The sequence below is a fragment of the Hevea brasiliensis genome, chromosome 6 (genome assembly GCF_030052815.1).
Source record: "Hevea brasiliensis isolate MT/VB/25A 57/8 chromosome 6, ASM3005281v1, whole genome shotgun sequence".
NCBI classification, from domain to species: domain Eukaryota; kingdom Viridiplantae; phylum Streptophyta; class Magnoliopsida; order Malpighiales; family Euphorbiaceae; genus Hevea; species Hevea brasiliensis.
In genome coordinates, this window is record NC_079498.1 from 5,268,600 (window position 1) to 5,340,688 (window position 72,089).

The following is a 72,089-nucleotide window of genomic DNA, read 5'->3' on the forward strand; positions in this document are numbered from 1 at the left end:
CAGTTATAACCCTCAAGAACTTCATACACAATTGGAGACACTGCCAGGTCATACAAGTGTTTTTGTTGGGATGTTGGACCAAAAACCTAAAACAAATTATTTGATGTTATAACCATTGTTGCAGGATGTCACACCTGTAATTAAATAACTAAAAGCAAAAATTGCACAATTCACTTAATAGCACATATTAAGGAAACTGAAATAAAGGGCCAAACCTTGTCAAATAGAAAGGTTCTATCAATCTGCTTGTTAGCAATATTCTGAATAGCTGAAACTTCCCTTTTACCCTCATTACAAGAGACCACCACAGGAGTATGCAATCTCAACTCATCTTCACTCAATGGCCTGCAAAAGGCAAACACCAATTACTTAGCATCCTCAAAATTATCCAACTCTGAACTTACCAATTAATGCAACCTAAAAAACGACGTAATGTAAGAGCAAAACGCCGATTTATAAGTCATAAGAGAAATAAACTCAAACCATTCATTAGCCAACATCCAAATAGAGTTTAATAATCCAATTACGATACAAAATCACTATATTTAAACCAACTATTAATTTCTAACGGTTCAACTGACCTGCAACGCACGATGACTTGTACATTGACGCCCTTTTCTTTATCATGTTTGCTACTCGAATTTGATTCACCTGATCGCAGATCTCGAACTGCTTTATCACTTGACCGCGGAGTCTGTGATGGCGATAACGAAACCAAACCCCCTCTTCTCTGGTGTGACTGCGAAGAATCCATCTGAATCTAGCTTTGAAATACTATTCCAATCTCAAAAACTTTTCCCTGAATCAGTACATCACAACTCAACGGGTCAACTATGCAAATAATTCACAAAAAAAAAAAAAAATACTAGTACATCAAGAACACTTAAGAAAAAGAAATTTTCCTTTCTTTTTTTCACTGGCATAATATTTGACAAGATTATTTATAAAAAAAACTCCAAAAAAGGTACATTGTTCAAAGAATCTCAATAGTCAAGCCTTAACTAAACTCAGTGCCTTCACTTTCAACTCACTCAACAAGAAGAATAAACTATCACAATGTGAAGCTCTTACCAGCAAAATACAAGTAAAAAAAAAATACGAATACACAACCAAATTTATAGACATAAAAACTTTTCTCGAAATTTACATATACATTGGCGAATCAAAGGTGGATCCAAAAGAATTGAGCTCAAGGATGATCAAAATCTGAAGCAAAATCAAAAACAAAGAATCATCTGAAAAATTTTCGGATGAATAACGATTAAGTGACTTACTTTAGAGCGATAGATTATTCAAAAGCCGGCCTTCTGAAAAAGAAAAATTGAAGAGCTTCTAAAGAGCAAGAGATTCCCTGCAACAATGGCGACAATTTCCAGAGAGAGAAAGAGAGCGTGAAAATGAAGATTTTTATTTTTTTATATTTTCAAATTTATTTATATGAGATTAATAAGTGGTGAAAAAGAGAAGGGACTGTGGATATGTGAGTTTAAATAGATTTGAAAGCTAAAAATAGAAATTGGAAGCGTGATGATGCCGTTACAGATGAAGAAGCGAAGACGGCCTTTTTGACTGTTGAGGTCTAAACGCCGTTAATTAGATCACGTATCCGACCGTTATATAATAATGAAAATTTTTTATTTTTTGAAAAAAGTTTGAATCCTAATTTCGGTTTGGAAAACGCCCCTCACTTTCCTTGATATTACGAAATTACCTTCACACATTTTTTAAGGGGTTTGTTGTTTAAAATTAGAACATTGTGCAAGAGAATCATTTTGCAGCTTCCATTCCTTATTATTATGAAAAGCATAATTTCTTATTATAAAATTTAAATATTATTAAATTAAAATTTACTTAGGAGACTTTTTCAATTAATTTAGGTTTAGTTTCACTTGTTTTGTCTTATTATTTTTTGTATTTTTTATTATTTAGAGTACTTAAAAAATAAATTAATAAAAAATATTTTCTTATTAAAAAAGAAAGTCACTTTGATAATTTTATTAATATGTATGATTTAAATAATTAAAAATACATACTATTAATTTAATATTACAATTAAATAGCAAAAAAAATTTTCATTAAAAATAATTTTTATAGAAAATATTTTTATTTAAAAATTATTTTTAAGCAAAACATTTTCAATTAATTTAGGTTTCATTCATTTTTCAGAAAATATTTTTTAAATTTTATTTTTCATATTTTTTATTATTTAGAGCATTTAGTAAAAAAGTCTAACGAAAAATATTTTTCTAATTAAAATAGGAAATCATTTTTTGAACAAAATGTGAAAACACATGTATGATATAAATAATTAAATACATATCGTTAATTTAATATTATAATTAAATTATAAAAAATATTTTTTATATATAAATTATTTTTTATGAAATAAATAAGTTGCATTAATTAAAAGAAACACATGAATTAAAGTATGAATTTGGGAAAAGAGTGAAAAATATAAAATTAGATAAATTAGGTAAAAATGAAAAAGATTGGAATTAATATATATATATATATATATATATATACAATGAAAAGAAAGACAAAGTGGGGTTAGTGTGTGGTGGCAAAGTAGGAAGTCCCATGTGATAAAGAGTGATGGGAGAGAGGCACATGCCAATGGTTCCTTTTGATTTTAAAAGCCTTCTTCTTCTTCCTAGATCCTCCTTTTCAAAGCTTCTCACTCAAACAAGCTTCTATTGAAGATTCTATTATTATTATTATTATTATAAGAATTTTTGGATGTTTATTTACCATAATCTATAAACATGACTTGAGGAAATTAGATATTGCTTTTGTAAATTTTTTAAATAAGATTGCTAAAATCTGCTCCACCTATAGTCTATAAAGAGAGATAGAAAAGGAGATATTGTGCATACAATAAAAGGTTGATTTCCCTGAAAGGTAGGTTCTCAAATGGGAAAAAGAATGCATTTCAAGTTATCTATACATGCAAGTTTGGTGAAGGGATATGCAGTGACAATTACATTTTAACCCTTTTTTTGGCACACAAAAAGAAAACATAGAAACCTTGAAATTTAAGGAATATTGGAATTTTTTTTTATTTAACTCTTATTATAATTTAAATTTAAAATTTTATATTTTATAGATAATTTTTTTACTATAATTGACTTTACTAAATTTGAGAGATAATTTTAATACCAAAATTATAAATCATTAGTGAATATTGAATTTATTTATTTTTTATTTATTTAACTCTGATTAAAATTTAAAATCAAAACTTTATAATTTTTTAATTTTAATTTATCACTATACAATATAAATTTATTTATTAAAAATAAATTATAGGTTAAAAATAATATTTTTAAACATTATATATATATATTAACTGCAATATTTAAATACATAAAAATATATTGTCTTTTTAAAAAATAATAAGTTACTAGGATTGGTTATATGGATTGGATCGAAGAGACCTTATCTTTATCTCTGCCTCACACAATATCAAAATTAAAATAGATCGAATTTGATTCAGAAATAATTATCATTCCTATAATAACTCAAATATCATATATAGTATATCTTAATTTGTAAGTAGTCCAATGAGCTTGCAAGGGTAACCCATCACTTTTTTAACATATTTTTTAGGTGAACTTTTGAAATATTATCTCACAAATTTTTTATGAATAGACTTTGAATTCAAGACTCTTCATCTTTCATTTTTGTTGACTTGATTAGAACATGGAATTAAATTGATACTTAATCTTTGCAGTACAATTGGCTTAAATGAGATCAAGCCCCATAAGTCCCAATTTATATCTTCAGTTTCAGAAGAGACATGTTTATAGTGCTCTGCTCTCTTATTCTCAGGTACCTCCAAAGCATTTTGCAAGGTTGCATTAAGTTTAAGCATATGGGATCTCATCTTTTTTTTTTTTTTTTTTTTTTTTACACTGGTTTGGAATAACTTTGAGCTAGTTTTTAGATAGAGTTAAATTCAATCTATTTTTTCTACATGATATCAAAATTTATCATATTTCAATGTTAGACTATTTATAAATATATTTTTCTGTAAATTTATATTCTAAATATTTATATTTAAGCATAAAGAGACATATTATTTCATATTAATTTGAAATAATATATTTATGCTATATATAAAATTTGAATATATTTTATTTTTTTAAAATTAATTTTTAAAATAAAATTAAATCTGATCATTTTTTCAATGCAGTTTACTAGAGAACCCAAGAGAATTCACATGCCATTCATCTTTTCTTTTGAGAGAGAAAAAAAGAAAAATAAATAAATTAGATAATTAATCTGAAATAAGTTTAGAGGATAGTCTCATTAGTGAAGGTAATTCTTTTAAGGCCCACTGTACCAATATCCACATGGCCTCAGAAGCAATTGGGACAAAAGAAAATGAAGAAATTGTCATCTCATACTGTGCATTAAATTTTTGGTTTATGTGTCAAATAGTTATAGCTCAACTCGTGGCTTAATTTTTTTTTTATATAATTAATTCAACATTTAAAAAAAATATATTATTTAAAAAAAAAATTTAAAATGTGAGTTTCGCTGTAAGCATATGAGTGATGCAGTTATTTTAAAAAAAATTTTAAGGTTAGGGAGTTAAATTATTAATATACCCTCAAACTTTTTTAAAATTTCAAAGGGACCCAATGCTTCCCTTAGCCCAGCGTTGCCTTCACCCTTAGTTACAACTATTTTTCTAGCTATTAGCTTTTAGTAATTAACTGTTTAAAGTATAAGTGTTTCTTGAAAATAAATATTATATTAATTATTAAATATAAAAATAATAATATTATTTTTTTCATTTTAGTCAAAATATTAAATATTATCACAAAAGTTAGGAGAGGGTTACGTTTTAGTATTTATTCTCTCAACATCCAAATAGTTGTATAAACACTTTGCCACTAGAGATAGTATTTTAATTAAAATCAAAATACTAAATATTATTTTAAAAGTTGCTGTCAATATACATATATTTTGGACCATTAGAGTTTTTATACATTAAATTCTATCATTTAAACTAATTAAGCTAATTATATTCTTACCCTTTTCACTTTTTTGCCCTTACCCTTTATGCAAGGAAAGTAATTTATTCTAAGTCATTCTACTAACTTACTAAAAGGGACTTAATAAATTGCACTTTCATAATTAATTGCAATATAATTTTTCAATTTAGCTTTAATTTGTTATATTTTACATTATATCATGGGCATTATTTTTTTAATTTAGGAGAAAATTTATTTTTAAAAAAAAAATATTTATCAAATATATTTATGTCATAATTTTTTAGAAAATAAGGTTCCTAATTTTTTTTTTTAAATGACCGTTACTTTGGTGCTGATTGGTTTCTTTTGTGGAACATTATTTGGAAGAGTAGAAATCATCTAGCATTTAGGAAGAAGTTGGAACTGCAGCAGGTTGTTCGATCTACATATCATATTATGAAGAATTTCTTTCTGCTTCAACTCCTCAAACGAAAATCCATCAGCGCCCCTCATCTTGGTCAGCCCTACCTCCAAGAATTATTAAAATCAACTTTGATGGTGCTGAGGCGGTGCTTGCGAGGAGTGCCAATAGTATGCTGCTAGGGTGGTATTGTAAGAGATTCCATGGAAACACAGATCCTTTGACCTTGGAAGCATTGGCCTGCAGATAGGCAATTCTTCTAGCAATCCATATGAAGTTTCATTGTGTTATTATAGAAGTTGATCCCTCACATTTACTCGATACAAGGTCTTATATCAAATATCATTCGTCTGAGTTAAGAAGTGGGCATGGTTAATTTTGATCAGGTCAACAGGATAAGGAACTTTACAGCTCATTGTATTGCTAGAAAAGTTTACCAGATGGTTCCTTCTTAGTAAATCTTTTGATTCAATTCAACTTTGTGATGTCCTCCTTGCCCAATTTGGGCTGTTGAATACATTTACCAATGAAAAAGAAAAAAAAAAAACGCCGTTACTTGAGACATACTCAATCCTATATAACAGAATGTAAACTGCGTATGTTTTACTTCACAAGTGCATTGAGCCTTTATTTCACTGACATTCAAATGGAAATAAAAAGGTTCTGATTCTCTCTATTCACAAATTCTCTCTCATTTGATCGATTTAACTAATATATAAAAGGATTAATTTATCAACAAAATTAAATTATAAAAATCAAATTATTAAGTTTTCAAATCACACAGACTTAATTGTTAATTGTGATAAATTAAAAAAAAAAGTAACTAATAATACCCAGATGCTGCTTGCTTGCTGGCTAGACACTCAAAAGCTGTTGGTTGTCAGGATGCAGCAGAAGCTGCTGTCTTCATTCTTACTTTAAATCCTACATCATGTTTGGGATTCATGTTGCTAATAGTATTTTTTAGACAAAATATTTAAAAAATACAAAAATTTTAAAAAATACATATTTCATAATAGACAATATATTTTTACAATTTAATTTTCATATGCTAAAAATTTGGTAAGAATATGCAATACCAATGTGAATCATGCTTTATGTTTATATGCTCCAATTTCAACTTCTTACCAGCTCCACCATAAAATAATTTTTATAAATAAAAAATACCATGTAATTTCACGATATATGAAACATTGTGGTGTAATTTTTATTAATTTGATATATCGTGTTTTCTTCTAATGCAGTTCAAACTATTAATTATCATTAAATGGCACTAGCATGATGAAAATATAATGCTGACATAGCGATACATGACAGATGTGATACTTATATGGCACTTATGTGACATAGCGACACGAGTTAAATAAAATTAAGACAAGAGTAAATTGTTTAGCTTGATTTATTACTTACTCAGGTTCGAGTTATCACTCCCCTAATTTTTCTCTTCAAAAGATAAAAATAAGTAAAAAAAAAAAATTATATATAATTATGTTAGAGCAAATTGATAGTTGGTTTAATTCCATATTTAATCAGTTTGATAGATGGGTTAGATATGATTTTTAAAACACTGCTTTCAAGAGAAGAGAGACCTATAATTGGTGGTTATATAAATGTTATGTAATTGCTTGAAAGGAAAAAGAGTAATGGTCCAATGCATGATTTAAGATACCATCTCAACTATAATTTTTGACAGCACAGCAGGCAAAGACAATCATAATAACCTTTTGTGAGTAGACCTGACACGAGCAAGATTAGTTCTGATCCAATAAGCTGAAATACTTATACAATATGAAAAAAAAAATTTCAAGAAACTCTTTGATCATTCTTTTCTCTGTGCAGGTCCATCAAGCTATAAGACATTGCCACAAAACCACTCTGTAGCTAATTTTGGCTTCATCACCATGTATGTTTCTTGTGTAATTAGTTGCTTGTGATTTACTTCAAGCCAGCTTTGGCATGTGATTCCTAGCACAAGCCACAATCAGAGATGGCATTTCCAGTGCTATATATGTATATGTTAAGAACTGCTGGTGGATTCTTGGTGCATGATCACAATAGGCTCATACAAATCCACAGAAAACAGGTACAGATGGCTTGGCACCACACTATAATCATCTTCAAACTTAAACATCACAAGTATGGAGGAAAATAAGAAACACCAAAGAGCAATATGGGTAGACTTAAAATTATAGATCAAAGACAATGACATTTTGGATGCAGCATTTAGGAATCACAATTGTTCCTAAATCCAATCTGATTTATCCCACATTTAATTAATTTTTTCTTGACTCTATTCCGATTCTAATATTGTGTGGGGTGCGAATCCTCATAATTACCTATCCAATAATAATATATTATTATTTTGGATGAAAAAATAATTTATTTTTATATATTTATATATTTAAATATTATAATATTTTTAAAAAATATGTATATTATATTTAAAACTTATATTTTTAATTTTTAATTTATTTTTAATAAATAAATTTATATATATAATAATAAATTAAAAAGAAAAATCCCAAAAAGAATCCATTTCTTGGCAATAAAGTCCCCATCCTGACCCAATCTCTTATGGAATGGGGATGAGATGAGTGATTCCTACCCATTACCATTTCTAGCAACGTTAACGAGCATAATTTAAAAAAATATAGAAAAAAAATCCCAATTTATTATGTTTACATATATCCTCTGGGTAGTGATTTGATTGAACATGTATGCTTAAATGTAGAAGAGTTTTAATTATTACAAATAAATTGGGGTAAATGCAATGTCAAATTGTGTTCAGATGGCACTAACATACTACCTAATTGTCGTTCTTGTATTGCAAAAACGGCATCGTTTTTCCAGTTAAATTAGAAGTAGAAGGCCTGGCTCGTACATTTGATATCCAAGATTGTATCTAATGCAGTTAATCTAGTTTAGCCTTCTGGGCTTCCACATATAATTAACCAATAGTAATGCACCATGCTTTATAAAAATAATAATTAGTTGGAAAAGGTTGCCATTTTATGACCTCATAGAAGCCCACACAAGAAACAAAATTATTATTATTATGGGCAACTTAGTTATTTATTATTATTATTATTATTATTATTATAGAAAACCTAGAATTGGGCCAACTTGTGTCACTAGATTCAACAGGCCTCACCCATCAACACTGAAGTCAAACTCTAATTCATTAAAGTTCTGTAACTTTTATGAGTCACCCATATTTTTATTTTTATTTTTACTATATTCTAAACATGAGAGTTTTCAATTCTAATCAGCATATTCTTCATCCTGCATCTGCAAGGCGAAAGTTAAATTTAATGTTGTAAGAATTGATGATGTAGAATCGGTAGCAAGCAGCTTGCAGAGAATCAGAATTGGCAGTTGATTTTCAAATTATCAACATGTTATATCTGATATACGGCATGGTATAGATACTTCCCATGAGGGCTTTTAAGATCAAACAATGATCATTGGGTGTCGAAAGCTGTTATTTTATCTTTTGCTGTTTGATCATGAAGTTGGTACTCCAAGTCTTCATATTGTGGTTAATTGGATCAGTTTTTTTCATGGAGTTGAGGCTAAGAAAGTCTACTGTAACTGCACATAAGGGAATGAAGAAATTGAAAATGGGTTTTCTGCTTAACACAAATGCTCACTCAAGGCAAAACTTTGCATATGATGAAGTTAAGCAAAACCAACTGATGGGGGAAGCCAAGCACAAGTGATAATATGAAATTTCAATTAACCCTTGTTTTCTGTAATTAGAGAAGCTGTACTTTTCCATCAGACTATTTCCAAGTAATGATCATTTACCAGGCAGGCGACAGAACGTTCATCTTCGATGGGTTTGCCATGAAACAATTTGTTATATCTACTTTCATTGATGCACCACTATATCTGGACGAATTTCTCTTTGTTTTTTGTTTTCCTAGGGCTAGAAGTCCCTTAGTCTTTGCCGCTTCTTGCAGTTTTCCTCTGCCCCTCCAGGCAGGGGAAGGCCATCCTTTCTGGGTCCATCGAGTGGGTTCTCTCCCACCGCTTGATCGGGTTGTAGATACCTTCCCCGAGTGGTTTGATTATTTGGTCTGTGATGGGCATGTGCCAACCACGACCAAGAAAAACAAAATGTAGAAAAGTGTAGTATCCAATCGATAATTAGGATTGTGCTGTACAGTGCACTGATGAGCTTCTATTGACCATCGAGAAACTCCCCAGAATTACACAAAAGATAAGGTAGACTAATCTCCAACAATCAGTCAATCACAACACCAAATTGATCTCCACCACTCAACTTTTCTTGTGAATCCTAGGCAAGAACTCAATCCTGTAATTGCCTCTTAACAGTTTCTATCTAACGCACCCTACTATGAAAATTGTCCTTCAAAATTTCCGGTAGAAATGGAAATTGGACTCCTGAAACTTTTTCCTGCTCTTCTCATCATTCTTCAAGCTCTCTCCACAACCCATATATCAATCCTGCAGGTAGCTGATGCTGCAAACTCTAAGCTTTTTAGAGAATATATAGGAGCAAATTTCAAAAATGTCGCATTCGATGAGGTTCCCATTAACCCAAATGTTGAATTTCACTTCATTCTTTCCTTTGCTATAGACTACGATACTTCATCTCCTCCTTCCCCTACCAATGGAAATTTCAATGTGTTTTGGGATTCTGGTAATCTTAGCCCTTCCCAAGTTTCCTCCATCAAGAATCAGCATTCAAATGTCAGAGTGGCTTTGAGCCTTGGAGGGGATTCTGTTGGAAATGATCCTGCTTTCTTTAAACCATCCTCTGTGGAATCTTGGCGAGCTAATGCTGTGTCTTCCCTCACTCAAATCATCAAGAACTATAATTTGGATGGTATTGATATTGATTATGAGCACTTCCAATCTGATCCTGATACTTTTGCTGCTTCTGTTGGTGGGCTTATAGAAACCCTCAAGACAAACAAGGTAATCTCTTTTGCTTCTATAGCTCCATACCCCGAAGTTCAAAGCTATTACTTGGCATTATGGAAGAGTTATGGAAACCTCATAGACTATGTCAATTTCCAGTTTTATGCTTATGATAAAGGAACCACTGTATCTCAGTTCTTGGGTTATTTCGAGACTCAAAGCTCTAATTATAATGGGGGTAAGATCTTAACGAGCTTTGAGAGTAATGGGAATCGTGGCTTATCACCAGAAAATGGTTTCTTTACTGCCTGCGATACGCTTAAGAACCAGCAGAAGCTCCATGGTATCTTTGTATGGTGTGCAGATGACTCCAAGAATAATGGTTTCCAGTACGAAAGGCAATCTCAAGAACTATTAGCAGGTAGTCAACTGGTTTAATCATTCTCTTTGTGGAAGTCTGTGAATCTATATTTGGGCTGCTAAAACTTTCTACATAATGCCCGATGAGCACGAATCTATGCTACTGTATTTGGAACTGCTTTTCAGAAAAGTACTATTGTGGATTCCTTGTTAAAGTGTTGAAGATGGGATTTTTCTGGACATCGGATCCAGGCCCTTTATTGGAAGGGACTGTTCCTGTAATCTGTCAACTTCCTATAGATCTTGGATCTGGGGTTGACAAGTAAAATTACAAACTAATTTTTCATTCACATTGTGTTAAAGAAAATATGACACTATGATATTAAGTGGATTGACTAGTAGATGATATTTAAGAATCTGCCTGTGTTTTCTCCACCATGTGAGAAACAAAGAACTTTATACTATGAATCAGAGAACAAAATGTTGCAAGAAAGCATAGGCAGATCATGATAGTGACATAAATTATTCAAACCATAGGTTCCCCAATTTCTTATTCACCAAAAGAAATAAGACTCTAGGACGCTAGTAGTTTGAAACATCAAATGAAGAAAAAACTATTAAATAGTCAACGAATTCACATGGTTTTCCATTGAGGATGAGCTACCTCTTAAAAACTCCATAGCAGAAAAGGTTGAAAATCTAAATGATATTAAATTTCATTCACATGCCGTGACTGGAGAGTTAATCAACTCCAAATCCAATTTCCACCTAATCGCAGTAATGTCATTCTTTAATCTTAAAAAAGATTAAGAAAATGGTAGGTTTTAGGTATTATCATGCCAGAAGACAGGGAAACAGTATAATGTTCATGTCAAAACAAAAGAGCAGGCAACTAGATCCTGCAGGGCGTATTTAAAATATCATGTTCTAGTAGTTTATTGTTTAACCATACAAAATAGAAGTCTAATTAACATTAATTACAATCTACAGAAATGGTTTAAGTACACTATATAATAGGATCTAAGGGGATCCATATCCAACAAAGCAAGCTACTCAAATCCTGCAGTCGAAGCAAAATGGTGCTCTCCAAGCTTTTTATCACCGTTCTTGTCCTTCAAGCTCTAATCCCCTTCCACTCTTCAATCCAAGCTGCTCCTACAAATTCAAACCTCTTCCGAGAATATATAGGAGCTGAGTTCAATAAAGTAAAATTCACTGATGTTCCTATTAATCCGAATGTCGATTTCCACTTCATTCTCTCCTTTGCCATAGACTATGACAGCTCAAGTTCTCCTTCTCCCACAAATGGAAAATTCAATGTCTTTTGGGACTCCGAAAATCTCAGCCCTTCTGATGTTTCTTCTATCAAGAACCAAAATTCCAATGTCAAAGTGGCCTTAAGTCTTGGAGGGGATAGTGTACAAGGTGGCTATGCTTACTTTAGCCCCTCTTCAGTGAATTCTTGGGTCTCTAATGCTGTTTCCACACTTACAGATATCATCCAACAATATAATTTGGATGGAATTGATATTGATTATGAGCACTTTCAGACTGATCCTGATACCTTCACAGAGTGCATAGGACAGCTTATTTCAACCCTTAAGAGGAATGGTGTAATCTCTTTTGCTTCTATAGCTCCATTCGACGATGACCAAGTTCAAGGCCATTATCAAGCCTTGTGGAAGAAGTATGGACACCTAATAGACTATGTCAATTTCCAATTCTATGCATATGATCAAGGAACAACAGTGTCTCAGTTTATGAGCTACTTTAACACCCAAAGCACCAACTACAATGGTGGTAAGGTCTTGGTGAGCTTTATCAGTGATGGAAGTGGTGGATTAGCACCAGATGATGGATTCTTTACAGCCTGCAATAGGCTCAAGAGTCAGAAGCAACTACATGGGATCTTTGTTTGGTCTGCAGATGACTCCAAGGCAAATGGTTTTCGCTATGAGAAGCAATCACAGGCACTATTAGCAATACACCACTGATGCATTACTTCTGGTTGTTTAATCTTGTATGATTATACGTATACTATGAATAAGTTATAATACATTAGTAAAATTCTGTTTTTTTTTAGTCTTTCTGAACTAATCTCTGAGTATGTTTAAGTACTTAATAATCCCCAAGAACTGCAAATTTGTGCATATCTATCAGCATGACCAGAAAGTATTACCTTCCACTCGAATTCACGCTGTTTGTGAGCAGAAGAAAAAAAATTTGGCCTATTTTGTTGCCATTATACTAATTATCTCAATATTCTTAAATCAAAATTCATAATTAAGCAAATTTGGGATCTACAAGCTCTTAATACTATTTCAAGAGTCTGAGCAGCAGCTTACTGGCATAACAATTTAGATAAAGGAGGTCTATTCAGGTGGCCTAAGAACATGCTAATGCACTCTAGACTAATCTTTTGATGAACCAGTTAATATGATGAATAAATTTTATCTGTGAATTGATTGTTATAACACTCATGGTTTTATAATAAATATTCAACGAAAGGTACAGTTGATGAGTCAAGTGGCAATGCACTCAGTGTACTTTTGATTTGGCTCAAACCACGACTCAAATTCAAGACTTTATAGCTCTAAAGACGACTCTAATATCAATGAGCTAAAGCTCGTTGATCAGTCACCGGTAACTTAAATGACAAAGAATTGCACTCAGTAAATAGAAAAACAAATGGCGGCTGAGCAAGTGGAGGTATTAAAATATGAAATGAAACAAAATAATAGTCTTGAGAACGCTATTAGACACACTAATCCTCCTCTGAAAACAAAATAGATTTGTCTTGAGTGGAAACCTAATTATTCGTAACAGAGTTAATTTCTGCTTAATTGACTGACTTGAAACACATAACCCATGGCCCGCTGGTATCCCATGATTCTAGAAAACAGCAAAGGGAACTTGCCAATTTTTGAGCCTTTTCTAACATGCCAAAACTCAGAAAGCTAACTTTTAGGCCAACAAGAGCCAGACCCCAAATCAGACAAAAAAATGTACCTGAATCAGAATCATTGTTCAAGATTTTTGGTTAAAATGTTGAATTGAACCCTTATTGGATAAATTGAATTTTTCATGACTCATTTACTAATAGCACACCTTTATCCATTGATTGAAAATAAAAACTGATACTACTAGTCCAAACCATTAATGGCTGCCGCTTGGGTTATAACTAGAGAAGCCAACAGAGCAGCCAACTACCCATTTACTGAATATTCAAGCAAAGCTGGATAGGTGCACGGAGCTCTCCAAGTGAACACCTTTTTCTTTGCCATACTCTTCTTCTTTCTCTTCATCACATGCCAAGGTTAGCGGACGCCATACCTCTATCTTCCTTTTACTGCTCTTTCTTGTCCAAGTGAAATAAAGTGGCACATTTTACTGAGAATAAATTAGAAGGAATGCCATATGCTTGCCTCATGAGTTATTATTCTACAAGATAAACACTTGATCACTGAATTGTGACGAGTAAGCATATTTTGCACCAAAGTCTATAAGCTCTTGGGTCCAAAATGCCATGTCTTCACTAACTCATACGATAAAGCATTACAACATAGATGGAGTTGATATAGACTATGCACTTCAGATCAGATCCTGATGCATTCTCTGAATGCATCGGACGGCTGATAACTATTCCAGGGAAAGTGGGACCATAACATTTTCTTCGATTGCACCTTATGATGGTGATGGGGATGTCCAAAGCCATTACTTGGAATTAAAGCAATTGATTATGTAACTTCCAATTTATGCCTATGACAAGATTAGTCCATCTCAATTTGTGAAGCTTTTTAATAAAGGCGGTCAAATATTGGCTAGCTTCATTTCTGATGGTAGCAATCGAGGTTTGGGCCCTGAAGATGGGTTTTTTGAAGCCCGCAAGGAACCAAAGGAGTAAGACAAGTTGGGGGGTATTATTATATGGAGTGCTGATGATTCCAGCAAGCATAGATTTAAAGGTGATAAGGTATCTCAGGCCTTCTCAGCTGCTTGATTGCCCTGTATCACAGTAAAAGTGGTAAGAAATTGGCTCTCCAAATAAAAATTACCAACATGGTTGATTTTCCAACCATCTTTTAAATGTGTGCGGAATAAGGGTTTCAAGCTCGAAATTCATCCTTCAAAACAGTGAAACTTTTAAATTTTATGATGGTAATTATGAAAGAGGAATGATGCCTCTTAGACAAATTTTTATCAAGATTCAATTCATTGTAAATTCAAAATACAATGTATATGATGAGGTCTATATAATATATTTTTGTCTTGAATATATAATAGACCTTATAAATTTTTACCTTTCTATTATTAAGTAATTTTGGGAAAAAAAAGGATTTAAATTTAAATTAAAAAATTCTAGATGATGAAAAAATGAAAAATATTAAATAATAAATCTAAAATAATCAATATTTGGATATTTAGTTGAGATGGCTTTGCCATGGATAACATAATTATAATCTCTCTATTTTAAATGTGTAAAGTTTAGTTTGGTGATAGAAATAGGAGGGTCAATAAAATAGTAGGTAACTAGTAATAGATATTTGTAAACTTGTTTGTAGTTGGTGCTTGTTGAGAGAGAGAGAGAGAGAGAGAGAGAGAGAGAGAGAGAGAGAGAGGCAATTACTATTCTCTTTATAAAGAAGGTAATTACTATTCTCTTTTTTTGAACAAAAAATAATTATTTGATCTCTTATTTTGAAAAATATATTGGTTGATCATTATATTTTTATTTCGTCATACTCTTTAACTCCTCAATTTAATTTCAATTTCATTTAGTTCTCATAATAATTTGAAAATATAACAATATAGTCCTTATAATTTGAAAAAAATAATTATATAATCGCTCTATTTTTTAAGCGTTGAACTATTTAGTTCTTATAATAGTAAGTTATCTCTCATTTGAATATATTAACTAACAGAAAACTTGATGAAGAGACAAAAAAGTAAATGTAAAATACTAAAACTATATAATGCATTTTTTAAAATAAAAAATTAATTAATTAATTTTATTGAAATATAAAAATTAAATAATAATTTTATTAAAATATAAAAATTAAATAATAATTTTTACCATAAAAAAAGGTAATGGGGTTGTTTTCCTTTTCCATCATTAATTATATATATTTGCAGCGACTAGTAGCTGCAAGCCTAGTTTAGTTAGGGTGGTCCTAAGCATAAGGAGCTGCCTCCCTAGGCAGCATCTTTCGGTGAAATCTTGAGCAAATTTTTCTAAAAGCTATTATGGTCCTCTATGGTGAATTACAAACCTAACCAACTATAACAAGATTGAGAAGAAGCATTGAAATTTTCTCAATAGTAAACGAAAGTTGACCTTTATATATTACCTTCTATTACTTAAGAGGCCTCGCCTAAATTCAATTTATTATAAATTTAAAATATAAATATATGAAATTTATGTAGTTAATAGATAAATTTTATCATATATCTTATATTTTAAATTCATAATAAATTAAATTTAAACAAGAAAAATTTGATATTAATTAATATTTTTTTTTCTTTTCTTTGTCATGAAAAAGGCTATAATGCTTGATATATTCCTCATCTTGCATCCTTTTCACTATTTGTCAACTTCCCACCAATTTTACTTTAGTTTAGGGTAAGCTTCAAACTCCAATGTGCGGCTCTTTCATACTCTGAAGTGACCATTGATGTGGGATTTGATCTACAGTGGACAAGAATTTTTTATGCCCTAGCTAGTTATCAAAGAAACAGGATCCTTGTGCCATATTGCGTATGGGATGAAATGGCCATGCATAATGTCTAACTTTTTGTACTGTAGATTGTCAATTTAATCAATGTGAAACAACACTTGTGTTTGTTCTTTCAATTTTGTTCTACAGCTATTCCCACTGTGTAACCGAGTTGCATATATATGAATAAGCCATTGATTTTTTTTCCTGCCATATATATATTGGATGTTTTGGTTTCTCCAAAGTGCTATATTGTTCAAGTCACCCCAATACTTTCTTTTTATTTTTCTTGATTTTCTGTTATCTTTTGTTCAGTGATTAACTAGTGTTTGGCCAAACTTAAACTAACTTATAACTTTTAGTTGTTTGATTTATTTAAGATATTTTTAAAATTTATAAGTTCTAAAAATAGATTGACCTATTTATTTATAATAATTTTTAGACATATAAGTTAAGTTTATATTAATTTTAATAAATTTAAAAATAATTTTTATTAATTTTAATAAAATATTTATTTATTTAATTTAAATTAAATTATATTGTAATATGATTGAAATATATTTTGATAATATTATAATAAAATTTTGAATTAATATTATTTATTATTTTAAAAAATAATTTAGTACTCATTTTTGCCATTTTAATAATAATAAATATATTTATAAGTTATTTTTTTATTAAATGTGTTAAATGTTTACCAATCACTTATAAATATTTTAATTAAACACATAAGTGCTAAACTTATAAGCACTTAATACACAACTTATAAACTAATTTTTATAAGTTAAGTTGAACACTTTTTTAATTAACTTTGTCTGTGTAAGCCGATCTATCCTCTAATTCTATAAAATTTTACACTTTTAGGTAGAAGTGTAAACAATCTTGATAATTATTAAAATTTTATTATATAGATTCCATCAAGATCAATGCAAGTAATTAACAATCAATCTAGCCTAAAAAAAGTAGAGCAGTGCCAAACGCGAGGGCAAATAAAAATGTGTGGAATGGGATGTGTAGATTCAATTCATTATGACTAATCTACGAAAAAAAAAATATATCAGACTGACCAGGGAAAAAAAAAAAAATTCTTCTCCTTTCTAATGATAACATGTTTTGCAAAGGTTATCTGCAGTATAGCTTGGATAGATTTTATTTGACTTGCTAGTCAAAAAATCTTCATGGAGTACTGCGACTGCATTATCTACAATGTCCAAGAAATAAATTATTGCTGCTAGAAACTAACATATTTGTTGTCTCATGTTAATTTAGGATGAGGTATATATATAAACATTTTCTCTTTGAGCTAGCTTTTGGGGTAGAGCTAGATTCAGTGCACATTTTTTTTCACATAATATCAGAGGCTACCATATTTCAATGTTGTATCACCTACAAATGTTCATATTTGAACGTGAAAGAATTCATTATCCTACATTGATTTGGGATGAAATATTTGTACTATGTATAAGATTTGAGCATGCTAATAATATTAGAAATCAGAAATTAGAAGAAATATCTTCTTCCTCATTCCCTTTTTCCGTTTGTTAGTTTGCAATGGAGTTCTCTAGCATCTTCCCTTGGTTGCAAAGACAACCATCCCTTCTATTTTGGGACCATCAAAACTTGGTTGAAGCCTTGAAGAAGTTGACTTTCGTTGCCTGAATGCTTGACGAACTCTGGAAAATATTCGCCACACAAGAGCCAGATATTTATATTTTTTTAAAGGGTCTCTATTTTTCTGATTGTCTTTTTTTCTTACGATTCCCTTATTCTATATTGCTGCCTCTTTTTAAAGGCTTCATCAATGAAAATATTTTTTGCAGTGGTGGGTATAACTCAATAATAACTATATATATATTGAATCTGAGAAGCAAAAGTTTAACTTTCTTCTATAAATATATAGTAAAAAAATAAAATAAAATAAAATCAAAGCACCATCATCAACCAATAATAAAAAAGCAATAAAAAAGCAAGAGAATAAGCGATGAAATTTAATTTAACGTTTTTCGAGTCATGACTAAAATTATGAGTTTTTAAATTCGTGCTTCCATTAAATTCAATTATACTTAAAAAATATATATAAAAATAAATAAATAACAAGAGAAGTGACTACTTAAGGCTAATTTAATTTTTTTAGAGAACAATAGGAAAATTGGAGTTTTGTATCAAGAAAGATAAAAATCTAATCATTGAGCTGTATATTGTATTTCAATACGAAATTTTATTTGTAGACAAAAAAAAAAAAAAAAAAAAGAAGGAATAAAATCAGCAAGAGCAAGACTTGAATAAGCATGTGATGACTTCTCTCCTCGAGGGCTTTGTTTCTCCCCACCATAGATTTTCTTTTGACATAAATGATTCTCTTTTCACAAAAATATTTTAAAAAGAAAAAGAAAAAGAAAATTAAAGTCAATGAAGTTAGCTTCTTTGAAGAAAAATGAAACACCCCTTTGCTATTTTGATCTTATTCAACTTTGTTTTCCATTTTCATATTGATTCGATGTTTGCAAATGTGGGGAAAAATTAATTTCCTCAAATTGATTCTGAAGTTGGATATAATTTCTATCAATATTAAAGTTTAAGATATTTGGTTCAAAATTAAAATATTTAAATATAATTATCAATCAGCATAAAAGTTCGACTTTGTTTTATTAATTTAATTATTGATAATATATATATATATATATATATTTTTATAAAAAAGGAGTAGCTTCAAGCTCAAAACAAAGAACTACACACTAAATATATGGGTAAGAGACCCCACAAAGATCGTGATAGACACTGCAAGATGCCTGCCGGAGGAGAGCTTGGAGAACAATAACCTTGCAGAAGATAGCTGGCGTGATCTGCCAGCCAATCGGCGGAGAAATTTGCTTCATTATAGGTATGATAAAGGTGGACCTGCAAGTTAGATTTTGGAAGCCCTTCTGAATATTCATCACCATGGATCTAACACGACCTGGAGCTTCCAACTGATCTGGACAATATTGACAGCAATTTCTAAATACTAATATAAATACTATACTACTAAATATTAATTTAAAAATTATTATCGAATAGAGTTTAAATCTAATTTCGGAAAAAAAAAATCAAAATCTATGAAATCTCTCAATTTTATAAGAAATTTCATTTATATTTTGAATGCTATCTAGTTACGCATGTTTTTTGGATTTGTCTAATAAAATAATTAATCAAAATATACATAAAATTGATGTAGACATAATCTTATTTGAAATTAAAAAGAAAATTTCATCATAATAATGGCTAAAGAGACGTTTTAGTTGACTATCAAAAAAAGGGGAATAATAAGGAATTGGAATTGAAATCCAATTTGCAATTTAAGGAAAGCTAATTTGCACATTTACTAATATTTTAACTTAGTTGATTGATTTATTAATGCCATTTCACATCTTAAGGGTATTGAAAGTGATAGCACATTCACCGTAAGGTGGCAACAAGTCAGGTATTTACTAATACTCGATTCAACTGAACCAGATTTTACATATTGAATAACAATTATTTAAACTTGTTATATAAATAATTAATTAAATATAAAATATATATTTTTATAATAATATTTATATATTTTATTTTAAATAAATAAAATTTAAATATAAATTATTAATTAAAAATATTTTTTATATAAATTATTAATTAAAATATATAAAATTAAACGGATTCATATATTATTTGAATTATAATAATTAAATTTAAATTAGATTTAAGTAATTAAAAATTAATTTTTAACCTAATTTAGGATGAATTCAGAGAGAATAAGAATATTAATTAAATTCAACAAGGGTCCTATCCCAAATAGCCCACATGGTCGCAGAGACACTCATTCTAGTGGGGGAAACTGTTTATTTTCAATGTTGACCCCATTTTACATAAACTGGCTACAAGCCCTATATATATTGGACACAACCAAATTTCATTATCTAAAAGAAGCCCCACCTTCTTTCATGTCTTCCCCTCACAACAAAGAGATCATCATTATCATTGCCTTGTAGGATTATATAGGCTATGCCTTTTTCTTTATAGCTTAGGAGAAGTTGGGTACATGTTGGATAATCGAATCAAGATGCCTTTCTTTTCTCTTGAATTGAAAAGGCTTTAAAAAAAATAAAAATCAACCCTTGCTTTTCTTTTTTTTTTTTTAAGAAACTTTGAAAATGATCAATGTAAAAAGTTTAATAATTGTATCAATTTTATTACCAATCAAGAAGTTGATCAATTAAATTAGTGTTGTTTAATGTTGAATTGTTCTATCCATTTATACCAATGCCAAACAAATATTTTATTTTTTTATATGGCAAATATGTTAAGTGGGATATATTTAAATTATCTCATATTTTATTTTTATTTCAGCAAATTCAAATTGATTCATTCCAAATTACAAGTTGATTTAGTTTTTTTGAAGGTACAAGTTGATTTAGTTTACTTATAAGCTAAAAAAAATAAGTCGAAAACTCAACTTTTATTTTGGTGTTTATAAATTATATATTTATAAGCTAATTTGATTAAGTATTTTACTATATTATCTTAATTTAATTTTTCAAATTTTATCATAGATATTATTTAATATAATTTTTCATTTAATATCATTTTAAGTAATTTTAATAATAAATAAACTTATAAGCTATTTTTTTATTAAACACATTAATTATTTATCAATCACTTATAAGTACTTTAACTAAACACATAACTATTTAAATTTTAAAAATTATAAATAAAATATCCTTACTTATAACTCATTTAATTATTTTAAAATTATTCTTTTAATAATTTTTAAAAATATTAGCATACTATTTTTTTATTATTTTAATAAATAAAATTACTTTATTAGCTCTAGCCAGTTTTATGGGCTCAACCTTACTGCAGATTGTTCTTCTCTCTCTCTCTCAATAAATTTTAGCTTATGAAAAAAAATAATAAATTTGCTTTTAAAGCACCTTTTAACAAAAATATTTAAATTATTTATAAGTAATTTTAATAAATAATTAAATATTTATTTTAAATTAATTTATAAATTAAAAAATATATTTTAAATTAAAAATTAAAAATAAATAGCAAAATCAAATTAATTTTAACTTTTAAGCCAATTAAAAAAATTGCTACCTCTGTCAATTAAAATGTATAGTTACATAATATGTGGAATATCATAATTATTTTGGTGATTTTGTGAGCTATTCTTTTCCAATTTTATAACTAAAAAAGGAAAAGAAATCATTTTCATTGCAATACATTCTCGTTTTCTGCCTCTCAATTATTGATCTATGAATCTCCCCTCCTATTGTCTTTGCTCAGATTTTTCGTGGCTTGCCTCTCTTTCTCCTACTCTAGTGGTGGAACCCTGAAGCAGAGGAGGCGGTCCCCTTAATATTTTCGAAAAATTCTTAATAAATATTATATATTATCAAAAATTTTTATGATTTATAAGTAATTTATTCTACATAATATTTTTTCCAATTTAAAAAGTTTTCATTAATTGATAATTATATTCAAACATTTTAATTTTAGAGAGTAATTATATCCAAATCTCACAATTTTAAAATTTATTTCGTTAATCACAATAAAATGCATTAACTTTTTTTTCTTATTATCAAATACTGTTTCAGTGGATAAAGTTTAAAATCCCCTAAATAAATTTTGAGATTTTGACTATAATTACTCCTAATCTTATAGAATGAGATATGTAGTTCAAAATTAAAATATTTGGATATAATTGTTAATTAATGAATACGTTTGACCTTTTCTATTCAACCAACTTTTTTTTTTGGTTAAATTTCATCTCTTCATAATAATATAATATATAATTTCTTTAATTGGTTAGATAATTATTTTCTAGCAACTCATTAACAACTTGTATTGAAGATGACATTGCTAGACAATTTGATATAATTCAATTTTATATATATATATATATATATATATATGAGCTCAAGAACAATTTAAAATGTCTAATAAAGTTATATCGTTATTATTTTAGTTGATGTATGTATAAATATGAATTTTTATTTATAATTATAAAGTTTCCTCTCTTATAAATAAAATTTGTTATTCTTAAATATGAATTTATGTGGATAATTTTTAAGTAGGGGTTGAGAAAGTGAGAACTCGAATATAGAAATGTTAAGTGATTAATGATATGATTTGGCAATTGAATCAAACCAAACCAAGCATAAATAAATGTCATGTTATTGCTACATTTGCTTAATGAAAGATATTGGATATGTAACATAAATTACCTTGTCGCTCGTGAGTAGAAGTTTTTTTTTTTTAGTTTTTAATTTTTTTTTAATTTTTTCTCCAAGTTAAGTGATTGAAATTTACAACAATTTATAGAAAATATTTATAGAAAATATTTAGTATATTAAAAAATAATATATCGAGTACTAAAAAAATTAATTCATAAATTTAGAAAGATGGGATCCACTCCTTTATATCTGTAATAATTTTCTAAAATTTACATATAACGTTCTTTCTCAATGTAATTTTTAGTATTTTTTATAAGCAAATATTTTGTTAATATTAAAAATAGAATTAAAAAAATTTAGCAAAATCAATTCCAACTAAATCCAGTATGATAGATCACCCGATTAGAGTTCCTCAAACCATGCATGAATCCCTTCAAACTCTCCAGCCTCATCACCATTAAAGATAAAGCAGTTCCAATGGCAACAATAGAAGCAGAGGAATAAATTTGTCTTCTCAAGCCTTAATGGCATCAATAGATAAAAGTCCTAAAAAAAGCAACTCAAATATTGTTTGGGAAAAAACAAATTGTTCTTCCTCCCACAATCTTAGAATAACCCAATAAATACATCTAATATAAGATCAACCTCGTATAAAAACGAGTTTAATGACTATTGAATCAAATATTTGCATCGAGATTATGCAAAATTAATTGAAGTGTATCTAATCAATGCATAAATTTAAATGCAAATAGTTAGTCTAATGGTTAATAAACTCATACTCGCATAAACTAGAGTTTTTTTATAACGGCACCATAACCTAATTATGCAAGTTCCTTATATTTATCTTTGTATACTCTCCCCCAATTAATGGAATTGCTTGGGATCCAGAAATAGAAGAAATCATTAATCCTTTTGACCCCAGAACCTTCATTTCATACGACTTAATTGGATGTATAGAGATTAGGATAAAATTCTAGAAAAAAATCCAAATTTAGAGATGAAGATGGATAAAACCAAAAAAATCCATATTGGATGGAAAAATTAACCAAAAAAAAATCTTATTGGAGACTTGGGACTTCTTTATAACCTATTAACCCCTCTAACCTTAACACTTGTGTTTTAAGGTTAGGGGTTGGGTTTTTAATGTGATATTAGAGTGTAATCCCTTTCATTTGAGTCATTTCTCGCATGCTTCCCACATTATCTGCTTCTAGACCTTGGAATCTCAATCTATTGTAAGTTTATATGAAGGTAAGTTGTTAACCAAAAAAATTCTTCTTATCCTTTATAACCTATTAACCCCTCTAACATTAGCATCTTAATTTTAAAGTTGGGCTAGAGTTTCTAATAATTTACCAAATATAACCAGTTTATTTTTAAATTAATTATAAAATTATAAAATATTGTAAAGAAGTTTTGAGTTCGAATTGGAAAAACTCTATCAATTTGGTAATGTTGTCCTGAAATACCTCATTCGATTTGCCCACAAATATTTTGTGCTTTTATTGTTGCGGACAATGCGTATAAGCAAACACGCATTTATTAGACAAGATGAGATAACACTAAGCATAAAATTATATATATAATCATTCAACAAAAGACCTAATTTTAAGATTCAATTTCTGTCAAGAGCATCCTTGGGTTACGTCTTAGTATTATTTTTTTTGGGTAAGATCCAATATTAATCATTCATGAACCCTATCCTATGTTACAAATCTTAGTCATGGAATTGTGTGGTTGAAAATAATTCTGATACAGTTTCTGTTGGATCAACTTGACAAATTGAGGAAGAGATTTGATATAGAGGATTAATATTGCATGCACTATACGCTATAGTAATAATAACAAGATAAGAAAAAACAAGCGTCTAGGAGACAATGGCACGTCAAGTTGGTAGATTATAGCACTGTATCAAAATGCAGAAATCAAAATTATATGGTGTTCTATGCATTAGTGCAAATGGATGGCTATGGATACTGCAGTTGCTAGTTACATGTTGGGATTTGATATTTTTCCAATTAAGCAAGTCTCGTCACAATTAATTAATAGAATGGTATAGAAGGATTATGATTAATCCTTTTGATGATTAAGTCAAATTCTGATAACAGCTTAGCAGAGTAACAGTCATTTACTAGAGAGAGAATAACTTTCCTCTTTGTGAGCTACAGAGTCTTATTAAGTTTTCTTGAGATTTATTATATTACAAGGCTATAACGATTTGAGATGAATAAATTTTTTTTACTACAATTGATTTTGATAGTTGGAATTTGAGGTCTCATATATCACCGAGCTAAAATTTATTAATTGAGAAAAATGAATATTTAATAACGTATAAAATTATATATTTTTTTTTATTTTTCTTGAGAACATGTACACTTGCGACAACGGACATAGTATTTAGATTTAGGGAGACCGACGAACACAAAATGTCTTATATTTAAATTTAGAGGGTAAGTGATGAATATAACATTTAAATTTAGGTATCTGTTAATGTGTTTTGCCACAAGTTTAATCTTTTTAAAATTTATTTTGTATTATTTAAAATAAAATTTTAAAAAAATGTCACTAATTTTTTTATTTTAGTTGTAAAAAATAATTAAGTTTCTAAAATATCAACTCATAGCTTTTGCTAGAAATTTTTTGGAATAAAACTTAATTTCGCTCATATACTTATTGGGGATATCTAATTCAGTAACTTTTTATTTAATTTAGCCTATATGTTTCAATTTAGGTTTAATTTAGCTCAAAACTAAAGAATGTGAAATTTACTCACCACTTGCGTGTGTTGTTTTTTTTTTTTTATATTTTTAATGTTAATTACTTAGTTAAAAGATTTTAATGTTAATTAAATAATTATAATTAATTAATTTGTTATGTTTTAGTTTTTTAATATTAATTAAAAATATGAAAATATAAAATAATATTTTCATATTTTCGTTTTAAATAATAATATTAAATAATAAAAATAATTAAATATAGTAAATGTTGTGTAGCTCAAATAAGAGAGGTTGGGTTAATTTGAACTTAAATCCAAACTTCTAGATTATATTAGACAAAAGGTGAAAAAAGGGACTAAATTAGACATTTTCAATAAGTACAAAGGCTACATTGAACTTTAATCTAAAATGTTTTTGAAGAAACCAATGTAAGAGTTTATTAAAGACATACTCTCATTCAATTTATATATTCCTGATTAAAAAGTAAAATTTTGAAGGTGTGATGATCTCTGTCAACCCCTTTGATCCCATTGAACACTTATCTCTAGAAATATTTCTATTGGTTGATTTAGACATATCGCTTGATTTGTCTTGATGAAATTACCTTTTGGTTTGATCCATATCATTCGATTTAGTTTGGTTCAATTACCTAATGAGTTGGTTCGAATATTATCCTCTATGAATACGGAAATGTGAATTGGTTGTGAATTGGCATGCAGAGGCCTAGTCCTAGTTATTGACCAACGAAGGATTTGGGTGTTTCCAGTTAGTACCAATGTGTGAAGCAATTATAGTCTTGATGGCTATGAAATTCTAGTGAAAATGAGATTTCTCATCAAGAGACACAGATGCCCCTTTTTGAAGTGATATAGATGATTCTCATGGACCTACATTTTAAAGAAGTTGCTTTCAGGGTCCCCCACCCCACATCCACTCTCTCTTTCATGGCATTTCATTCTTGCTATTATCAAGCTTTTGGAACATCTTTTTCAACTTCTACATCTTCATCATCATCAAAGATATACTTGAGTGAATCATCTATACTCTAGATTCTCCATAGATTATTCAAATCTGAACATCTCTTGCAACTTCATGCTCTTTAGCCTTTTAGTGCCCTGAATTAAATTACACTCAATCCATGGTTATTTTGCATTTGTAATTGCTCTAAAGAGCACTTAAATTAACAATTAGTTTTATTTTAGTGGTACTTGCAGCAAATCAGATTTTTGCGAATACCTAATCTAACCGAACCTTAACAAGATAAGTTTAGATAACATATAACTGAGTTTAGGATGAGTTCAGGTTTCAAAAAATAATACCTATGACAAGTTCAAATTTTACATGTTGCATATTCATTAACCGAACCCGTTTATATAAATACTTAATTAAATATAAAATATAAAATTTTATATATTTTATCTGAAATAAAATATAATTTAAATATTTTATATAATTATTAAATTTTAAAATATAAATTATTAATAAAAAATAATTTTTATGTATATTATTAATTAAAATATATAAAATTAAACAAGTTCATATATTTTTCGAGTAATAATAATCAAGTTTGGAAATGTTCAAATAGTTGAGAATAAATTTTAATTAGGATTGAGATGAATTCAAATTTAAAAAATATTAATCGGATTTGAATTTGATAAAGTGATTTTCACGAGTATTATATCTCGTTGTTATCTCTAATAGTACCGGAAACTTCTCTAAAATTATGAGATTTCAAGTTAAGTGGTTTAATTCAATTTTAAAGCATCTCTCGAAACCCTAATGCAAATCAGCAAACTAGTAGATATGACGAGTATTTGTTATGGTAGAATCTTGCTCTTAAGTATGCTTCCCACATTGGGGAGGTATTAATGAGATTGCTATGTTGATTAATTATTATTAATTATAATTATAATAATGATGCTGAAATCCTCTGTATATATATAATCAACCCTAGCCTATGATCTATGATTGGAACAAAAATGCTCCGCACATGGGTATGAGTTAAATAATTCTGTGTGTGTGTGGTTGTGAACTGAGAAAAGTGGTGGGGTCTTCAATTCTTTTTACATACATATATTGTCACATATATGCTAGTTGGGCATGATTGTTTTTATATATCTCTTTATTATAAATTATTAATTTATTTTTTTTGAGAAAAAATATAAATAATATATATATATATAGGACCATGTGGAAAAGTAAGCTTCTGTTGGTTTAATTACTTGATTGTTTGACCACAATTTGCAGGTGAAGTTGTCAATTGGGTTCTCAAAATGATTGCAAATGATATTGAGAAAACATATATATATTTTTCACAAAGCAAGCTTTGTCTCCAAAGTTGAGATTATTCTATGAATCCCTTCACTACTTTTGTCTCTCCACATTGGGATCCTAAATAATAATCCCTATATCATCTATTGTCTTAATCTATATATGGATATCAAATAATTAATCATCAATGTATGCATATTGATTTATCAAATAACAACATATTGATAATTTGTTTGTGACAAAGCAGAAAAGGAACAAATTTAATGATTTCCATTTTTAATGATTTTCATTTTTAATGAAAATATAGATTTTTTTTTTAAATAAAATTCAGTTATAGAAAAATTATCTTTTACTTATTAGTTGCTTTTTAGAGTGTTATTTTTGCAGAGAGAGTTAACATAGCAAAAATTTTGATGTTTTAAATTGCAAAAAAGTTTTGAATGTTTAATGTGAATCTAATATTTAACAGAGTTAAACGATAGAAAAAAAATCTATATAACCAATCGCAACTGACTTGAAATTAAAGTTTGATTGGGTTAACTTTGTTGAGTTGCAAGTAAACAATTATGATTTCTTTACTTTCATTTTCTATAATTTAGTGGTAGAATAACTAGATATATATGAAAAAGTTGTTGATTAGTCCTTTTACTTTTAAGTCAAGACTTAGGCTTTATTTGTTTTGCTAAAATATTTTCTTGAAAAATATTTTTCATATTTTTCAACTTTTGGATCATTCAGAAAATATTTTCCTGGTTGATAACTAATAAATTGAGTAGTGTCCAAATAAGTGATGTGTGGTTAGGATGATTTTAGAGCATGTGGGTGCTTAAGTGTTTTGGGTTCATGCAACTACTCTTTTGGGGTATAATGTCATTACGACTACCTCTACGAAAGATGTTTAGGGAGAGAGTAATGTGGTATTTTTGGTGGAGATAATTGGGGTTGGACTTCCAAAAAGATCTACCTTTCCCAATATGAAATGGTCTTATTCATAAAGTAAGTGAGCTAATACCTAACGAATACGTGTAAAGATATAGCAAGTAAGCTATCTTGATCACAAAAGTGTACTTGAAGGGTCTTATCAGATCTTATTGGTAATAATAACCCTGACATAGCTGAGTTGATGGTGACAAGAGACAGCAAGACAGGCCGGTATAATAAACAACTTTCTCGACCTGTCAATAGGTTCTCCGACCTACTTATTAGAGGCATACCAATAGAAGGAGGTTGGAAGAAGGCTTAAAATATATCGAGATAACTTAACACTTCCCAGTTATGCTTCTCTAAGCTATACATATGATAATTAATAAATATGGTGGCTTATCAAGAAAACTTAATCCATATATTTTTATCATTTTAATTGTTCTGGGTACTCCATCTTGGAGATGTTTTATTGTGGCACACCTTTCCAATATAAATGAATGCTGTCAACCAGGTTTTCTATGAGAGATAATAACAGTCATCGCCATCTTTAGTTGAATAAACTAGGTTAATTAATACTCAGTGTCTGTTTTACGACCTCTTTCTCTTAGTATCAAAGGAGAGACCACGACTAGAGTGGTTATACTCTGAAAGGGGTTTTCATATTGATCTGATCAAAAGATATCTAACTCCTTTATGTTGTGTACACGTGTCCCTTATATAAGGACCCCTCTACTCGTATCGCAAGGGCATATGACTCCTTTACATTATGTACACGTGTCCCTCGTAAAAGGACTCATCTCCTCATACTGTAAGGGCATAGGACTCCTTTACATTGTGTACACGTGTTTTTCATTCAAGGGCCCATCTATTCGTATTGTGACACTGGTCAAAAGGAAGACTAAACCATTTTTTTTGGAAAAATGACTTTCTCTTTTCAAAAAAGAAAATTATTTTTTAAACTTTAACAATCTTATTAAAATGTAAAAACACTTATACATAAATGACATAAATACATAACATTAGTTTAATATTACACTCAAATAATATTTTTATAGAAAATATTCTATAAATATTTTTCACATATGAGTTATTTTCTCGAAATAAATGAATTCTTAAAATTTTTTTTATCCAATTAAATCCTTATATTTTCAAATAAGATCAATATTCAAACTCTAAATTTTTAACCTTTGTAATCTCTTATTTTATATTGCTTTAAAAATAATGCATTTACTTATAATATTTATATTTTCTAATTATTAATTATATTAATATAATATGTAACTCTATAATACTTCTGACTTCTATTAGAGTATATCCTCCCCTCTATTAGAATATATAGGCCTACTCAATTAATAATTGACACATTTAGGATTTTACTGTTAAGTCTTATTACAAAACATGATTTTCTGAATTTTGATTGATTTAATGTATAAATTAATTTATAGCCTTATATAGGTAAAAATTTTATTTATATTATTTTTTTTTTAAAAAAAGCAAATTACAAGAAAAGGGGAAAAAAACTCTAATAAACAATGTTGTGTGAAGTGAAATTATTTCTACTTGAATAGCATTATTAAATATTTTTCAGGATTAAATATTTTTCAAGAAGTCAATATTTTGGACAAATAGCCTTTGTTATTTACGCATCATTACAACTTGAAACATCCTAAAAATCAAGCTATTAGGGTAAAAAAAAATTATAAAATCTAGAAAGAAGTCAACGCACTCTAAGATGACGTCATCGTCCACGTCATCATCCAGCTCGTCTTTCCTTTTCTCTTGGAGCTTCCACAGTTTATAAGTACTTAAAGCTCTCAAGCCATTCAGCTTCAGTGTCTTCGCCTTCTTCCAAAAATCCTCTCTCCAAAACTAAGCTATTCGCATTATTATCTTCACGCGCCATGTACGGTCACGGTAACTCCACATTCCCACGCGCCGACTTTGTCCTCGGACACCATCCTTCGTCTCCCGACGGTCCTGCTCCATCGGCTTTCCTGTCTGTGTCAGGTCAGTTCCCGTCGCCAGCTCACTTAATCATCCCGGACCAATTGGCTGCATACGAGATGGCCGGTAGCAGTACTACTAGTGGGTGCAGTAGCTACGGTTCGCCGAGTTCGCTGGCGAGTTGTGGAACGACTCAGCAACCCAGTTTGATTCAGAGGAGTATTAGTAGCCATTCCCTTCAAAAGAATGGGTATCATTGTCATTTCACATGCCCCCAGGATTTTCTGGACTTGGACACCAGCCATGTGAGAAGGGTTTTTAGCACTGGTGATTTGCAGGTTACCTGATATAAATTTTCATTTTCTTTATAATTTAATTTTACTTTCCCTTCTTATTTTTTGGTAAGTGGGTATGCTTATTAACTGGGTAATTTCATGTCAGAAAACACTAATTAATTTAATTTTTCTTTTTTAATGTGGTGCAGCATGGACACAAGGCAGACAGTCCATTATCAAGTGAGAGCAGTGTGATAATTGAGAGTATGAGCAAAGCATGCAAATACAGTCCAGAGGAGAAGAAAGAGAGGATTGAAAAGTACAGAAGCAAGAGGACACAGAGGAACTTCAACAAAAAGATTAAGGTCATTATCTAAATTAAAACCTATAATAATAAATTAAAATAAATAAAACCCATTAATTATTTCATGCTTTAATCATTAATTATTCTAAGCAATAATACAGTAGTACACTTTCATGGACATGGAGGTCTCTCTACTCTCGCGAGCACAAGTTGCAAAATTGGTTCTTGCTTTTATTTTCGGGCTCATACGCCATTTCTATATGCTTTATGTCAAATCCAACTTTTCTTATCCTAAGTGAGAGACTATTTGATAGAAGCTGCAATAGTTTTTGTTTGAATTTGTGGACAACTCTGGATGACAACTGACAAGCTAAGTATGTACTCTTCTTCAATAAGTTATTAATGATAAAAGCTTTTATTTCTGATAATTAATCAAGTCCAATAACTTAACCTTAGCTTTTGTGATATTAGTCAAAATTTATGCTATTTATAATGTAGAAGTTTGTAATTTTCAGCTTCTTCAATGGAAGACCATGACAAGATTATCAATATTTGCTTTTTCTTTTTTGTTAGTATCAGGTGAAGGTGTTTATTAATGGTGACAATACATCCACTCTTAAATAGTCTGATCACTTGTACACTATTAAGTTAAGACATAACTAATTCAGGCTATTAATGTTATTTCATCATGATTTTATGCAGTATGCTTGTCGGAAAACACTGGCAGACAGCCGGCCACGCATCAGAGGGAGGTTTGCAAGGAACGATGAAATCTTAAAGAGTGTTCAAGCTCAATGGAGCAATATAAGTGGGGAAGAAGATGAGGACTATGATGATAATTGGATTGATTTTCTCGATGCTTTTTCAGCAAATTCAATTCCTTAATTAATCTTGAAAAGGGGCTGGCTAGGCTAGCTAGCTATCTAGCTAGCTGCAGCTCCCTGCAGTTCTAGTTTAATGTATTTGTGATTCTACCTATTTATCTAGGTTGCTTGTTTCTCATTATTATTATTATGCAATTTGACATGTTCTTTAGCTTCAAGTAGGGCATGTAAATATACTTTGTTTGATTTTAATTCTAATAGATCGTTTGATTATGATGGCAACATATGTATGTATATATATATACACATGCATGTGCGCACATAATTGACGTAAATTTTATAATCCTGAAAATGACTCTATAACAATTGAATTACAGTTCATTAGTGTATATATCCTTAATTCAATTGTCAATTTCATTTTAATCTAAAAGAAAATAATATTTTAAATGTGCTATCCATCAACAACTAACTACAATAGTCAAACGGTAAGAAAGCAAGCAATATCTATGTATAATCTATGCAAGACTTTTGCTATCTATACCAAAACATGCCAATCTATATATATAATTGAGATTTACACAAGGTCCTGGAATGAAATTGTGCCTACTTTCTTTGTGGTCTAACAGCATTATAACTTAAAAAGATGAAGACAAGGTCATTATCTTCAAAAAAGGGAGCTGAATGGTTAAGGTAACAGTCACTATCGTTGCACTTACACTAAAGTCTTGGTTTGAAATTTTGTGGGTTTATTTTCTCTGTTCTTTTTGCCTTTAGGATAAGTACTAAGGCCTAATAGCGTGAACAACTCTAAGTGGCGTGCAATAAGCTAGTAAGTCATTGCACATTCCTCCTTATGTGGGTGGAAGTATGCCTTTGTCAAAGCTTTTGCTTGTGTTTTGAGAGAATGAATGTCTTGGGTCCTATATGCATGTCAAGATCTTCAAAAGTATTGTGATGTGGTAGTAATTTTCAAGAAAGAGCTTGAAAGGGCTACAGATTCGACAGGCACAATCCTAGCTTTGCTATAGCAATCATGTTTATCTTTCATGAGTGACCATGGTGTGCTAAATGGGTTTTATGCTAGAGTATGATTTAACGCTCTTTTATACACATTTGTTTATTATTAAAAAAAAAATGAAAACACTTTTGATTCATGCTGAAAATCTACCATTTATAGATGTTGAAAAATTCTTATCTATATCAGGACGTATAAATTAAATCAATCAGGTATTAAAATCATATATTTATAATAGGTTCTACCATGTTTTTTTGATAAATAAGACCCATTGTAATTTTAATTTATATGTCAATTTCTTATTAAATGAGTATAGTACACTGAGAGAATTTCTTTATAAATGCTTCATTATTGTTAATTTATAATAGCACTTTTTCAAATTGACTTTTCAATCATAATCGAATTATTTAAAAATGAAATACTTTCAAAATTTTATTCGATAGCTTACGATTCACAAGTAATTTTTCTTCTCAATAAAACTTAGGTCAAGTTCAATTATATATTATTTCGTAATCTATGAATTGTTGCAAGTTAAAAAATTGTAATTATAGATATTTTACAATAAAATTGTTGCTGTTACAAAGAGAAAAAAAAATGACAACAACAATTATTGTTACCAAAAGTTTATCATGACAACAATATTACATAAATAATAATTGCTGCTATATCTTTTTATATACCATTAGCAATAATTATTCATGTTATTGCTGTATATTAATTTTATAGTAATAAAATTAATGTCACTGTAAAATTTTTACTGCTAATTCTAACATTTGTTATAGTATATTCAAGACAGCAGTTTTTGACCATTGCGAAAACATGATCAGACTACTGCTTTATACTATGGTAACGAAAGCAAATGTAACGATTCTCAAATCGATACCATTAACTTACTACGATTTAAGTATATATGATAGTAATTTTCAACTATTGCATTAGTTCCATTATATAGTAATGCTTACATGAGCAATGAATTTTAACTTTGTATATGATATTAAAACCATTTTCAGAATGTGAAATTACCATATTGCAAGCATAAAATGGCATGCTCTTGCATTGTGTAGGGCACTTTCTCAGTTTCATATGTTCATACTACACATGTTAACAATCCTCGATCAAAGCTACCTAAAGCCCATTAACTGCTAGCTTGAAAAGCAAAACAATATCGGAGAAAGAGCCGACCACCTTTTTCTCTTTTTCACAAGGCTGTTTTTAAAGTGTTTCTTTGGATCTTTTAAGCAAGAAAATTAATATTTAATGACTAATTAATCATTTAGTTGATCATGCTACAGGTTGGGTACTTGATGATGAGAAATTAAATTAAATTAGAGACTTCGAATTTACCTTGTTCTTTATATAAAGGCTACGTCTCTCGAGGGAACCCATAGAGGTGGGAAGGACGGCGCTCTTGAATTTTGTCGGCCGGCGGTGGGTTTCCCACTAAGTTTATGGATGGCCCCCTTTCACATAAAGATTTATTAATCTAAAACTTGTTTTAATTATGTCAAGCCTCTAATTATGTACTTATGGATGCATGTATGCAATCATCAAAACTTTGTCTTAGGAAGAAAAAATGTGTCATCTACTATTTTGAGACCATGCAACTATTGAAAATCTGAGCTGATATAAAAATGAATTTAATAATCATTTAAATTTATGTATTCGTTATATATATTTTAATTAATTTTATACTAATTTCGATATAAATTGATTTAATGATTATTAAACTTGTTTTCATATTAGATTAAATTTATATTAGATACACCTTTATAAAAAAGATTTATAAAATATTTTTAATAATTTATAATTTAATTCTGATATATGATATAAAAAAAATTACAATTTTTTTATTCTTTCTTAATAATACTTTGAGATATGTTTTTATTAATAAAATAATTTATTTATTAAAATTCACCATCAATTAGTTAATATTTGTAATAATTTAGTCTATCACATTCTATTTTTTGTAACATTTTAGTTCTTATTATTTTATTATTTGTAATAATTTAATCCCTTAAATTGGGCTAAATTACATCACTTATAGTCTACTAATAATGAATCGTAATATAGAGATATTATTTTATTAAAAAAATATATTAGAAATTAATTTATTTTTCATGAAAAAAAATAAAGAAATTAAACTGTAATTTTTATCATATTTCAGAGATAAAATTATAAAATATTCAAAATTTTAACCTCCTAATTAATTTAGCAATTTTAATTAGTTATTGAGAATTAACCATTAACGAGGAAAAAAAATTAATGGCCAATATGAGACTATGGCTGCATGAATAGCATCCGATAAAATTAAAATTTAAAAAAAAAAAAGAAAATTGGATTCTTTTGACTAGATGCTGTGTCAACATTGCCCCTACCGATTTGGAAAGGCATTAATTCTTAATGATGATGGCCGGAATTGATTAATGGAAAAAAAAAAAAAAAAAAAAAAAAAGCACAAAGCGTTCATTGAGAATTAATTAACAAAATGCACTAAAAATGAAAATGGAGGCAGCAGCACATGAAACGCAGTAATTAAGGTGTAAGGCCTATAACCCTAGGACTATCAACACTAACAATTATGCCTCATAGAACTGCCTTTCCACCCTTTTAGCCGTGCAATGAAGATGAAAATAATAATAATAATAATACAATGGGTTATTATATTTTCTTCTGATGTAATTTATTTTAATTAAAATTTAAATTTAAAACCTTATAATTCTGAATATGATTATAGTATCACTAAATTAAAACTCATTAATAAGTAAGGGGTGGTAAGCAATTAGGGATATTTTAAAAGAAATGTTAAGTCTAAAGGGTTTATAAAGGTTAAAGGTTAACTAACTAATTGATTAGTTCTAATCTTTAAGGAACGGTTGATTTAAGCCTAAGTAAACTCATTTTCATACTTCATAGACTCTTATCTCTAGCCATTCATTTACCTCCATCATTTCAATTTAGAATTGTAATATAGCATCAGAGCAAATCAAAACCTGATTTCATTTGTAGTTCAGTTTTAAGTTTAGCTCTCGGTGTTGTCGTTACATTTCATTTAAGTTTTAGGGAAAGATTTTATATTTCAGGTGTCATCGGATGTCCTTATTTCACTTGAGGGGAATGAGAGTTTATAAAAATTAAGAGTCAACTAATTAATTGATTAGTTCTAACTTTTTGACAATAATAGATTCAAATCTAAGTAAACCCAATCTTCATACTTAATGGACTTTATCTCTAGCCCATTCATTCATAACTAAATGTCCTAAACTTTGAGAATTACAAAAATGGAAAAAGAAAAACTACCCCCAGTGGCAAATGCTAACTGATTGTTGGCTTGTATAGCCACTTTGTTAAAAAAAAAAATTAATTTTATAAAATTTTTTACATTTTATTTCATAAATTTTGTCGGTTGATTTTTTATTTTTTTTTCTAAAATAATTATTTCACATAAAATATATTAAATTAATATGAAAATAATGATATTTCACAGAAAAATAAATATATAAAAATCTGGTATTTTTTTATAAAATCAATATAAAAATATCATTTTATTGGGTCGTCTTCAGGTATCTCTACCTGTGGTTCTTGTGCCTAAGGAGGCCCTGAACCTGTAGGGCCTGTGGTGCCACTGGTAGAATCTGTGGTCGGAGAAGGACCAGTTTGGGATGACATACCTCCAACAAAGTAGAGAGACCGTCTTGCAGAATTCAAAGCCTGGCTAGATGTCCAAATGCTTCGAGAAGGCACTGATTCTCATGTTGTCCTCAGGGAATTTATTTCTCGGGCCATTGGTACTCTTCAAGATTGGTTCGCTTCACTTGGAGAATATCACCAAGTTCAATTCTGCCACTTAACCATCTTGCAAGCTATCAATGCTATCTTCACCAAATTCCTTAGAGATGCTTCTTTGTATAACAAGCAACTATGCCAGGAATTCTTTGACATGCGTTGTTGTTCCTTAAAGAGAGTAGATATAGAAAAACATTATCAGCGTATGTACCACTGATACTACTTGCTGACTGGCTACTGTTATGCTGGTTTTTCAACCACCACAAGTGCACGGATCGCTAACAAGTAATAAAGTGATGAGTAGAGTATCATTCTCACGAGGATCGTGTTGAGTACCAAATTATAGTGATTTCAATTATCTAGACGATCGAATTGTAAAAAAATAATAATTATATCTAAATTGAAAGAAATAAAATCTAAATAATTAACTAAAATAAAATACTAAAGGACAACGGTATTCTAGAGCTTGGGGTTTACACTTCAATCAATTATAAAATCAATCTAATTCATTCAATAATTGGGAGATTATTACTTTGATGGAAATTAATCCTAAGTTATCTTAAGTCCTCTCTGAAGGCACTCAAGGTGTATTTTGATTAACCTAAACCCTACTTTCGTGGTGATTAAATTAATTAAAACCCTTTAAGATCCTTGATTAATTTTGAAACTCCACAAAGGTCATCAGCCTATCTCTAGTTCAGATTTCCTAGGTTCAAAATCCCGATTTTCTAATATTAATCTTTACCTTTTAGTCCTTCAATTAATATTTATAATCAATACTAAGTGGGTATCAACACATAGCATACATTAAGATCTCAAGAGATTGAATCAAAGAATAAAATGCCCAATATATTACATAAAATCAAATCAGATCCATAATAAAATTGAAAGTGATACACCCTAACCCTAGAATAAAAAGCCTACTCACACATGGTGAGTTTTGCAATCAAGTTTATAAAAAGGTAAAGAGAAGACATGAGAAGAAAATAGATTAAAAGAACCCAGAAGAAGAATTGCAGCCTTGGACTTTTGGAACTTCAGCTGAAAATCTCTTCTAGCAATCTTACAGATCTTGTTTCTCTCTTTGCCTCCATTGAGGTTGATGTGCATCCTTGAATGTAAATCGGCTCCCCTTGAATGTAAATTTTGTTCTTGGATGTAAATTCTCCTCTTCCCTCAATTCCTCATTTGTTCTATTTATATCTGGTGTAAAAACCCTAATTTCAGAGTCCTAAAAGCATTAGGAGTCCATTCAGGTCGAGTTGAAGCGAAGAAAAGTCGCATCAGAATTGCTGTCAGGGGAATTTACACGGCCCGTGTAGTGTTACACGCCTCTGCCCCGTGTAACTTTCTGCCACTATTGTTTTTCAAGTTTTCTTTGTCCAGAAGGTTGCACGGGATCCAGGAAGTTACACGGGGCAAGTTACACGGCTAGTGTAATGTTTTTGGCACTGTATTTTTCACGTTTTGACCTTCAAATCTCTTTCAAACTCGTCTTTAATTCTAGAACCATATAAAAACACTTGATAAAATATAAAAATCAATGAATTGAGTTAGATTACCAGGTTTTCTGAAATAATAATGAAGACACATAAAAATAAACATAAAATGATACTAAATGCTAACAAAATGCAATGCATGTTAACCTTAAATGTCTATATAATTTGATGCAATCAAATACCTCCAAACTCAAACTTTTGCTTATCCTCAAGCAAAATAAAAACTTTATAAAAACTCATTGGGGTACTTAGAAATATAACCAAAAACTTAACTTGCACATAATTGGACACTCTTCAAACTTCATACCAATTCCCACTTTCAAGGCATAAAGACCTCAACAGTTACCTGCTTAGAGCTTCACCCCCTTCATGGTGCTTCAACTAATTATTTCTCTATGCAAGGCCATTAATAAGTCACAAATAACCTATTTTATTATGATAGACTTGAGAAACACTTACTCCCCCAAATTTGCCTCTATTATGGATAATTGTGATGAAGTGACTCAATTTCAACTCCATAGGCATATCTCAATTTTCTATCTCCACTAATGTAGCATACACTTTTCAAAAGATCAAAAGGTCTTTAAAAGGATTGTAATGGGACTAAAGGGATGGTGACTTGGTTGCCAATGAAAGGTTTTTAGAGAATGCAAATATGAGGATAACATGTATGCAAAAAATATCAAGTATGCTATATTTATTCTACTGATTTTGTATGGAGGAGAAGGGCATTTGGTTTTTTATAGTGCCAAGCATGCTTCCATGATACTTATCTTGGGACTTCTTTTTTTTATATATATATTTATGTCCCTTTTGTCCTCTCTCCCAAACTCATTGCTTTTGCTGGATTGAAAAGACAAATTTTTATTTGATTGCAATTGCACACTTGTACTCTTTCTTGAGTTCTACATCCTCTCTCCATTTTTTTTATTGCACTTAATATACTTTTTACTTATGCATTTGGCCTCCTCAAAAGGGTAGGATAGGTGTTTAGGCTAGGGGCCAGGTAAATAATATGGGTAAGCAATAAATTCTAAGGGATAGATATAGGTTTCAAATTGGCTACAAGGGATATATATTTTAATTAAGGGTGGCTAAGGCTTAGTGAGATTATATTTGTAACACCCCCTATTTGCATAGCCTGGTACATTTTACTGTTTCGGTGACCGGTATCAGTCCGAACAATTAAAATAATTAGAATCTCATCTAAGACACCTAGATAAGCTCTGAATGAAAATAATTAGTGATTGCCAGTTAGTTAGTTATAAATAAGAAAAACAGAACAAAAAAGGTTAAATGAGCCGGAAGTCACAGCAATGAATGACCTTTTCAAGAAGGGACTGTGAGGGCCATCGTAACCCGAATTCTGAAGCGGAATATGTGACGCCGCAGTCCTAAGGACTATTGTGAACACAGTGGAAAAGAGAAAATCATAGAAAATAATTGTTAAGCAGGTGAAATAATTAGGTCAAAGATCCGGAAGAAATATCGAATAATGTGCAAACTGGATTGAACCGGCGAGGGGTGATTTGGTCAATTCACCCCTAAAGCTGACTCCTGACCTAACTGTTCAATAAAATCGGAGAAACAAAAATTTTGGAATCGAGAATTAAATTAAAGAATTAATGAAAAAATAAATAAAAAAGAAAAAGAAAAAAAAAAGAAAAAGTGTTATTACATCACTTGGATGACATCATGGGTGATGTCAAAATCCAATTTATTTTTCTCAACTTTTTTGACCAAGTCAATTACCCAAAATTAGTCATAAAAATACACAAAAAAATTAAAACAAAAACATCACTTCTTCTTCTGCAAAGCATTCGGTAGCCACCTCTCTCTCTGTCTCCATGCTTGTTTCACCATTAAAGCTTGAGTCCAAGCTTGATTCCACCCATTAAACCCTACCTTGCCCCCAAATTTCTCTATTAGAACTTGATAACCTCACTTGAGAAAACATTTGAAGAAGAAAAGAGAAGGAAAAAGGGAGTGAAATTGAAGAATTGGAATTCAAGTAGAGGTAAGCAAATTACTTTGAAAATTTTGGTTTATTAGTTGTGTTTGTAGTTCAATTAACCTAGAAATTTACTTAAAATTTAAAGAAAACAACTATTGGAGGAGTATTTAGAATTTCGGCCAGCCTAGGTGAGGGTTTGAATTGGATGAATTTGATGCAATTGAAAGGTGGTTTAAGTTGAATTATGTATGTAGATCATGAATAGATACTTTGATTTAATTAGATATTAAATTTATGTAATTAGGGTTCTTGGCATCTTGGAAAATTGAGAAAAATTTGTGGAATTGGTCAATTGATGTAATTGATCTTATTTGAGTTGAGAAATTATCAATTGAGATCATTTGTGGTGTGTGTAAATTGCTAGAACCAAGTTACAATTTGGATTGGTTAGTGATCAGATTCTGGTAGCTTGACCTAGGTCCCTTTCAGGGACCAAAACTGAAAATTTACCAACCCAATTGGTGTGAGGCTAATTGAGAATGAAACTAGACACATAATGAACCATTTTTCATTGAGGAATTATGCCTAGAAAATGATCACAACTTAGTAAACAATTAGGTCAAACTCGGGTGTAGTGCACTGCCACTATACCAAAATGACCAAATGAATAGTGTTTGTTCATTTGGCCATAACATGAGCTATACAGGTCCAAATGACCTAATTTTTGTGGTATTGAAAAGGTATGACATAGCACTACAACTTTCATGAAGAACACCAACCCAAATTCTACCCATAACCTAGTCGTTTGGCCACCCAAAATTAGTGATTCAAAACTACCAGAACCAAATTAGGTGCCTAGAAATTCTGGGTAGACCAATCCGGACAGCCCTGTTTAAATAGCCATAACTTGGGCTACAAAACTCTAAATGGAGTGATTCAAAAAGGGAATTAAAGTTAAGACAATAAGAAACAAGTTTTATAAAGAACACTTTGTCAAATTCTAACAGCAACATGACCAATGGAACAGTACAAAACAAGACACCAAATCTGAAAAAATTGAAATTGTGCCTAGGAAACCTAAAAATCTAAGGAGCAACTAAAACCAACAAAATTGGTAATCAAAATGTGATATGTGGGTGAAATTGAAATCCCTATACCTATTAAGCATAAGAAAGTCAACGATTTGACTTAAATATTGTCGTAAATAGTAACCCCGAAAGGCAAAATTTTAAGAACGTTAATTTAAACATATTAGGACTCGAAATAAGTAATTGTGAAATTCTTTAATGGATTTATAATAAATTGTGATATTGAAACACTGTAAAATTATGTTTTTCAGTTGAAAAGGATACCGGGAAAGAACCCGAGACATGGAGTCAAGGCATAGAGGCGACTTATACGAGGTTTATGCACAACATAAAATTTTTCTGTAAGTTCTCTTGAAAATTTGTTTTGATGAATAAATTGTGATTTATTTTGATTATAAATTTATGACTGAAATGAATATTATGCTTTTAACCTAAATTGTTAGAAATTTAATTGTATGTGTTTGAATTGTCAATAAATATTTAGTAAATTGTTAAGATAGTTTTGAAACCACAGTGTCATGACCATATATTTGAATGCCTCACTAGCATGACTAGTGGAAGGAATTAGTCTTGAACTTTGATTTCCTCTCTGACTGAAGTATTGAGGTGTGTACCAGTAGAGGAAGAAATTGACTGGGTACCCATAGATTGAGCTAGCTAGCCTTGAAATTCCTCATAAGCCTCCGACTATTGAGATGAACATTGTTCTGATGGCATAATATAATAGTGTGTTTTTATAAAATCTGTTTTGAGACTTCCTAAATGAGATTGTTTGGACTAAAAATTTATAAATTATGTTTTGTATCTGTTTTTCATGTTCAGTACCATATTTGAATAGATGTGAGTTGACTTTTGCATAAAATGTTATTTTAGTATGTTGTGCACCACTGAGTCATAGTACTCAGCGATAGCTTTTTATTGCTGTCGCAGGTAGAGAGACTGGTAGAGCAGCTGAGTGAGCTGCTACGGAGTATTGAGCTGCTTTTAGATATTTTATCGGGTATAATTTTATATCTTTATTGTATATATTCCTTTTGATGTAAATAACTGTATGTACCTTTGTAAATGTGTCTTGAGCAGATTGTACAGATTTTGTAATTATATTATTTTGGACTTCCTTATGTAACTTTTGGAATGATGAATGTAAATTAAATTTTCTTTAATGCAATGAGTATGATATTAATTATTACTAATTTTGGAGATAATTGAATTGAAATTTTGAGTTGTGAACTATTTATTTGAAATGTAGAGTTTGGAGAAAATTTGTGTTGATTGAGTTGAAATGGTGGTTGATTTTGGTTGAAGTGTTATATTGGAAGTGTTTTTAACAGGTAAAATTTTTCAGTTTTCTCAAATACAGTTGATGTGGCCCAACCGCAAGTGCACGGGTCGTACAAGTAATACAGTAAAGATATCGTTCCCACGAGGAGTTGTGTTAGTGATTGAATTTTTTTGATATAAAAAGTTGACTAAATTGAACTAATTTCAAAATTAAAACAATAGATTGAATGATATTGGAGTATGAAATCTATATGTGCAAAATTAATAATCTATCTAACAATGTATTAATTAAACTAAAATTGCATCAAATTAAAATAAGCAAGTTCAAATATGGCAGGATTTAAAATGGGAAGCAATTAAATTCAATTGAAAATTAGCAATAATAAAAAGGCGATTCCAGAGTTCGGGATTTCATATTCGAGCTATTTTGGGATTTTAAATTGGTTATCCAATCTTGTGAAACTTATGGTTTTAAGGAAATTAATTCTTAAATCCTTCGAATACCCTTTCGAGTGAGACAAAGAGTGCCTTAATCAAACTAATCCTACTTTCATGGAGTTAGAATTAATTAAGACCCATTAAGTTCTTTAATTAATCTGTGAATCCTCTTAATCCTTAGTCTATTTCTAGATCTAAGTTAATTAAGTCCAATTCCTTGATTATCTATCACAAGGCCTTCTCCTTTCGGTGCCTCAACCATGGATTAAGAACATCACTTTATGGGATCCTACACTAAGCATGTCATTAAGCACACAAGAAATGAATAAAACTCATTAAGACCACAAAATATGGATTACCCAATCAAAATCCACAAAATTTCTCAAATATTACAACCCTTACTCCAGAATCAAAGGTAAACTACTCACTACCCATAATCCTTACAAGAAAATATGAGTTTATATGAAAATAAGCTTCAATCTAAGTTAAGAAACAAGAAATTAAACACTAGAAATGTAGGAAAAATATAAGGAAAGAAAGAAATCTGCAAATCTTGGTTGAAAATGGTGTGGAAGGTGAAAGTGACTCTTCAAATTCTGCCTCTCCTCTCCCTTTCCTTTTCTGCTCCTTCTCCCCTTTCTAAAATGGGAAATGGGTCTATTTATAACATTTTCTGACATGAAGCCCTAAAATAGTGTGTTTGAGGAGGGATTTTCTGAGGGAATCTTCTGCCAGCTCATTAATGAACTCTTTATGGGACTGCATAAGTGGGTGCATAAGTCATGCGATCCCTTATGCGATTTCTGTTCTGGGTCACTTATGCGAAACTGCATGACTTGGTGCATAGGTTATGCACAATTCCGTGAGGGTGCATAAGGGAGGCGTGAATGTGCATAAGCTATGCAGTCTTCTTATGCACATTTCGGCAGGTATTGGAACAATGATTTTTCTCCTTATGCAGATCTGTATAGCTTATGCGGCAAGTTATGCACAATTTGGTCAATGCACATTTCAGCTTGAAAACTTGTTTTTGACATCTTTGGCTGTAGAAGTCACTCCTCAATGGCAAAATTTCTCTTCAGTCCTTCAAAAACACCATTTTTCCTACAAAACAAAGTAAAAATTACAAATTAATCTAAAATTGACAATTATGAAAAACTAACTAAATAACTAATGAAATTAGCTAAAAATGACTAATAATAAAATAGAATAGCTATGAAACTAGACCTAAATGACTATGCAAAATGTATGCATCAAATACCCCCAAACTCAAGCTTTTGCTTGTCCTCAAGCAAACTTTAAAATGTGATGCAAAAAATTTTAGGGGTGCCTTATCCAAAGAGCTATGAAAATCACCTATTAAAGTAACTTAACACACCTTTAGCCATACCAGCAATCCATATACCCATCCTTCAAAATGCAAAGAATCTAATGCTTATCCAAGCTTTCACCGCTTAGCCATCAAGTCAATTATCATTCAAAATCCCCAAACCAACCAATCAAAAGAGAAAGTTATGCTCAAAAGGAATTCTAGGACAATCAATAGGCAAAGTGTCTCTATGATGGAATTAAATGAATGAATAGATAATTTTCCAATCCCATAGGCAAATTCCCTACTCCTATCTCCACTAATGTAGCAAGTACTATCAAGAAATCAAAGGTCTTTTTAGGGATGCAATGGGGCCATGGGGTTTAAAATGAGGCTAATAAGAAAGATGGGTAAAAAGGATTCAAAGCATGAGAATATTTTCAATTTTGACAACATAAGGTACACTTTTTTATTTTATTATATTTTTTTTCTTTTTCTCTCTTTTTTATATATATATATATATATATATATATATATATATATATATATATATATATATATATGTGGAGGAGAGAAATACACAATGAGAGTTGTCAAGTGCTAGCATATTTTACAAAAACACATAAAATGGAGGGACATTTTGATACTTTAAACTTGTATTTTGCATTTTCTTTTGATGCTTGTCCCTAAAATTTGCCACCCCCAAACTCATTTTCTTTTAATACTTTGGGTGGATTTCTTTCATTTTGAATGACAATGGTGAAAAACACATATACTAGCACTTTTTACAAGATGAAAAGCATTTCTTCTCCCTTTTATTGTATTTATTTTTTTCTTTTTTTATATATATATATATGTACCTAATGTTGTAAATGATTATTCTCATGAAAAGGGTTAGAGTGTTTGGTTCATTGGCTAGGTAACAATAAGGATGTCAAGGAAAATTAGGGATAAAAAGGCTCAAAGGGGTTTGCAAGGGTAAATTTTAATTGGGAAAAAGGGCAAAAGGTTTAAAATGAGAAGGTTTCAATCAAAGAATGCCTAATCATCTCTCTCTTTAAGTACAAGCTAGTATTTCGCCTTGAAAGGTTTAGAAAATTTATTCTAGGATTGGTGAGACATCATTTGACTACCTTATATCCAATAATTCCCTCTAAACACTTCCATCTCCAAATGACTAGTTGGGTGGCTTTTTGGCTAAGAAGATATAGGCAAGGGATAAACACTTCAAAACCTTGCATCTCTTAGGAAACTTTCAATCCACAAACCCAACTAAAGGGTGAGTCGAATCACTCTCATAGGCAACTTTTCAAAACTCAAGGGATTTGGCAAAAGATTTTAATGCGTGATGTATGATTCCTAAAAATGAGTAATGCATTAACTAAATGGAGGAAATCTATTTGTCTATTTGCGTGCAATGTGTACAATTCTAAATTGTGTAAAATGTGTGTGTAAATGTGTAATGTATATGTATGTAAGGATGTATATGTAAAATATTTACAATATATGTAAATGGAATGGGATGAGATGCTCCTATACTCAAAATGTGAAAAATGAAGCAAAACTCAAAATGTGCACCCCCAAACTCAAAATTAGACATTGCCCTCAATGTCTCAAGCAATGCATTATCAAAACTCAAAACAAAGGGAATAACCAGGATTAGTGAAAATTAAGAGCACAAAGAAAGAGTTACCTGGTATGGAGCAGAGGAGAATTCAAGATATAAAGGGATGCATAAGAAGCTGCACAGGTTATGCAGAGTAAAGTGCTGTCCAGAACATGTGCATAAGTAGGGTGCATAAGCCATGCGGTTCTGCATGAGTGGCAATAAGGGCTGCACAGACTATGCAGGACATTTGCATAAGGGGATTACAGCCTGTGCAGTTCTGCATAAGTTGCATAAAAGGGCTGCACAGGCTATGCAAAATATTTGCATAAGGGAATTCACAGCCTGTGCAGTATATTCAAAAGCTGCTGCATGATGCTGAGCAAGGACAAATGTGCAACCACCAGTAGAAGCATGAAAATATAGACAGAGTATGGACAAATATGCATAAAAAGGGCAATAAGTGCAATGAAAATCAAAGAAAACTAATGTAAGAGCTATCCAATAAAACTTTAAGAAAAACAGAATTCAAAACAAACTAATTCAAAACAAACAAACATAATTCAAAACAAACTATAATTGTTTGAACATATTTACAAAGAAAAGGTCCTACAAGATTGAACAAAAGTAAAACAGAAGCTAATCTAGTTCTATTGTTTTGCCCTTGTCCAAAGATGTTGCTAAGGAGTGGTCTGCCATCTTGTCGAAATGATGGTCTTTGGAGGAGGTGATGGAGGTGGAGGTGGCATTCCCAGAAAGATCATGAGCTGCTTCATCATCTCCTTCAATTCTTTCTGCTTATCTCTGGTTTCCATGACAAGGTCAAATAGGTGATCATGACGATCCTTGAGGGTATCAAGACCAGTGTCAAGCTTCCTATCCACAAAGTATATATCATCACTAAGCCTTTCAAGATAGGTGAATAAGGCTTTAGTGTTGAATGCAGGAGGGGCTGTGGATGAGGAGGGTTCAGCTGTAGGAGGTGTGGGCTGTGCAGAAGCTGCTGGGGTGTCTTGTGCCGATTGAGGGGGTGGGATGGGTTCAGTAGAGTGCTGTGGAACTGATTGGGTAGGTTAGGCTTCTGGTTGTACAGTGGGTTCAGCTTCTGCTGCTGGTTGTGCAGTATCAAAATGTGGCAAACTGAACCCTGTTTTGGATAGGTGTGCAGCATCAAAATATAAGGTGTCCACAAGTGCTGGTATTGGGTGCTCTTCAGGATTAAAACCAAAATGCTTGGCTATAACAGTTATGAGCCCACCCAAAACAATGTCACCTATGGATTTGGTGGCAATATGCAGCACATGCTCACAAAAGAAATAACCAGGAGAAACCTTGACCTTGTGAAATGCACACCATAACATAAATAATTCAGATTTCCCCACAGCACCAGAACTAGTCCCTCTGCCTAAAATAGTGCTAGCAATCAGCCTATGAATGAACCTAAGTGCAGGGTCAAGTATTTGAGAGGTTTTTGATCTGCCAGCAGAGAAAGTCTGAGGTTGGTTTGTGATGATTCTCCAAAATTGGGCAGCATTCCAAATACCCTTATTTGCTACCTCTACCCCAGTATGTGGCACTCGAAATAGCCCATCAATTGCAAACCCAAAAATGCTATGAAATTGGTCCAATGACAGCTCTCTATTTTGCCCCAAACATCTAAATTTAATAATTGGCTTATGGTCTACATCATGCAATTTGAGGGTAGCAGAGAATGAAGAAATAAACTCCAAAACTAGAATTGGATAAACTATCTCCTGCTTATGCACAAATTCCATCCAACCCATACCATCAAGATATGCAACTACATTGTCAAATAAACTAAGAGATTGTAGAGAATCGGCAGAAATATACCTAGTGGGTTGTACCCTCCTATCCTTGAGTCTCTTAAAAGCTGCCTTTTGAATTGTATCAGGAAGAGGCCAAGGTAACTTTGATACTGTGAAGCTACTGAAATTGGCTTTTTGCTGGAAGAGGGTGTGGAGGCTGAAGTTTTTGGCTTTTTGGGTGGTGGTTCCGACAATGGGGTGGGTGGTTCCTTGCGTTTGGATAGAGGAGGTGCAGAGGACATGGGCCTAGTGGATTTCGACCTGATTTTTCGTTTATACGTGGTTGTGGAGGGTGGTGGGGGTGTCGCTTGTGGAGGGGAATCGGGATTGGGAGGTAGCGTTGACAATGGTGAAACACGGGAGGTGGCCCGGGCGGGAATGGGGAGGCGACTCCATGGTTCTTGATAGTGAGGATGGAGGAGATGAGGGCGGAAATGAGAACGCAGGGAGAAGTTAGGGTTTGTCCGACGAAAATGCGAGTGGAGAAGAAAGGGGGACGAAGGGTTATGCCGGAATGAGGATCGTGAGAGGAGAAAAACAGTGAACAGGGATATCGGGGTGAAGGTGGGAAAGAAAAAAAATTGCCGAAAAGAAAAGTTTGATTTAAACGGGTTTTGTAAAAACTGCATAAGGGGAAAGTGAATGTGCATAGCTTATGCACTAGCTTATGCAAGTTTCGCCCTGTTTTGAAGTTCAGAAAAATATGTCATGCAGAAGTGCATAGGTCATGCACTCTGCTTATGCAGGTCTCGGTAACTTTTGAAATTTGGAGAGTGAAGTCATGCGGGAGTGCATAAGTCATGCACTCCCCTTATGCACCTTTCGACAGATTTGGTTTTTCAGAGAATCGGGTCATGCAGAAGTGCATAGGTCATGCACTCTGCTTATGCAGCATGACTTTTAATTTTTGGAGAGTTCGGTCATGCAGAAGTGCATAAGTCATGCACTTTGCTTATGCACCCCTCGGCAGGTTTGGAATTTTTGGTTTCTGGTTATGCAGAAGTGCATAAGTCATACACTCTCCTTATGCAAGTTTTGACAAATATGAAATTTGACAAAATGAGGTTATGCACAATTGCATAGGCTATGCACTCTCCTTATGCACTTGCAATAAAGGTGAAAAATGGCAAGAATTGTGGTTATGCAGGATTGCACAAGCTATGCAGTTGCTTATGCACAATTCAACAAGATTGAGATTGCAATGGAAAATGATTTGCAAGTGTGAAAAATACCCTAGGATGAAGAAATATAATTCTATGAAGCATAAACTATGAGAAATTTTCATCAAAAACACATCAATATATACAAAGTCCATCAAAATTTCATCACGCAAGCATGTAGAAATGGATCCTACATAAAAGACCTTTGTGAACCATGCTATTTTTTACTCAAATTCTGCAAATCAACATTTAGCACAATAAGAACTCAATAAAACCTGCATAAGATTGCATCTATTCACAAATGATGAAATGAACTCTCCAAGTTATGCCAAGAGAATGCAATATTGTCCACCTTGAATTCCACAACCCAAATAAGCTCATAACTGCAAAAATGGCTCACTTACCACCATATTAACATTAAAAGCACATATACTTAAAAGTTACACACCCAACCTCACCAAAAACACAAGCCATCTGCTGCAGACACCCTTTTTGCTGCAGATTTCATTTTTCCTCTGCATAAACCAGATAACAGCTCCTGCACAGGTTATGCAGCAAAAACCAATCAGTTTTTGGGAGAGTTTGAAGGACAAAATTTTCAAGTTAAGAATCACTCCCCAGCAGTTCACCAACCTTCCTCCATTGAAATACATCTACTAGGGACAAAATTCAACAATGTCAAAAATTAAATTTGGGGAGATTCAAGATAAAAACAAAAACAATGAAAATAAAAGTAAATCAACAAAAAGGAAAATAAAAGAGCTTGGGATGCCTCCCAAGAGGGCTAATTTATAGTCCTTAGCTGGACCTTTCATGAATTTCACTGAAAAGAGGTGAGGGATTGGAGAGCTTGTAACAGCTTGCTCCCTTTATTGGGTCTCCAGTTATGTAATGCTTCAATCTATGCCCATTGACCTTAATATTCCCAGATTTTTCACTCCAAATTTCAATTGCTCCATAAGGGAAAACCTTAGAAACTCTATATGGACCAGTCCACCTTGATTTAAGTTTTCCAGGGAACAATTTCAATCTTGAGTTGAACAACAAAACTAAATCACCTTCTTTGAATTTCTTTTTCCTAAGATGCTTATCATGCCAAACTTTAGTTCTTTCTTTGTAAATACGGGCATTTTCATAAGCATCCATCCTTAATTCTTCAAGCTCATTAAGCTGCAATAGTCTCTTTTCACCAGCTTGCTTAAGATCAAAATTCAAGGTTTGAATGGCCCAATATGCTCTATGTTCTAGCTCCACAGGTAAATGACAAGACTTACCATACACCAACCTAAATGGAGTAGTTCCTGTAGGGGTTTTGTAAGCAGTCCTATATGCCCATAAAGCATCATCTAGTTTGATAGACCAATCTTTCCGAGAATTGTTCACTGTTTTCTCCAAGATATGTTTGAGCTCTCTGTTAGAAATTTCAACTTGTCCTGAAGTTTGAGGATGATATGGGGTAGCTATCTTGTGCACTACACCATACTTCCTCATTAAACTCTCAAATTGCTTATTGCAAAAATGGGAACCCCCATCACTAATTACAGTCCTAGGAGCTCCGAATCTGCTCAAGACAAATTTCTTTAAGAATTTCACTACCACCCTAGCATCATTAGTTGGAGTTGCAATAGCTTCCACCCACTTTGACACATAGTCAACTCCAACTAGAATGTATTTATTACCAAATGAAGGAGGAAATGGCCCCATAAAATCTATTCCCCAGACATCAAATAATTCTACTTCAAGAATACCATTTAGGGGCATTTGATCTCTTTTTGACAAGTTTCCACTCCTTTGACATTTATCACATTCTAACACAAATTTCCTCACATCCTTAAAAAGATTTGGCCAAAAGAAACCAGCTTGCAAAATTTTACTAGCTGTTTTAGAGATTCCAAAATGTCCTCCATAATCAGAAACATGGCAATGATGCATAATACTCTGTGTCTCCTCATCAGGAATACATCTCCTTATTAAACCATCACAGCATCTCCTAAAGAGTAAAGGATCATCCCATCTATAAAACTTCACCTCATGCAAAAACTTTTTCTTTTGTTGCCATGTAATTCCTAGAGGTAAAACTCCACAAGATAGATAATTCACAAAGTCTGCATACCAAGGTAGTTTAGCAACAAGAGAAAAGAGTTGTTCATCCATGTCACGACCCAACCTATGGGCCGGACCGGCACTAGGACCTGGGCCAGCCTAAAGCCCCCGAGGCCCGTAGTAAGCCTTAACTATTCATTAACCCAACTCTAAGGCCCATTTGGGCCCAATTTCAAGAAAACAAACGGACAGAGTCCGGCCATAAAATGGACTTTCCAACTGGGAGTTTTTTACTCACCCGACCTGTAAACACAATAAATACTCAATTGGGGAGCTCAGCTCACCCTCCACATACTCATCAACATAAAATAAATGGGAGCTCAGCTCCCTCATCCAATCCATCAACATGCATAACATATTTAAGTTTACAGGTCCAACATGATAAAAATATTACAGACCAAATTCAAATAAATACTGCTAACACATGCGGAAATTCTAGGAGTAATTAAAATTACACAATATTGATAAACAACCTGCGAAGTATAAAAGCAGGTTAACCCAGAATAAAATATCCTCCTGCGGCCTGTAAAAATTTTTGAACAGGAGTGAGCGTTCAACTCAGAGAGTAAAATATCAATCTTAGCTATAATCTCTATAACTATCTGAAACTAATGCAACCTGTAGAGTGAAATGCAACATCAACATCATATTCACATCATAGCATCAAAAAGGTAATTTGGAGCACTCACCCACCGTTTAACATCATTCATAGTATATGGGAGCCGATCCTATACTCTCTTAAATCAATCGGTGCAAGAACTCACTCGGACTTCCACTTAAATACCAAATCGGGGTCCGAAGAACTCAAGCCGTGTCTACCCGAAGGACCGGGTCCCATGAAGAACTCAAGCGTGTCTACCCGTCCTATCCATAGTCCACACCACATCACACGCACGCCAACGCACGCTTTGCTCCAAATTACCACAACAACACTCATGGCACATTAATGATTATCAATGCAACATAATTCGTGCCTAGAGTTTAACTACATAAATATATGCATATAAGTGATGCATGGGCATGAACATATAATAATATCGAATTACGATTAAAATTAATATTTTACTCACAAACTTGACGACAAATTCTTGTGGCGGTGGGCGGAGGAAGAAGGCTCACTGACAATTACATTACATCTATTTAATAAATTTGACTCAATACAAACAAAGAAAAATATCAAATCGTCTTAAGTCGTGCCGAAAATCCGGCAGAGTCTCCCCTATACCTAGGACCTACCCAACCTGCAAATGGGCTAAAAACGCACTTCTATATTCACAATCCATACATCAACAGTTCAATCATATCACACAGCCCCTCCTGGGCCCATCAAATCAATCATCCATCACAATGCGCAAAATTTCAATTTAGTCCTTATTATTGATCATATTTGCAAAACGCCCAAACAAGCTCTAAAAATTGTAAAACTTTGCCCCGCGGTCCTTAGCAATATTACTAAGCTATTGCAAAAAGAATCGTAATTTTCTAAGCTACCACGAATATTTTATGGATTTTTAATCCTATTTAAGCACTAGAAAATTACGTAAAAACAAGGTTCGGGTTTACCTTTGCCGATTCCGACTTCGGGAACGCGCTCGGGACGTCTGACAATGGGGGGCTAGCCAAAACCTCGGCCCAATTCGGAGACTTTTCCGGTAACGGTCGGCGCCCAAATTGATCAATCGCCGAATTTCCGCGAATCGAGGATACCTACACGAAGCCCATAACACGGGGTTAGTACATAAATTTTCAGAATTTTCTAAGCTCATTTAATGCTCGGAAAAACAACTGCGAAGTTCCGTGGGACCCAGAAAACGTTGTCGGAAAATTTTGAAATTAATATCCCGCGAAGCCCTCGTCGAGTGGAGCGTGCTGGTAGCCTCGGTTTTCTCGTGGGATTCACGGTTTTCGAGAAATCTAGCCCAAAAGTCGAAATGGGCTAAAATCTTCCCGAGCTAAAATCGGACAATCCGCTCGATGGATTTCGGCGTTCTTGGTGTCTATGGAAAGCTCTCGCCGAGTAGATGGTTTTGGACACAAGACCCGGTCCAATCGGTGGCCGGATCGGCCGAATTTGGCCGGGGAAGCTTGGCGCAGGGGAGAATCGCGCGCGTTCCGAGGCGCGGCGAGGAGTGCAGGGAGGCGGTGGCCGTGGCGAGGAGGAGAGAGAAAAGAGAGAGAAGGGGAGTGCGTCGCGGAGGAAGAGGAAGAAAAGAGAAGAGACCGGTCCGATTCGACCGGTCCGATCCGTCGATTCGATTCGGCGGTTCGATTCGAATACAAAATTTTGAATTTTACTCTGCCTCGGGACCGAAAACGAGGTCCAAAAATTCCGAAAAAATTCCCGAAAACTCAGAAAAATACGTAGACTCCGAATATATTTTTAGTTTTGCCACGTGGTCTTTAAATTAATTTTTAAAAATCATCAAAGTTTATATTTTCGGAAAATCGAACCCGATTTTTAAAATCCGAAAAATCTCAAAAAAATTCCTAAAATTCAAATAAAATTAAAATATCAAAAATACTCATAATTAATAAAATTTTGGGGTGTTACAATCCAAGAAAAACTCATCAATAGGGATTTCATCCAATTCTTCATCATCCAATTTCAGCCTACTAAGATTATCTGCAATTACATTTTCAGCTCCCTTCTTATCTCTAATCTCCAAGTCAAACTCTTATAGCATCAGAATCCACCTAATGAGCCTAGGTTTAGCCTCCTTTTTACGGAGCAAATACCTGATGGCTGCATGATCTGAAAATATAACCACCTTTGAGTCAATGATGTAAGGTCTGAACTTTTCCAATGCAAAGACAATTGCTAAAAATTCCTTTTCAGTTGTTGCATAATTTGTTTGAGCCTCATCCAGTGTTCTACTAGCATAATAAATAGCATAAGCCTTTTTGTCCTTTCTTTGACCAAGAACAGCTCCAATTGCATAGTTGCTAGCATCACACATAATTTCAAAAGGTAGGCTCCAATCAGGAGGTTGCATGATTGGTGCAGTGATAAGAGCTTGCTTCAACCTGCAAAAGGCATCCAAACACTCTTAGTCAAATACAAATGGTGTGTCATTACTTAACAAATTAGACAAAGGTTTGACTATTTTAGAAAAATCCTTGATAAAGCGTCTGTAGAACCCGGCATGTCCTAAAAAACTTCGAATTCCCTTGACATTGGTAGGAGGAGCCATCTTCTCTATCACTTCAACCTTGGCTTTATCAACCTCTATTCCTCTGTTGGACACCAGATGTCCAAGCACTATCCCTTCTTGAACCATGAAATGACACTTTTCCCAGTTTAACACAAGGTCAGTATCCGCACATCGCTGCAAAACTTTAGAAAGGTTAGCCAAGCATATGTCAAATGAAGATCCATATACAGAAAAGTCATCCATAAAAACCTCCATTATATCTTCAATGAAATCTGAGAAGATTGCCACCATGCACCTTTGAAAAGTGGCTGGTGCATTACACAACCCAAATGGCATCCTTCTATAAGCAAAGGTTCCATATGGACAAGTGAAAGTTGTTTTCTCTTGATCATTTGGATGGATAGGGATTTGAAAAAAACCTGAGTATCCATCTAGATAGTAAAAATAAGAATGCCTAGCCAGTCTTTCTAACATCTGATCAATGAAGGGAAGTGGAAAATGATCTTTTCTAGTGGCAATGTTTAGTTTTCTGTAATCTATGCACATTCGCCAACTAGTCACTGTTCTGGTGGGAATTAATTCATTATTTTCATTTTTGACAATTGTTATTCCACCCTTTTTTGGAACAACATGTACTGGGCTCACCCAAGTATTGTCTGAGATAGGATATATGATCCCTGCATCAAGCAACTTCAAAATTTCTTTTTTAACAACTTCTTTCATATTTGGGTTCAACCTTCTCTGATGTTCAATAGATGGCTTACAATTTTCTTCCAAAATAATTCTGTGCATGCAAAAGTGTGGGCTTATTCCCTTAATGTCTTCTATGGTGTATCCTAAAACTTTCCTGAATTGCCTCAACACTCTTAACAACTTATCAGCCTCTAAAGTACTCAAGTTTGCATTTACAATTACTGGATAAGTGTTATTAGTGCCAAGAAATTCATACCTGAGCTGAGAAGGAAGTTGCTTAAGTTCTACCTTAGGTGCATCTTCTTCCTTGAATGATGGTTGCTTAGATTCTACTTTTTCCTTTTGTGTGAGTTGAAAAACTGGAGCAGAAATGAATGGTGGACTTCCCTCTAGATGTTGAGCATATGCAGCCACATGAGGGTTGTCATAGTCTATGCCTCCTCCATGAACCAAGCAATTTTCAAGTGGATCTTCTGGATATTTCTTTCTGAAGTGTTCTTCAACCAGCTCATCAATGATATCAACTCTCAAGCAAGTATCAGCTTCAGAATGATGCTTCTTCATAGTGTTATTAATATTGAAAACCAACTGATCTTCACCAACTCTAAGAGTCAAATTTTCTCCCTTAACATCAATCAATGCTCCTGCTGTAGCTAGAAAGGGTTTCCCCAAGATAATTGGAATATTAGAATCTTCCTCCATGTCCAAAATGACAAAGTCAACAGGTATGTAAAACTTCCCAACCTTCAGAGGCACATTCTCTAAAATCCCTTCAGGATATTTAATTGATCTGTCAGCTAACTGAAGAGAAATGTGAGTTGGCTTAAGATCTCCCATATTGAGCTTCTCATAAATGGAAAGGGGCATAAGGCTTACACTAGCCCCTAAATCACATAAAGCTTTTGTAGAACATGATTCCCCAATGTGGCATGGAATTGAAAAACTCCCTGGATCTTTGAGCTTTGGAGGAAGTTTCCTTTGGAGGATAGCACTACATTCCTTAGTTAAGGCTACAGTTTCATGGTCTTCAATTCTTCTCTTGTTTGAGAGAATTTCTTTTAAGAATTTCGCATAAGAGGGCATTTGTGAAAGAGCATCAACAAAAGGCACATTTATGTAAAGCTTCTTCAAAACTTCTAAGAACTTCCCAAATTGCTTATCAAGCTTGGCTTTGTGAAATCTTTGTGGAAAGGGAAGCTGTGGCTTGTAGGGCTCAGGAGGTATATACTTCTCTTCTTTCTCTTCAACCTCCTCTTTACATTTTTCTGCACTCTCTTGTTTTTCACCCTCATCAGTTTCTTTCTCATTTTCTCTCTTTTCACTATTTTCACTTTTCTCATTTTTTTCACTCTTCTCATTATTTACAACTTTCCCACTTCTTAAAGTAATAGCTTGACACTGCTCTCTTGGGTTTTCTGGTTGACTTGGAAGTTTTCCAAAAGACTTGGTACCTGAGGAAGATGTTTGTTGTGCAATCTGATTTTCCAGCATTCTGTTATGTGTCTGCATCTGTTCTAGCCTTGCTTTCATCTCTCTCATCTCCTCATCATGTTTAGTTTGGTTAGCAAGAATCTGTTGTAATAAAGCTTCTGTGGTGGGACTTTGTTCTTGCTGTTTTGATGGAGGATTCATATTTTTCTGCTGAAAATTAGGCAATGGTTGCCTATTTTGCTGATATGGAATTCCTTATTGCTGTTGTGGTTGAAAATTCTGATTTGAAACTTGACTTTGCTGATTTCTCCATGAAAAGCTGGGATGATTCCTCCAAGTTGGATTATAGGTTTGAGAGTAAGGATTCCCCATTTGCTTGTTTCCATAATTACCAACATATGCAACTTGCTCTCCATAGTCTACTCCACAGCTGGTAGTTCCCTCTGCATAAGCCACTTGTTGTGAACTTCCAGATGATGATGATGAACTAACCAACATACTCAAATCTTCCATCTTCTTAGCCAAGACATTTGTAAGTTCATCAAACTTTGCATTAATCATGTTGAACGGATCAAGATCATACATTCCAAAGACTTGCCTTTTTTGAGTTGGAGCTGGTCCTCTTGGACTACTCCAAAGATGAGTATTCTTTGCAATTTTCTCCAATAGCTCATAAGCTTCATCTTCATGCTTTATAATAAATTCTCCTCCTGTTTGAGCATCAATTATCCCTCTGATTGCAGGAGTAACATTGGTGTAAAAATTCTGATTTATCATCCATTTTGGAATGGCATGATGTGGGCATTGTCTCTCTAATTCCTTCCATCTCATCCATGACTCATATAGAGTTTCATCTTCTCTTGGTCTGAAAGCTGTCATTTGATTCCTCAATTCTTGAGTTTTTCCAGGTGGAAAATATTGTGCAAGAAATGCATCAGTGAGCTGCTCCCAATTTGTAATGGAGTTGTGAGGTAAAGAATCAAGCCAATCCAATGCTCTATCTTTCAAAAAGAATGGGAATAGCTTCAATCTTGCTGCATCATCAGACACTCCAGGTTGTTTTTGCATGTCACAAATCATAGCAAACTTCTTCAGATGTGTGTGTGGATTTTCAGAAGGATGTCCCCCAAATTGAGAATTTTGAATCATTTGAAGAACTCCAAAATCCATCTTATAACTATTTGCATCAATTCTTGGTCTTGCTATGCTCTCTCTCAAGTCATCAAAACGAGGAAAAGCATGATCCATCATACTTCCCCTAGGCACATTAGCATTTACAACTTCTTCACCTTGGGCTGCATTTTCATTGTTTTGATCATTTCCAGCATTAACACCAATTCTCATTCTTTCATCAGCCATGACTTCTTCTAATTCAATTTCTCTCAATGCTTCTTTTCTTCTTCTGGTTTCTTTCTTGTTGGCTTTACAAAATTTCTCAATTTCAGGATTGAACAATAAGGATATGTCACTTGAGCTTCTAGCTCTTCTCATAAAAGATTAAGAGTACCTGAAAAAGAACAAACAAACACAAAATGAAAATATAACAAAATAAAACTAAAAACAACTAAAATAATCAAGAATTCAATCTTAAACAAACAACTCCCCGGCAACGGCGCCAAAAACTTGATGTGGCCCAACCGCAAGTGCACGGGTCGTACAAGTAATACAGTAAAGATATCGTTCCCACGAGGAGTTGTGTTAGTGATTGAATTTTTGATATAAAAAGTTGACTAAATTGAACTAATTTCAAAATTAAAACAATAGATTGAATGGTATTGGAGTATGAAATCTATATGTGCAAAATTAATAATCTATCTAACAATGTATTAATTAAACTAAAATTGCATCAAATTAAAATAAGCAAGTTCAAATATGGCAGGATTTAAAATGGCAAGCAATTAAATTCAATTGAAAATTAGCAATAATAAAAAGGCGATTCCGGAGTTCGGGATTTCATATTCGAGCTATTTTGGGATTTTAAATTGGTTATCCAATCTTGTGAAACTTATGGTTTTAAGGAGATTAATTCTTAAATCCTTCGAATACCCTTTCGAGTGAGACAAATAGTGCCTTAATCAAACTAATCCTACTTTCATGGAGTTAGAATTAATTAAGACCCATTAAGTTCTTTAATTAATCTGTGAATCCTCTTAATCCTTAGTCTATTTCTAGATCTAAGTTAATTAAGTCCAATTCCTTGATTATCTATCACAAGGCCTTCTCCTTTCGGTGCCTCAACCATGGATTAAGAACATCACTTAATGGGATCCTACACTAAGCATGTCATTAAGCACACAAGAAATGAATAAAACTCATTAAGACCACAAAATATGGATTACCCAATCAAAATCCACAAAATTTCTCAAATATTACAACCCTTACTCCAGAATCAAAGGTAAACTACTCACTACCCATAATCCTTACAAGAAAATATGAGTTTATATGAAAATAAGCTTCAATCTAAGCTAAGAAACAAGAAATTAAACACTAGAAATGTAGGAAAAATATAAGGAAAGAAAGAAATCTGCAAATCTTGGTTGAAAATGGTGTGGAAGGTGAAAGTGACTCTTCAAATTCTGCCTCTCCTCTCCCTTTCCTTTTCTGCTCCTTCTCCCCTTTCTAAAATGGGAAATGGGTCTATTTATAATATTTTCTGACATGGAGCCCTAAAATAGTGTGTTTGAGGAGGGATTTTCTGAGGGAATCTTCCGCCAGCTCATTAATGAACTCTTTATGGGACTGCATAAGTGGACTGCATAAGTCATGCAGTCCCTTATGCGATTTCAAGCTTTCGGGTCACTTATGCGAAACTGCATGACTTGGTGCATAGGTTATGCACAATTCCGTGAGAGTGCATAAGTGAGGCGTGAATGTGCATAAGCTATGCAGTCTTCTTATGCACATTTCGGCAGGTATTAGAACAGTGATTTTTCTCCTTATGCAGATCTACATAGCTTATGCGGCAAGTTATGCACAATTTGGTCAATGCACATTTCAGCTTGAAAACTTGTTTTTGACATCTTTGACTGTAGAAGTCACTCCTCAATGGCAAAATTTCTCTTCAGTCCTTCAAAAACACCATTTTTCCTACAAAACAAAGTAAAAATTACAAATTAATCTAAAATTGATAATTATGAAAAACTAACTAAATAACTAATGAAATTAGCTAAAAATGACTAATAATAAAATAGAATAGCTATGAAACTAGATCTAAATGACTATGCAAAATGTATGCATCAACAGTCGGCACTCTGCTGAAATTTTCCTAAAATTTGTCAAAAAATTGAAATGGACAGAAATTTTACATGACTTTTAAACCTTAATTAAATATTTTTAATTCCTATAAAAAATGCTCACCACTTTCAAAAAGTAAGAAAATTATTTTAAAATCCCTTGTAGTATATTTAATGGGTTATCGGTAGACGAAGTCGGTAATTCATTAGGTATACTATGGGATCATGTTACGCCTTACAGAGGGGTAAGGTGTGACATATTTTAGTGGTATCAGAGCAAATTTTTAATGTATGTTTTTACTTGTGACTTTGTCTATTTCTTTGATAAGTACAACTGCTCAATGTCCTTATTTGCTACATACAGTACATTACATCATAAATATGAACTAATGGAGAGAAATGTCCTTGTATCATTTGTTCAAGAGATATCCTACGATTTGAAATGGAAGAAGGGAACCGCTCAATTGACTAATCTGTAGAGGCTGAGACACAAGAGGAAGCCCCAGCTCTTCAAAATACCAGTGGTTAAGTGGCACCCGCCCCACAAATGCTGCAGTTTCCTGCACAATTCGCACAGCAGATGGCTACAATGTTCCAACAGATGGCTGGAAGTATGCCTGCTCAAGCTCCACTCCAGACACCGGTAGTGCAACCTCAGGCTCCAGCCAAGCAATATGACAAGCTATTGAAATATGAGGCTATAGAATTTAAAGGTACAATAGACCCTCTAGCGGCAGAGCAGTGGGTGGAGAGAATGGACAGAGTATTCAAGAAACTACACTACCCGGATGAATTGAAGTTTGAGTATTCAGTGTCTTTAATGCAAGGGGATGCCCATGATTGGTGGAAGACCATCTCCCACAGCTTGGTGAAACCTCCAGTACTGACCTGGGATGACTTTATTAGAGAGTTCAGACAAAAATATGTCCCAGATGCATATGTGGACCAGAAATTACAAAAATTTTTAAGTCTGAAACAAGGAAACCGATCTGTGGCAGAGTATGAAAGGGAGTTCTCCCGCTTAAGCCATTATGCAAAGAGTCTCCCATCTACCAGCAGAGAAAGGTGCAAGAGGTTTGAAATCAGCCTGAAGCCTAGTCTAATAGTACAAGTGGTCAGATTTAAATACAATAACTTCTCTGAACTTATGTCCCAAGCACTTGAAGTAGAGAGAATTGACACCAATGAAAGAGAAAACAGAAAAGACAGAGAAATCAGAAAAAGAAAAAGGTGAAAAATCAGTTGAGCAAAATTCCAGCGGCAATACTGGAAAAAGAAAGAAATTTAGGGGATCAGGCAAAGGTGGAAGGTCTGGTAGAGGTAGATTTTCTGGGCAGAGACCCCCTTGGTCTGGTTAGCAGATGTCTAGGAGTTCTCACCCTCCTTGCCCTTGTGAGACATGTGGCAAGACCCATAGTGGTGTTTGTTATTGGGCTACAGGAGCTTGTTTTAATTTTGGAGGCACGGGTCATCTTGCTAAGGACTGCACCAGTGCCCGCAGATTTGGGCCAGCTCCTACCACTGTAGAAGGGTCTATTCAGAGTTCTGCTACTAGAGGTTCACAACCAGTTAGCAGAGGTAGAGGCAGAGGTCAGGGCAGCACTTCAGGTAGTCAGGGTACAGTAAACCAATCAGAACAAGGTAGTGCTCCGGTTAGAGTCTACACCATGAGATAGCGAGAAGAGGCAGAGACTTCAGATATTGTGGCTAGTACATTCTCTATCTATGATCAGAACATTTTTGTCTTGTTTGATCCGGGCTCTACCCACTCCTATGTTAGTGCTAGCATCGTTAGTTCCCTTGTTGTTCCCTGTGTTAAAATGGGGTTTGAGGTGCTAGTAACAAGTCCATTAGGACAATAGGTCTGGGTCAACTGAATATATAGAGATTGTCCTTTGGTGATCCAAGGACATGTTTTTCTGTCCGATTTGATCGAAATGCCCTTCAGAGATTATGATATTATTTTGGGCAGATAGCCAGACATCATGCCATGATTAACTGTAGATTGAAGATAGTCACTTTTGGTCTCCCTCTGTACGGTGATGTGGTAATACATGGGGAGAGGTAGCTACTGCCATCAAACATCATTTCGACTGCACTAGCCAGAAAGATGATCAGAAAGGGGTGTAAAGCATACTTAACATAAGTGATAAACACCCAAGTGGAGAGTCCGGTATTGAGAGATATCTCTACTATATGTGACTTTCCAGATGTATTCCCTGATGAGTTGCCATGATTACCTCTAGAAAGAGAGGTGCAGTTTGAGATTGATGTCATGCCAGGTGTGGACCCAATCTCCATATCGCCATACAGAATGACACCAGCAGAACTGACAGAATTGAAAGTGCAGTTGCAAGAGCTACTTGATAAGGGCTTTATCCGCTCTAGTGTGTCACCTTGGGGAGTGCCAGTGCTGTTTGTTAAGAAGAAAGATGGCACTCTCCGCTTGTGTATTGACTACCAGTAGTTGAATAAGGTAACAATAAAGAATAGATATCCATTGCCTCGTATTGATGACTTGTTTGATCAGTTGAGGGGTGCAGCTTTGTTCTCCAAAATTGACATGAGGTCTGGTTATTATCAGCTGAAGGTGCAAGAGCAGAGTATCCCTAAAACTGCCTTTAGAACTCGATATGACCATTATGAGTTCTTAGTCATGCCATTCAGGTTAACTAATGCTCCAGCTGTATTTATGGATTTGATGAACACTATCTTCAGACCATACCTCGACCAGTTTGTAGTGGTGTTCATTGATGATATATTGGTCTATTCGAGGAGTGCAGAGGAGCATGATAGATATCTACGGATTGTGCTACCAACTTTGAGGGATAAATAGTTATATGCAAAATTATCAAAGTATGAATTTTGGCTGAAGGAAATATCCTTCTTGGGGCACATAGTATCTGCAGAAGGTATTAAGGTAGATCCCAGCAAGATAAAAGTTATCCTTAATTGGAAGCCACCCAGGAATGTCACAGAAATTCACAGTTTTCTGGGTTTAGCTGGATACTACTGTCAATTTGTGAAGGGGTTTTCTATGTTGGCTTCTCCATTGACCAAGCTACTTCGAAAAGATGTGAAATATCAATGGACAGACAAATGCCAGTAGAGCTTTGATGAATTGAAGAAATGTTTGACTAAAGCTACAGTCCTTACTTTACCTACCCCAGGTAAAGAATACATAGTTTATAGTGATGTTTCTCATAATGGGTTAGGTTGTGTACTGAAGCAAGGTCATAATGTTATTGCATATGCATCATGCCAGCTGAAACCGCATGAGAGGAATTATCTGACACATGACTTGGAGCTTGCAGCTATTGTATTTGCTTTTAAGATCTGGAGATACTACTTATATGGGGAGAAGTGTTACATTTACACAGATCATAAGAGTTTGAAGCATCTGGGCACCCAGAAGGAGTTGAATTTGAGACAGAGGAGATGATTAGAGTTGATAAAAGACTATGATTGTCTGATAGACTATCAGCCAGGGAAAGCGAATGTTGTGACTGACACCTTAAGTCGCAAGACTATGGCAAGTCTACGAGTTTCTCCTTTGTCTATGGTACATGAATTGAGAGCATTGCATGCCAGCTTAGAGATTAATGATGAGGGGCAGACAGCAATTGCATGGCATGCATGCACTGCCAGTGTTGATTGATCGATCAGAATGGCTGCTCAAAATGATCAGAAATATCAAAAGCTATTAGAAGAAGTCAGACAGGGCAAGAAACCAGAATTCTCAGTGAGAGATGACGGCCTACTGCTTCACCAGGGCAAAATGTGTGTTCCTAATGATGTTGATTTGAGGCAGATCATTATGAAGAAAGCACATGAGTCTCCTTTTACTATGCACCCTGGTGGCACTAAAATGTACAGAGGATTGAAAGAGCATTACTGGTGGATGGATATGAAAAGGAATGTAGCTAATTTTGTCTCCAAATGCCTAACTTGTCAGCAAGTGAAGGCAAAGCATCAAGTACCAGCTGGTTTGTTACATCCACTACCAGTGCCAGAATGGAAATGGGAGAGGATAATTTTGGATTTTGTGATGGGACTTCCGATGACACAGAAGAGTCATGATGCAGTATGGATCAATGTTGACAGACTGACCAAGTCTACTCATTTTCTGCCAGTCCGGATGGACTATAGCCTGAAAAGATTGGCCAAATTATATATAGATGAGATTGTGAGACTGCATGGAGTGCTAGTATCCATCGTATCAGACAGAGATCCTAGGTTCACTTCTAGATTCTGGGGTAGTCTTCAGAGAGCCCTAGGAACTAGATTGAACTTTAGCATGGCATTCCACCCACAGACAGATGGCCAGTCTAAGAGGGTAATTCAGATTTTGGAGGACATGCTACGGGCTTGTGTGATTGAGTTTGAGGGCAGTTGGGACACACATTTACCTTTGATTGAGTTCGCTTACAACAACGGCTACCAATCAAGCATTGAGATACCTCCATATGAAGCTTTGTATGGCAGAAAATGTAGAACCCCGTTGTATTGGGATGACGTGGGTAAAAGAAAGATGATTGGACCAGAAATTGCTCAGCAGACTGAAGAGAAAATCAGATTAATCAGAGACCGACTCAAGGCTGCATCAGATCGTCAGAAGTCCTATATTGATCTGAAGATGCAAGATATTGAGTATGCAGTGGGTAAGAAGGTATTCCTCAAGGTTTCTCCTTGAAAGAAAATTATGAGATTTGGAAAAAAGGGAAAACTGAGTCTTCGTTTCATCGGGCCGTATGAGATTCTGGAGAGAGTGGATCCTTTGGCATATCGTTTAGCATTACCTCCAGAGTTAGAGAAGATACATAACGTCTTCTATGTGTCTATGTTGAGGAGGTACAAATCTGACCCATCCCATGTGTTACCAGTGGAAGAAATTGAAGTAAATCCAGACCTCACATATGAAGAAGAACCCATAGAGATTCTGGCTTATGAGGTGAAGCAGCTACGGAACAAGCAAATACAGTTGGTAAAGGTGCTGTGGAACCAACATTCGGGCTAAGAAGCTACTTGGGAACGAGAGGAGGATATGAGGAGACAACACTCACAGTTGTTCAAAGATTGATGCCAGGTAAAAATTTCGAGACGAAATTTATTTTAAGGGGAGAGAATTATAGTACCCTTATTAGACGAAATTTATTTTAAGGGGAGAGAATTATAGTACCCTTATTAGACGAAATTTATTTTAAGGGTGGGAAGAATTATAACACCCCTATTTGCATAGCCTGATACATTTTACTGTTCCGAGGACCGATATCGGTCCGGACAATTAAGAGAATTAGAACCTCATCTAAGACACCTAGATAAGCCCTGAATGAAAATAATTAGTGATTGCCAGTTAGTTAGTTATAAATAAGAAAAACAAAACAAAAAATGTTAAAATGAGCCGGGAGTCACAGCAATGAGTGACCTTCCCGAGAAGGGACTGCGAGGGCCATTGTAACCAGAATTCTGAACTGGAAAATGTGACGCCCCGGTCCTAAGGACTATTGCGAACACAATGAAAAAGAGAATATCACAGAAAAGAATTGTTAAGCAGGTAAAATAATTAGGTCAGGGATCCGAAAGAAATATCGAATAATGTGCAAACCGGATTGAACCGGTGAGAGGCGATTTGATCAATTCACCCCTAGAGCTGACTCCTGACCTAACCGTCCAATAAAATCAAAGAAACAAAAATTTCGGAATTGAAAATTAAATTAAAGAACTAATGGAAAAATAAATATAAAAGAAAAAGAAAAAAAAAAAAAGAAAATGTGTTATTACATCACTTGGATGACATCATGGGTGATGTTAAAATCCAATTTATTTTTTTCAACTTTTTTGACCAAGTCAATTACCCAAAATTAGTCATAAAAATACACAAAAAAATTAAAACAAAAACATCACTTCTTCTTCTCCAAAGCATTCGGCAGCCACCTCTCTCTCTATCTCCATGCTTGTTTCACCATTAAAGCTTGAGTCCAAGCTTGATTCCACCCATTAAACCCTACCTTGCCCCCAAATTTCTCTATTAGAACTTGATAACCTCACTTGAGAAAGCATTTGAAGAAGAAAAGAGAAGAAAAAAGAAAGTGAAATTGAAGAATTGGAATTCAAGTGGAGGTAAGCAAATTACTTTGAAATTTTTGGTTTATTAGTTGTGTTTGTAGCTCAATTAACCTATAAATTTACTTAAAATTTAAAGAAAACAACCATTGGAGGAGTATTTAGAATTTCGGCCAGCCTAGGTGATGGTTTGAATTGGATGAATTTGATGCAATTGAAAGGTGGTTTAAGTTGAATTATGTATGTAAATCATGAATAGATACTTTGATTTTATTAGATATTAAATTTATGTAATTAGGGTTCTTAGCATCTTGGAAAATTGGGAAAAATTTGTGAAATTGATCAATTGATGTAATGGACCTTATTTGAGTTGAGAAATAGTCAATTGAGACTATTTGTGGTGTGTGTAAATTGCTAGAACCAAGTTACAATTCAGATTGGTTAGTGATCAGATTCTGGCAGCTTGACCTAGGTCCCTTTCAAGAATCAAAACTGAAAATTTATCAACCAATTGGTGTGAGGCCAATTGGGAATGAAACAAGACACATAATGGACCATTTTTTATTTAGGAATCATGCCTAGAAAATTACCACAACTTAGTAAACAATTAGGTCAAACTCGGGTATACTGCACTGCCACTGTACCAAAATGACCAAATGAACAAGTGAACAAGTGTTTGTTCATTTGGTCATAACTTGAGCTATACAGGTCCAAATGACCTGATTTTTATGGCATTGAAAAGGCATGACATAGCATTACAACTTTTATGAAGAACACTAACCCAAATTCTGCCCATAACCCAGTGGTTTTGCCATCCAAAGTTAGTGACCCAAAACTACTAGAACCAAATTAAGTGCCCAAAAATTCTGGGTAGACCAATCCGGACAGCTCTGTTTAAATGGCCATAACTTGGGCTACAAAACTCCAAATGGAGTGATTCAAAAAGGGAATTAAAGTTAAGACAATAAGAAACAAGTTTTATGAAGAACACTTTACCAAATTCTAACAGCAACATGACTAATAGAACAGTACAAAATAGGACACCAAATCTGAAAAATTTGAAATTGTGCTTAGGAAACCTAAAAATCTAAGGAGCAACTAAAACCAACAAAATTAGTAACTAAAATGTGGTATGTGAGTGAAATTGAAATCCCTATACCTATTAAGCATAAGAAAGTCAACAATTTGACTTGAATAGTGTCATGAATAGTAGCCCCGAAAGGCAAAATTTTAAGAACATTAATTTAAGCATATTAGGACTCGAAATAAGTAATTGTGAAATTCTTTAATGGATTTATGATAAATTGTGATACTGAAATACTGTAAAATTATGTATTTCAGTTGAAAAGAATATCAGGAAAGAACCCGATACATCAAGTCAAGGCCTAGAGGCGACTCGTACGAGGTTTGTGCACAACATAAAATTTTTCTATAAATTCTTTTGACAATTTGTTTTGATGAATAAATTGTGATTTATTTTGATTGCAAATTTGTGACTGAAATGAATATTATGCTTTTAACCTAAATTGTTAGAAATTTAATTGTATGTGTCTGAATTGTCAATAAATATTTAGTAAATTGCTAAGAGAATTTTAAAACTACAGTGTCATAACCATATATTTGAATGCCTCACTAGTAGTCACTAGTGGGAGGAATTAGTTTTGAATTTTGATTCCCTCTCTGGCTGAAGTGTTGAGGTGTGTGCCAGTAGATGAAGAAATTGAATGGGTACCCTAGATTGAGCTAGCTATACTTGAGATTCCTCATAAGCCTCCGGCTATTGAGATGAACATTGTTCTGATGGCATGATATAACTGTGTGTTTTTATAAAATCTGTTTTGAGACTTCCTAAATGAGATTGTTTGGACTAAAAATTTATAAATTATGTTTTGTATCTGTTTTTCATGTTCAGTACCATATTTGAATAGATGTGATTTGACTTTTGCATAAAATATTATTTTAGTATGTTGTGCACCACTAAGTCATAGTACTCAGCGATAGCTTTTTATTGCTGTAGCAGGTAGAGAGAATGGTAGAACAGCTGTGTGAGCTGCTAAGGAGTACTAAGCTACTTTTGGATATTTTATCGGGTATAATTTTATACCCTTATTGTATATATTCCTTTTGATGTAAATAACTGTATATACCTTTGTAAATGGGTCTTGAGCAGATTGTACAGATTTTGTAATAATATTATTTTGGACTTCCTGATGTAACTTTTGGACTGATGAATGTAAATTAAATTTCCTTTAATACAATGAGTATGACATTAATTATTACTAATTTTGAAAATAATTGAATTGAAATTTTGAGTTGTAAACTATTTATTTAAAATGTGGAGTTTGGAGAAAGTTTGTGTTAATTGAGTTGAAATGATGGTTGATTTTGATTGAAGCGTTATATTGGAAGTGTTTTCAACAGGTAAAATTTTTCGGTTTTCTCAAATACCGCCGCCACTCTGCTAAAATTTTCCTAAGATTTACAGAAAAATGGAAATGGACAGAAATTTTACATGACTTTTAAACCTTAATTAAATATTTTTAATTCCTACCAAAAATGCTCACCACTTTCAAAAAGTAAGAAAATTATTTTAAAATTCCTTGTAGTGTATTTAATGGGTTATCAGTAGACGGAGTCGGTAATTCATTAGGTATACTACGGGATCATGTTACGCCTTACAGAGGGGTAAGGTGTGACAATATCAAAGAATGCCTTAATCATCTCTTTATCAAGCATATACTAGGATTTCGCCTTGATAGATCCAAGAGACATGTTCTAGAGCTGGTGTGGCATTTTTATATTTACTTGTATTTCAAAATTTTTTTCCTAATTTTACAAATTCAATGTGATAAATTAATGGCTATGAAGGGGGTTTAACAAGTTTAACTCCACTTAGGTGATTAAGTTCTTCACAAACAACATATTAAAGCCTTTTTGCCCATTCAGTTACATTCATTCCTCTTTCTCAGAGAGTCCAATCATTAGCTCATCAAGATTTTAATTATAATTCTAAGTTAAAAGCTTTTTGAAAAAGTCCATAATTTTCAAAATTTGCAGAAATTTTTAAAAATTTTCTGAATTTTTGACACACAAATATAATATAGACATAATAAGGTAATGAAATGTAATATATAAATGCAATGCATGAAATACATCCCCAAACTCAAATTTGACATTGTCCTCAATGTCATCAAGATATCATAAACAGCTCAAAAGCAACATCATAAATGTAATAACAAGGAAAAGCTAATGGATATAGAATACTCCCCTTTGAAGCGTGCCTTCCCTCAAAGATTTGTATGCTCAGTCTCCATTGCTCTTTCAAGTATTTCTTGAAACTACAAAGAGAATAATCATCAAAACAAGTTTGGAAGGGCGATAAAACAAAATAAATAAACAAATGCAAATATTAAATTTAAAACTTAGGTTGCCTCCCAAGAAGCGCTAATTTATGATCTTTAGCTTGATCCCTTTTAGAATTGCTAATCAAAAAGTGATTTTCACCCATAGTAGTTGTCATGTAACACCACATATGGGTCTTGATTTGTGGTACCCTCAAGATTGGCAAGATTTGGAATAAGATTTCACATAGCATGAATAACACATGGTTTAGAGTTATCTGCTTGGGAAGAGGACTGCTTTAGCTCATGGAGGACATGTGATGATGTAGGAGGTGTCCATTATAGAAAAGGGTCTTCTGGTGGCATATGTGTAAACATCATTAATGAACTTAAATTGATAGTCTCATGGAAACACTCTTCCAATGGTCCCCCACCTATAAAGGAGTTGTTTCCTTCAACTCTAGGTTCAACTTGTTCTTTAAGTAACTCTTGTTCTTGTGAAAATTCTATTGGTAAGTCATATTCAAAGGAATTTTGTTCTTGAAGCTCAACTTCTTCTCTAGGTTCAAATTCCCATGAAGCTTCTTCATTCTCCCAACTTTGTTCATATAATTCCTCTTCATAAAGTGATAGCTCATTGTTCACCATTAGTTTGTCAAAATTTTCGAATGGAGTTATCACATTTTCAAGTCCCACTCCCTTCTCTAATTGCAACTCAAATGTTGGTGTGAAATATTATATTGATAGATGTCTTGAGGGTATTGGTGACTCCAACCCTGCAGTGAAGGATCCCAGTACCAATGGTAATCAAAATCTGCCATGTCATTCAACAAGTGAATGGCATCCTTATGGTTTCTTTGAAGAACATGATCACCGGTAGCTCAAGCTCCATAATCTACCTAGTTCCTTGTCGCTTTATCCAGATCATTGTAGAAATTGAGAGTGAGTTCATAATTTGAAAGACAATGATTGGCAAATTGCTCTACCAATTCATTGAATCTTCTCCAAGCATCGTGAAAAGATTCATTGTGTTGTTGAATAAATCTTGTGAAGACTTGTTAGTGAAACATCTTAATGATCCTCACAAGAAAAACAGGTAAAAATAAAATTAGATAAGAAACAAATTATAAAAGAAATAAGAATGTCTAGAGTAATCAAATCGCTAATCATTCAATATCAAGTACCGGTCCCCGGCAACGGTGCCAAAAACTTATTATGCTGGTTTTTCAACCACCCCAAGTGCACGGATCGCTAACAAGTAATAAAGTAATTAGTAGAATATCGTTCCCACGAGGATCGTGTTGAGTACCAAACTATAGTGATTTTAATTATCTAGATGATCGAATTATAGAGAGATAATAATTATATCTAAATTGAAAGAAATAAAATCTAAATAATTAACTAAAATAAAATACTAAAGGACAACGGTATTCTAGAGATAGGGGTTCACACTTCAATCAATTATAAAATCAATCTAATTCATTCAATAATTGGAAAATTATTACTTTGATGAAAATTAATCCTAAGTTATCTTAAGTCCTCTCTGAAGGCACTAAAGGTGTATTTTTTATTAACCTAAACCCTACTTTCGTGGTGATTAAATTAATTAAAACCCTTTAAGATCCTTGATTAATTTTGAAACTCCACAAAGATCATCAGCCTATCTCTAGTTCAGATTTTCTAGGTTCAAAATTTCGATTTTCTAATATTAACATTCACCTTTCAGTCCTTCAATTTATATTTATAATCAATACTAAGTGCGTACCAGCACATAGCATACCTTAAGATCACAAGAGATTGAATCAAAGAATAAAATACCCAATGTATTAAATAAAATCAAACCAGATCCATAATGAAATTGAGTGTGCTACACCCTAATCCTAGAATAAAAAGCCTACTCACACATGGCGAGTTTTACAATCAAGTTTATAAAAAGGTAAAGAGAATACATTAGAAGAAAATAGAATAAAAAAAACACAGAAGGAGAGTTGCAGCCTTGGACTTTTGAAACTTCAGCTGGAAATATCTTCTAGCAATCTTACAGATGTTGTTTCTCCCTTTGCCTCCCTTGAGGTTGATGTGTATCCTTGAATGTAAATCGACTCCCCTTGAATGTAAATTCTGTTTTTGGATGTAAATTCTCCTCTTCCCTCAATTACTCACTTGTTCTATTTATATCTGGTGTAAAAATCCTAATTTCAGAGTCCTAAAAGCATTAGGAGTCTATCCGGGTCGAGTTGGAGCGAAGAAAAGTCGCATCAGAATTGCTGTCAGGGGAATTTACATGGCCCGTGTAGTGTTACAAGCCCCTGCCCCGTGTAACTTTCTGCCACTCTTGTTTTTCAAGTTTTCTTTGTCCAGAAGGTTGCACGGGGTCCAGGAAGTTACACGGGGCAAGTTACACGGCCCGTGTAATGTTTTTAGCACTGTATTCTTCACGTTTTGACCTCCAAATCTCTTTCAAACTCGTCTTTTATTCTAGAACCACATAAAAACACCTGAAAAAAATATAAAAATCAATGAATTGAGTTAGATTAACATATTTTCTAAAATAATAATGAAAAAAAAAAAAAAACATAAAAGGATACTAAATGCTAACAAAATTGTAACATCCTCAAAAATATTTAAATTAAAGCGAGGAACCAAAATTAACTCAAATATTAATAAGAAAAATTTAGTAAAAATTTTAGAAATAAAATACAACCAAGTCAAAAAAAATTCATAAAATAATTTTTGAGACTCGGAGAAGGGTCATTGAGGTTCCTATGGCATTAGAATGCCAAGAAAATATTTAGAAAAATTTTTCAACATTTTGGTCATTTTGAGTAAATAATTATTATGACATAAAATGTGAATAAATATTGTTGAAATTTGAATTGAAAATTATTAGAAAAGAAAAATCAATAAACTGCCAAATATGACATCATTATGATGTCCTTTAAAAGCTCCACCAATCACATGCAAGCAATCCATTTAATTAACTAATAAAAGAGACAAATAAGGACCAAAGAAATTAAATTTCTTCTCCTTCCAAAAACGTTTTACATCCCCTCCTCTTCCTCCATTGAATCTCAACCAAAGCTCCATTTTCATCCTTATTTTACCACACTCTCCTAAGTCCCTTCACTAAAAACTTGTCTCTACGAGAAGTGTTCCTAGAAAGTGAAGGAAATTGAAGTTTTAGCTTGGAGAAATCTGCCCTACAAGAGGTTAAAGTGAGGTTAGTGCTTACTTATGCTAATATTCCTTAATTTTCATGTTAAGGACTTGAATTTAGTATGAAATTGTAAGTTAAATGGA

General features: G+C 32.7%; 4 protein-coding genes, 1 non-coding gene and 1 pseudogene across 5 annotated transcripts in view; 5 read left to right on the plus strand and 1 right to left on the minus strand.

Annotated features, from left to right (window-relative positions):
- LOC110646529 (kinesin-like protein KIN-5D) overlaps positions 1-1,478 on the minus strand; it is a 6,857-nt gene extending 5,379 nt beyond the window's left edge. Inside the window, exons 1-4 of the mRNA XM_021800001.2 lie at positions 1,275-1,478; positions 582-799; positions 216-345; positions 1-86 (exon numbers count right to left, since the gene is read on the minus strand). The exon at positions 1-86 is cut by the window's left edge and continues 70 nt beyond it. Of these exons, the coding sequence (XP_021655693.2) occupies positions 1-86; positions 216-345; positions 582-754 (389 nt within the window). The 5' untranslated portion in view covers positions 755-799; positions 1,275-1,478. The remainder of the gene's footprint in view (positions 87-215; positions 346-581; positions 800-1,274) is intronic.
- Positions 1,479-9,542: 8,064 nt separating this feature from the next.
- Positions 9,543-10,997, plus strand: LOC110646531 (chitinase 2). Its single transcript, XM_021800003.2, has one exon. It carries the CDS (start codon positions 9,793-9,795, stop codon positions 10,723-10,725), a length of 933 nt encoding a protein of 310 aa, XP_021655695.2. The 5' UTR covers positions 9,543-9,792; the 3' UTR covers positions 10,726-10,997.
- Positions 10,998-11,133: 136 nt separating this feature from the next.
- On the plus strand, positions 11,134-12,729 carry LOC110646532 (chitinase 2-like). Its single transcript, XM_021800004.2, has one exon. The coding sequence runs from the start codon at positions 11,724-11,726 to the stop codon at positions 12,639-12,641; it is 918 nt and encodes a 305-aa protein (XP_021655696.2). The 5' UTR covers positions 11,134-11,723; the 3' UTR covers positions 12,642-12,729.
- A 606-nt stretch (positions 12,730-13,335) lies between these two features.
- Positions 13,336-14,647, plus strand: LOC110646523 (chitinase 2-like; annotated as a pseudogene).
- Positions 14,648-29,978: 15,331 nt separating this feature from the next.
- LOC110646530 (uncharacterized) lies at positions 29,979-32,087 on the plus strand. Its single transcript, XM_058148293.1, has 3 exons — positions 29,979-30,749; positions 30,896-31,051; positions 31,693-32,087. Exons 1-3 carry the CDS (start codon positions 30,369-30,371, stop codon positions 31,873-31,875), a joined length of 720 nt encoding a protein of 239 aa, XP_058004276.1. The 5' UTR covers positions 29,979-30,368; the 3' UTR covers positions 31,876-32,087.
- A 24,852-nt stretch (positions 32,088-56,939) lies between these two features.
- On the plus strand, positions 56,940-57,046 carry LOC131181158 (small nucleolar RNA R71). Its single transcript, XR_009149786.1, has one exon. It is a non-coding gene; the product is annotated as a small nucleolar RNA R71 (small nucleolar RNA).
- Positions 57,047-72,089: the final 15,043 nt, after the last annotated feature.

Coding starts and splice junctions, on each gene's coding strand:
- LOC110646532 (XM_021800004.2), top strand. CDS start 11,724: ATGGTGCTCTCCAAGCTTTTTATCACCGTTCTTGTCCTTCAAGCTCTA.
- LOC110646530 (XM_058148293.1), top strand. CDS start 30,369: ATGTACGGTCACGGTAACTCCACATTCCCACGCGCCGACTTTGTCCTC. Junction 30,750..30,895: donor TTAGCACTGGTGATTTGCAG/GTTACCTGATAT, acceptor AATGTGGTGCAG/CATGGACACAAGGCAGACAG. Junction 31,052..31,692: donor ACTTCAACAAAAAGATTAAG/GTCATTATCTAA, acceptor GATTTTATGCAG/TATGCTTGTCGGAAAACACT.
- LOC110646531 (XM_021800003.2), top strand. CDS start 9,793: ATGGAAATTGGACTCCTGAAACTTTTTCCTGCTCTTCTCATCATTCTT.